Source organism: Archocentrus centrarchus, chromosome 6 (genome assembly GCF_007364275.1).
Source record: "Archocentrus centrarchus isolate MPI-CPG fArcCen1 chromosome 6, fArcCen1, whole genome shotgun sequence".
Lineage (NCBI taxonomy): Eukaryota > Metazoa > Chordata > Actinopteri > Cichliformes > Cichlidae > Archocentrus > Archocentrus centrarchus.
Window position 1 is genome coordinate 25,883,807 of NC_044351.1, and position 72,089 is coordinate 25,955,895.

Genomic DNA, 72,089 nt, shown 5'->3' on the forward strand with positions numbered 1-72,089 from the left:
TCTTCTGAAAGGAAACACGTGCAGAGTTCCCAGAGACCAAGTGATATATGCAAACATTTTGAGTTTGAGATTACTGAGACTTATCATTGTCCAAACTGAGAGTACAGGTGACACAGGACATTCCATTTGGCTTTACAGTATGCTGTGACACTCGCTGTCCAAACACACTCTCTGCTGTCCCAGCACCCAAACAGAAGTGAGGCCCTTGCTTTGTTGTTGTTGCAAAGCCCAGCCTTTTGAAGCAGCCCAGTCATGGTCCCATGATGCTGGGATCGCTCATTCAGCTCGACACTCTGCGGGGTGAGGCAGAGCTAGGCCAAAGATACACAACAAAGACACAATCCTAGCAACCTCTCTCACCTCCTCAGAAACCTCAGGCACAGACAGCTGCATAAATATATTGCAGTGGGGAGCTATGATTACCTAATATGTTTAGCATACAGGAAGTGGTAAGACTTTATTAAATGAGGGCAAACAATGTATGTCATCATGATGTTAGGTGAATCAGGTTAAAACAAACTTTCTATTTTTGTCACCAGCTGATACTTTGTGCAAATATTCACCAGTTACAAGGGGATAGCTAAGACAATAGAAAATGTATCCAAAAACAGAAATATTGACAAGAATGACAGGAACTAGATTGCAGGATGAGGTGGGTTTATAATGGTGTATAAACCTTGTATAAATTAGTGGTAACCTGTCTATTGTTATTTCACAGTTTAGCTTGAACGAAGCAGGAGATGAATTTTGTCACTAATATACATTTCACACACAAGTCACGGGAGTGTCCCTGAGGTCATCACACTGTACAGCAAGTTGTAATCACTATACAGCAGATTTTACATCACTCATATTCACCCCATGTTTAGACCATGATTGGTGGATTTTGTCCCACTACTCTGTATTGTACTTATTTGGACATCTTGCAGTGTCTTTTAGCTCAAATTCCAGTAACGGCTCTGGTTGAGAGGAAAAAGGCACGCTACCTAAAAGGAATGCTGCGGAGTCGCCAATAGGCAGCCATTACCACAAGGATTCCCAAACACAGTGACAGCGTATGAGTGTGTTCTCACTTTGTAAACATCATGGAAATTTCCTTCTTTTTTTTTTTCTTTTTTTTTTTTTAATCATACTCAGTGACTCAGCTGGCTTATGTTTAATTTAGAGTTTACTCATGTAGTGTCTAGCTGTTCACCTTCAGTGTTCCTTTGTGTTCTTTTCATTTTGCTGCTATACACCAGCAATATCCACGATAACCCTTGAAAGTCCTCTGTTATCTGTTATTTTCAAACCATCACTGAGGACCTGTGTGGCTACAATAGGGTTTATCTATCTAAACCACGGTTGAATGAGAAATATGGCCCACATAGTCATTAGGCCATTTTCATGTTCACATAAGCTCTTAAACACGATGGGTTCAACTAGGGTGAGCAAGTTTATTTTGCTTGTATAAACTGACAGTGATTGAGAGTTTGGTGCATTCCATCATGCTAGCGTGTTTACCAAGTTAGCCTCTTTTTGATTCAGTGTAGCTTATGTGGGACTGTGTGTATGTGCAGCTGTTTAAAAGAGGCTTCATCAGTCTCAGCAAATGTTACTCACTGACCTAACCATTCATTAAGGAGTGGATCATCTTTGTACTTTGAGTCAGTGCTGTTTCTCCTGAGAAACTGGGGCAGACATTGTTCTCTGAAGGAAACATGCTAGACAGCTCTGGACAATCATTTTGTCTTCAGAGGCTTTTTGTCTTTGTTTCTCCTGTTCCTTTTATTTTTCTTTATTATTATTCTTATGAAAGCCTACAGTATTTTTAGTGTCATCATTTTTATAATGTGGGTGTTATTGTGTTAGTTTAATGTCAACATATCCCAGTAAAACTATATAGTAATATGTACTAATCACAGCGGGTAAGGCAGGGAATGCTTCTGCTGTGTGGCACTAATCATGGACAGATTAAATGTCACGCAGTTTAGAAAAAAGTTGAAATAAAGAGGGGGTTTTATGGTTTTCACTGTCGCCAACATGTTTACTTGTTTTCTGTCTTGTACTGTAGGATAAACTATAGTGTCACTATGGCAACAGAAAAACAGGAAGCAAGCTATATTTGTGCTGTAGGAAGTGTGAATAACTGATGCCTTGGTTACATTTGTTTATTTTATTTTTTTTCACAGGTGAATTCATAGATGAACAGAAACATGAATTGCTATTAGTATTTCAAAAACTATCACGTGGATTGCCTTGAAATAATGGCTCAAAGCACAGGGTGATAGATCAGCTGCATATCTTTACTGTATCTTTACTTTCCCACCTCTGTCTCCTTTTTCACTTTAACTAGGGGACAATTCCACATGGGGATCCCCCCACACTCAGACATGAGGCTGGTATTTTTGGCATGTCAACCAACTATTAGGAAATCATTTTAGTAATCACTTATCTTTCTAGTTAGTGCTATTACCACACCAATTTGTCAAATATACTTTATATGCTTTTAGAATTCAATGCTTGCAAGAATAATTCACAGGTGCCTACAATGGACTGTGTGTTTTGTACAGTGATGGCATAATGAGCATTAGTTTAGGCATGTCAGAATGAAGCATTTTACCCAAGACTCTGCTGCTGTGCCAAACCTTTGCCCCATATGAGCTGCTAGCAGAGCTTTTGACAGTTAACCTTGATAACTTACGTTTCCTGTGTTAGGCCTCTGAAGCATGTAGCAAGTTTCACATTGAAAAGCATATGTAAAGCAGTCTGCAAGTCACCTGTGTGCCAAATTGTAATTTCCATGAGCTGAAAATGCTGAGATGTAAGATGTAAAAGATTGAGTATCATGCAGTAATAACTGTGTTTAAATGAAGGGCCAGGTCACTTATTATCTGAGTACTGTTTCCATGACTACAGTCACTGGCCACGCTGAGCCATTAGACATATTTTATGGTTGATAGGGAACTCATAGGGCAGGCGCTCATGCGTTCTCACAGCACTGTTTACTTCAGATATTGTACAATCCCATGCAAAAATCACAAGATATGTTGTAACTGGGGAGATTCCGGTAACCTGAGATGGACAAAAGCCAAAATTGAGTTGGGTTTCTCATGATGATAGTGAAACCTCTGGTTGTTAAGATATCTGAGATAGCATTAAGCATTGTTATGCATTAACAGACACCTTTGCAAGAAAGGTAACTGCCATTGTGTACAGCACACAGATTTTTAATAAAGTTGGTGTTTTTTTGCCTTTGGTTGTCTCTTAAGCACATGTCTATTGATGGATCTGTATGTTTGCAGTGTTCAAGGCAGATAAAAACAGATGTCAGACACACACACGCACAGATGTGCAGTAAAAAGCTGAAGTTGATCATGAGGTGTGTCTGTGAAATGGATGTGACCTCTTTCAATTGGTCACACAGGCAAAAATAGACATAGACAGAGAATGCCAGCGAGCGCCAGGGAGTACAAGAAAAAAAAAAAAGAAAGCAAGACAATCTGATGACCTGACAATAGAGTGAGGACTAAAGAAAAGACCAGATGGGCTCTCTGAAACTATTGCTGTCAGGAACACGAAAAGAGGAAGTGGGGGTGGAAGGAGACAAGGCAGTGGAGAGGTAGGAAAGGCGGTGGAGAGGATAAGCAGCCAGACAGAAGAAGAGATTATGTTCCTCTTATTCGTTGCAAACTGTAGAAACAGGAAGCGAGTGCGAGCAAGAGAGGGAGAGTCTGTGTGAGGTGGGGCAGAAGGGGGGTGGGGCAAGTGTGGGAGAGGCAGAAGGGTGTGTGCTCACATGAACCACTCTTCCCCTTCTACGTGGTGTGCCACTAGTCTCTCAGGCAGAGAATCGAAAAGTTGGGGCAAAATCTGAGTCAGCTCCAGCAGCTACCAGACACTCACAGCAACTCTCCTCCACAGTAGCAGGTCTCTCTCTTCATCTCTCTTTTCTCTTCTCTCACTCATTTACTCTCTTTCACACTCACGCACCCACACACACATACACACACACACACCCACCAACCGTCACTCCTGTCTGAAAGAAGACAGGACCACAGGACAACTGTTAGACACCTTTACTTTTGCTCACCCAGCTCATCAGCAGTCACTGTGCCCAGGATGTGGACTCTTATCTTGGGGGTCATCTTTGGATTACTGGCCTCCTCCGGGTCGGAATCTCTTCAAGGTGAGAAGCTTGTGCCGTTTGCCCAGTGGATGGCTTTTTGTTTGGGGAATTTTTTTTTTCTTATTCAGCCTAAATTGTACCGGTCTCTCTGGCAACAGCAGTTTGTGACAAGATTTTGACCAAGCAATAATATTACTTTGTGTAAAGAGACACCAGTTAAAAGAAAGAGACTCTCCTCTGCTGCTTGTAGAATGGATGGGTAGATGCTGGCAAGAGAGTGTGTAACACCAGCACAGACAGGCTTATGTCTGGCAGTCTCAGACTCCTGATAGACACAAAGGAAAGAGGCGCTCTTGCTCACTCTCTGTCTCGCACGTTGCCAAGTGAACCTTATCAGGGTTTTGGATGTTCAGTTTGGCTTTCAGAAGCTTTAAAGTAGAAGCACAAGCAGATTTTTTTTTTCTTTGCTGCCACGCTTAATGCTTCATTCTCTGACACAAAGGATGTAATCACCCTGGCTAATGTCTCTCTCTTTTTTCTTTGTCTCTTTCACACATGCTATTTCTGTGTAAGGTTTTGATTGGATTTGTTGCTTGGAGCGATATATCTCAGGAGGTGAATCTGATACTGAATCAAACAGGTCTGGGGCTTGTCTGGCTTATTCTCTCAGGAGTTGGTGGTGAGGCTGTTCGGAGAGACTGCTTTTGGCACTGCGCCACAGAACAATCAGCACCAAGCCATAAATACAACCTGGATTTAAAAGCAAATAAGAGACTACCTACCTGTACAGCTCCTACTGTATGTGAAGTCAAGTGCATGTAGGAAGAAGGAGGGGGATAGAGCCAGTCCCCCCCCCCCCCCCCCCCCCCCCCCCCCCCCCCCCCCCCCAACATGTGTTATCAACAAGGCTCCTTGTGGATTGTGGAGCTTTGAGCTGTGTGTATATGTGTGCATGGGGGTTTGTGTCTGTATCTCAATGTCTGAGTGCTGAGCATAATTGGTGTCTGGCAACTTAAGTGTCCTGCAGTGGTTACTGCTCATCCTGAGCACAATGTTGAGAGCAGGACTTGTGGATCAGTGACTCGGTCAAACTTCCATACAAGCCACATTAAAATATCTTGATAGTTTTAAAGATGCTTATTGCATGCCTTTAATAAATGGTTCTTTGAAGATTTGAAAAAATAATTTGTCATGTAAATTATCCATAGTAATGGTTTAAAATGGCCTAAAGGCTTCTTTTTTTCTTTTTCTTTTTTTTAACCCAGCAGTTAATTAAATTCATTTGATCCATTTACATTAATATGTAACAACATGGCCTCAGCAAAGAATGCAGTAAAACCCCTTTTATGGAATAATTCATATCTCTTGCTGTATTTCAGTCATTCATTCGATAGTGAGAGTGTGTGAAATCTTCCAGATGTGATCATTTGTAAATATCCTGCATCTATCACAAAATAAAGGGGTTCAACTATTGATCCTAATGAAGCAATAGGGCATGCCATTAAAACAAGCAAGGTTTTTCTCTTGCTCTGTTACAATACATTCTGCTCTTGAATCTTTTGACTTTGTCCACTTGCAACAATAATGGACAGACAATATTTTTTGCTTTTCACTTCTGCTGAGTGATCAACCTCTCTCTCTTTCTATAATGTGCATGCACTTAGGCCAAAGCGGGCTATGATTGAGCATTTGCCTTTTCAGCTTAGAAACCCTGCCTGTTGTGCCCGTGTCATGTTTCAAGGTGAGAGGTGGTCAAAGGCCCAGTGGAGGCACTGACAAAGAGGGCTTGTGCCTCTGTGGGTTCTGAGTACCACCAGACACGTGTCTCTTCCACCAATATAACCTCTGGTATGAACCAGTCTCCCTGAAGCTAAATGGCCATGCACCAATATAATTTGTTAGAATTAGAGTTGCTCTCCACTCATTTTTTTCTGCCATTTATTAGCAGGTGGCTTTATAAGATATTAAGTCTAGTAAAAAATTTTAACCCTTTTTTGTGAGTTTTGACCTTCCTATTGATATGCCTACTGTGTCTTTTGGCTTTCTTTATACTCAAAAGTCTTTGTTACAAAGAAGATTTCACAAATCTGTTTACACCACAGTGTCAACTAATTTGTGGTTGAATCTGAAGCTCAAACCACACAGGAACTAAAATGTGAATGTTGCATAGCTGATATATTGAGAGGTAAAATAAGGTAACCTTTGCAGAATTAGGATAGAAGGTTTAAACCACCCTTGTTTGTTGAGTGAAGCTAGGGTAGTGTGGATTATCTTAGCCCTAGCATAAAGGCTGAAAACAGAGAAGAACAGGAAAGTGTATATAATAGTAGTATAATAGTAAATAGTAGTTTTTCTTGCACTTTAGAAGAAGCTAGATGACTTTCCCTGTTACTTCTTACAATTTTTAGAGTAAGAAGTAAACTTCCCCAAATATCAGACACTTTAAATTAAAAAAAAAAAATCATAGAAAACTTATGTCAAGAGTTTATGTAAAACTAATACCCACATAAAAATGTGGGTATTAATGAAAATGCATTTAAAAAGTGAATTTTCCTCTTGTAAATGTGTCCGTTTGATAATTTATAGCCTGTCAAAAGGACTTATGCAAGGGACTGTGTGCTACTTCCACTTCTCTTTATTTTAAAATCTGAGTACTGGAGGTCAGTTTGTTTTAATTATAGATGATCTGTTCAGGAATAATGGAAATCTTTTAAATTTAGATTAGAGCTTTAAAGTTAAGAAAAACGGGCGGTCGGGTGGGGTGGTGGGGGTGGGGGGTTATCTGTTAATGTGCGTCTGTTATGTTTGTTTTCAAAGGAAATTACATTGGGTGGAGGTGTAGGAAGGCTGAAGGTGAGAAATGAAATGACAATATCTAATTGAAAATAAGATAATGAGAGTCCTTCGTGTGACCTTGAGTTTAAGATAAGATAGTGTTTATTTGTCACATGCGCAATTATACACAGTATAATGCACAGTGAAATGTGTTTTGTACCTGCAGCCATATATACATACACACATATAAATAAGGAGAATAAAAAGTAATTCACACTATATACTATACACTATACACACTATACACACAGAATTATATTATATTATTTACATTGTGCAATAATGGTCCAGTTAGGGCTCAAATTTGAGCAGACGGATGGCTTGTGGGTAAAAACTCTTCTTCAACCTTTCAGTCTTAGTCCTCAGGCAGCGGTAACGCCGGTCTGATGGGAGCAGGGAGAAGAGAGAGTGTCCGGGGTGGCTGGGCCGTTTTAGGATTTTCAGAGCCCTTGACCTGCACTGCTTGGTGTAAATGTCCTGCAGGTTGGGGAGGGTGGTTCTGATGGTCCGTTCAGCTGAACGAACCACCCTTTTTAGGGCCATGAAGTCCTGCTTGGTGCAGTTTCCCATCCAGGTGGTGATGCTCACCAAGCAGGACTTCATGGCCCTAAAAAGGGTGGTTCGTTCAGCTGAACGGACCATCAGAACCACCCTCCCCAACCTGCAGGACATTTACACCAAGCAGTGCAGGTCAAGGGCGCTGAAAATCCTAAAACGGCCCAGCCACCAGTTTATGTGCTTGCACGCGCGAGTGTGTGTGTGTGTGTGTGTGTGTGTGTGTGTGTGTGTGTGTTACCTGTCCCACTGGTCCAGTGGAACTTTGTTGTAGCCAACAGAGGGAAAGACACATCTGCTGACAGAGCAACTTCCCTTCCCAACTTCCCTCCAGTGTGATAATGCAGCATACTGGAGCATTGTGGGAACAATGACAGCAAGGGCCCTGTCTCACAAATAGCTGATTAACTAAAAGGATGTTAATGTAGTCATGGGACATTTACAGCAGATTTTCTGTTCAAGCATAAATTTCTAGGTTTAGAAATGTTGAGAGTCATATTCTATGAGTAAAGTTCCATTACTTATCTAACTTAGGATCACACAGGGGAATGGAGCCTGTCTCAGATGTCATAGGCCAAGAGGAAAGGTAAACCCAGGACAGACTGCCAGTCTGCTAACACAGAAACAGAAAATCATGGCCAATTTAGAATCACCAGTCAATGTAACATGCATGTATTTGCACTCTGGAGCACTCGTGGAAAACACATGCAGGGAGAACACAGAAAGGCCCCAGCTGACCAGAAACTTCTTGCTGTGAAGTGGCAGCGCTAACCACTGCACCACTTTGCTGCTCCCCTTTTTCATTAAAGTGCATCTGAGAACATGTGGATAAGAGAATAAAAATAAACACAACCCGTGTGTGCTCCTGTTCTCCGTGCTGTGCCATGTGAACCCATGAAGAAATTATCAGCAAGTCTTCCTGCGCATGTGCTTCTGTGATGTGCCTGTGTGTTTGCGCACCTGTGCACAGGGGGTAAATTGTACTTTATTGCTGGCCTAGAAAAGACAAGCAGAGAGTAATGAGAGAAAACAAGACAAAATGAGAGTGAGAGAGCAGAAAAAAAGAACATGAGAGTGGAGAGTCAAGATTGTCAATTGCTTCTACAGCAGCTGGAGGTTTTGGCAAGAAGCTGCGCTAAAGCTCCCTTTCTCTCAGGCTTTGTATATCCTGACTTTGCAGTCTCCTTGGTTTCAACTCCATTAGGTGACAATACAGCCTTTGGGAGAGTCAGTGCTTTGGCACAACAGGTTTCTGAGCTGTATAAAGACACCCATGACCGTTCCCTCTGCATACTAATGATTACTCCTAAGATTCGTGTCAGCCTCTTGTTCATCACACAGAGGGTGCCCCCTTTGATCTCTCTAGGCAGATTTGCGAGGCCAGGACTGTTGTCTGTCTGAGGAAAACACAGCTCCGTGTGGCAGCAAGTGTTGAAGTTCTTTCAGGTGTGTGTGTGTGTGTGTGTGTGTGTGTGTGTGTGAGTGAGTGAGTGAAAGTGAGAGATTAAAAAAAGGGGGGGGGTTAGAATAGCAAAGAACTGATATTGCTTTGCAATACAAGTGCTGGCACTGGCTTATTTGGCCCAACTGCTTCTAGAGGGATCTCAACTTCCTTCTGTTGCTAGCGCTCTGTTTACTCATAACAGCCAGTGGAAAGTGGGTGGATTTTTTTTTTTTTTTAAATCATATGTTGTGGTTCAAAACAAGAAGATAAGTATGCTACAAAATTTGATACATATCTTAATTTTTGGGGTGGAGAAAAAGAAGTTTTCCCAGAAGCAAAATTAATATTGTTTTTCTGGTAATACTTTACTGTGAGGATACATGAATGAACCTCATGAACTATCAGTAATGTACAAGGATTAACAGGTCATTGTATTAAGCATGGCTTAATAATCTACAAGAATTACGATATTTTAATGACAATGATTTATAAGTTACTCATCTTGACCATGTTTTCTTCATGTTTGCAGATAGACTTCCCCAGTAACTGAAGAGGTTCACGATAGGTTACTTAAGATGCAGAACACAAAATGACTTGCAGATGCAGAACATCGCATTTTGCTTCACTGATAAAAAACATTAAATAAAAGAAAAATGGCCAGAAGGCAGAATTATGATGATCGCAGTTAGCTAAGCACTGCAACAAGCATGATGCCTGAGACACTGTTAATGCATGTTATGGTTAAGTTATGGTTGGCGAGGTTTCACGTGATGCTTTTTCCTGTATGAATTCAGAAGGGTTCGTGTACTTCTTGGCAGCATTTCATTATCTGTTCACATACTGCAACACTTTTCTCAGAAATCTTTGCAGTTAATTGCTGAATGCTCCACTACATATTTTTTTTTTTTATACCAGAGCTAAAATCTTTATTAATATTTAATTTTATTTATCATTTGTTCTGAATCTGTGTACCACGGGCAACTTCACGATCCATTTTAGATTCACTTTTTACGCTTGACTGCAGGAAGCTAAGACAGTAAATCATGTGTTTCAGTTTCCTGTGTGATTAAGGCATCATTTCCAGCCTATGCATACTATGTTACCATGGCAGCACATTTAAACAGTCACCAAACAGACAAGGAGATATGGGGATCATATTCTGTACATGTACAGAAAACAGTCAGAATTTCCTGTTTAGTCTTCACAGAAATTATCTGTGAAAACTGTTTCTTATGGTGCTGATATTTGTAATTTCTGTAATTTGATGTTGATATTGGTAATTTCTCATATAATTAGCAGAAGCTAGATAAGTGGATGTTTTCTAACTAAATTGCACATAAGTTTTTGTGTGTAGTAGTAAAGTAACCTCTCTTTGCTCGCTCTTATTCTCAGTGCGTATGATATCCTGCTCATAACAGGAAAATCTCCAGGTGTTTAAATTCTAAAATTGATTTCTTGCCAGTGCTAACAGTTACAGTCTCCCTGTGTGTGTGTGTGTGTGTGTGTGTGTGTGTGTGCGTGTGTGTGTGTGTGTGTGTGTGTGTGTGTGTGTGTGTGTGTGTGTGTGTGTGTGTGTGTGTGTGTGTGTGTATTGCACCTGTGACTCTTTGACAGGACTGGTTACTATCTGATGTGTACACAAACTGCTGTTAGCTCACTGCTCATTTGCTAAGCCAAGTTTGCATGTTTATTTTTTATGTTATAAGGTAATTTCCCTGAAGGCTCTCTAGCAAACTTAAATAAATGAGCACACATAACATGGAACATACTGTATAAGATACTGTATACACTGTGACAGTTAGTGACTTAGTTTAGATTTGTGTAGATTTTAGGTTTAGATAATTTTAGATTTAGATTTTTCTCAGATCTGAGGAATTTCCTCTGTGGATTTGTTGTCAAGACACAATACTGATCAACAGTGATCAAATCTGTTAAAATTTATTCTGTATTTTTTTGCCCTGTTTCCCTGCAGTCACTGTCCGATCCTGCAGTGTAGCTGGAGTTTTCCGGGCTGAAGGAACCGGCCGTCATTCTTTGAAATATGACATGGCTATCAAAGTGTGTGAGCAGCAGATGAGCACCATTGTAACTGAAGAACAACTCCATGAGGCCTATAATAAATCTTTGCAAACCTGCAGGTGCATCAAGAAGCATTTATCTAAATTTTTTGTAATTGTATTAATAGTTGTGATAATAATACAGTGCAGCTGAAAGCACCGTTTTATTGTAAGGTACAATTTATTTATATATAGCTCAACACAACAAAGCTCATAAATGAAAATTTTTGATAAAAGATTCTATAGGACCCCATGGCACATCTTGCCCTGCTTTTGAGTCCTCTTAGATCCTTATTTCCCTTCATTTTGTGTCTCTTCAGCTAAAATGTCAAAGGGTGTGGCTGAAGTTCAGTTTTAAATATACTTGGTCACCATCATTGACCTTCCAGTAGAGGAAACCACCTTTTCATCAACTGTATTAATTTCTAATTGTTTGCGGAATGTGGAATTTAATGTGTTTAGATCTGGCATTTTGAAGATAGCAGCATTAACAAATGTATAATAATTCTATTGTAAGAATATTACTTACAGCATTATTATTGTTTCCTTTCAGATACGGCTGGATCAGCAATGTGAGCATCGCCATCATCAGACAGCAGGCCCATGAAAATTGCTCAAAGAGCATGACTGGTGTAATTATTAGTCGACAAATAGATCCTAATGAGCTCTATGATGTCTACTGCTATGATGAAACTGGTAACTCTACCAAAATTAATTAGTCAGTTATTCAGCTGCAGTCAAATGCTAATATACACACCATCATGTAAATTTGCAGTCAACATTTAATAGAGCTTTGCTTTTGTTTCTGCATTCTGTTGACATCTTCTTCTTGCTTCCTTTTGTGTCAGCTGGACCGAAGAAGAACTGTAGCAAGGCCTTTTCATTGAAACCCACAGTTGCACCACATAAGCACAGTAAGTCCATTACCCCTCTCCTTACTTTAATACATGTGGCATCCATAGTGATATATAATGGTGAGGTGACAATAAGGCTAAAAAATTATTATAGCCTTGTAAGTACTGTAATCTGTAATTGAAATGTGCTTTGTACTAACCAGACACTTTATTAGGTACACCTGTTCAACTTCCTCTTAACACAAATAACTATTCAGCCAATCGCATACCAGCAACTCAGCATATTTAGGCATGTTCACATGGTCAAGATGGTCTGAATATTTCAGAAATCGCTGAGCTACTTGGATCTTCCTGCACAACCACCTCTGGGGTTTACAAAGAATGGTCCCAAAAAGAGAAAATATCCAGTGAGTGGGAGTTCTCTGAGTGAAAATGCTTTGTAGATGGCAGAGGTCAAGGAGAATGCCCTTGACTACCTCAAGCTGATAAGAAGGCAACAGAAACTTAAATAATTGAAACCAAGGTATTCAGAAAAGCGTCTCTGAATGTGGAACCTTGAAAAAGATGGGCCAGGGCAGCAGAAGGTCACACTAGGTTCCACTCCTGTCAGCTAAGAATAGCAGGCTACAATAAGCTCGTGTTCACTAAAATTGTCTGTGTAGTTTTTCTCCTGGTACTCCTGTTTCCTCCCACAGTCCAAAGTGGGTTTAGGTTAACTGGTGATCCTACATTGCCCAAAGGTGTGCCTGTGAGTGTGAATGGCTGTCTGTCTCTCTGTGTTAGCCCTGCATCAGACTGGTGACCTGTACAGAGTGTATCCTGCCTCTTGTCCTATGACAGCTGGAATAGGCTCCAACCATCTTGCTGTGTAATGGTGGTAATGGTGTAATGGTGTTAGGGGTATTTTCTTGGCACACTTTGTGTCCCTTAGTAACAATCGAGCACTGTTTAAACACCACAGCCTGCCTGAATATTGTTGCTGACTATGTCCATCCCTTTATGACCACACAATAACCTACTAGAAAGGTGTACCTAATAAAGTGTCTGATAAGTGTACATTTGTTTTTTATCACTAAAATTAAAATGAAAGATCATTTTTGTAGGTGTGCACAATGAATCTAACAACTGGCTTGCACAACTATTTCAAAAACTGTAAGCAAAGAAAAGTGAAACTATCTCTGAAACTACAGCAACGGTCTGTTTACCAAAGGACCTCACGTTTTTAGTCAACGCCAACATTCGCTTTGCTTATGCTACCTGAAAGAGGTGAGGTTACTGTTGAGGTTGCTTTTGTTGGTCATGAGCACTCAATACTGTCAAACTGATCTTTTGCATTTCTTTTGTAAAGAAGGATAATAATGTTTGAAAGCCAAACAGAAGAAAGCCGGATAGCATAATGATGCAAAATGCCTCATGCCACTTATTTTGAACTATGCAGTACAAGTACAATATATATTTTTATCGTTTTAACATAAATTATGTTGAAAAGTTCTACGTGAAATACAGTAGCTGAGTATAAGACTGGAAGAGGAATTGTGCCCCCACATACCCCCTAAATAAAATATAATATCTAGATAAAAATCTCTTATTTTACACCTAAATAAATAAATAAACGTGACCGTTTCATTTGTAAAAAAAAAAAAAAAAAAAAAAGCAAAAATGATGTGTCACAATAACCATGCATGACTTTATCTTTTCTGATACCTTAGCCCGTCCAGAAGAACCAACTATAATTCAGGATTTTGAGGAGATCACAGACATGGTTCCATCATATTCCACTCCTACAGAGGAGGCTGTGGCTGAGGGTCCTGATGTGGAAACAACACCTACTGGAGAGAGTGAGACCAGTGTGGCTCCCACTTCCATTCCTGCAGGGATTGACTTTATTCCTGGATCAGGGATGGAGCTACCCGAACAGGACAATGTCAGTACAACAATTTCCACGCCAGAGGAAATGTCAACTCCTCATAAGGAAGATAAAGTGGATCATGAAGATTATGATCAAACAGAATGTAAGAAGAACACAAGGCAATTCGAATCCAAAACACATGCGTATACAGCTCAGTGCAATTTTCAGGATTTTGATGAGTGTGCTGATAAAATGTATTTGACAGTATCATGTATTGCTACATAAGAGCGGTGAAACAAAAGCATTTACATCTGTTTCTTTTAGAGACTGTATAAAAGTAAGTGCCATAAATAGGCCATGTGTTATTTAGTCTACACCCTGTATATCCCAAAATATAAATGGCAAATGATAATGTTTCAGGCAAACTGTTTATAATTTTATAACTTAACATAAAAAACATGCTGTCAAAATGGACCATAGTGACATCACATGCGGCAAGTTTGGGGGTGACCGAGGTGGGTTTTAGAACTTAGGACGCCCCCTTGTGTTAGTTTGAGCTGTACAGTTTTGTTTGTTGAAGGCACTGAAACAGTTCAAGGGAATTCAAAACTAAACCTGAGATCAAATAAGTTTAATCAATAATTAACAAATTACAGTCCTATGAATGGCATTTTAGGAGAGATAATGTAGAGGGGAAAAGAAAAGCTTCATTCATATTTTTGCTATTGGTACACTCCAGAGCCTGGTGTATTCACAAAGAGAAAAACATTTTATTTAAGGAATTTTAATGTGAAAGGCAATGCATTAAGCATTTATTTTTGAGAGAAGGGAGAGTTTCAAGTCTATGTGTCATTAAATGAGCTATATCTTGGATGATATAACATTAATGCATCTTCTTTTGTTCACATGCAGCTCCCAAAAACAATTCTCGGTTCTTCAAACCAAATGAAGATGCTAACAATAAGGGGGGCAGTGATTCAAGTGAGCAAGTATTCCACATATATCTCTATTTACACTCTATTGTCAGTGATTTTTAATTCTTTTAATCCTGGCTTGTATGTCTCCTTCTAGACTGGCTGGTTATTATATTAGTGATTGTGGCAGTTGCTGCTATTCTTCTTCTGTGTGTAGCTGTTGCCAAAAGAAAAAGGTATGACTTGGATTACTATCATACTAGGCCTGGCAAGTGACACCTTATGTCCACTTTCTATGTTTCTCTGTCTTTGCATATTAAGTGGAAGTCACTCACATATTTTACTACAGAGTGAGGGATGGCAAAGACCAATAGTAAATATATGTCTATCTGAATGTGCATTTGCAGCTGGTGCGGGAGGAAACAAACCCTGATCATCACAAAAGACATGGGTGAGGGCAATGGAGCAGCAGCAGCATCCGGCTCCCAAAACCAGGAAATGGTGACCCTCATGAGCAAGGAGAAGGTCCAGGAGAATGGCAACACCGAGGAGTTCACCGTCATCACTCTAGAGGAGTCGTCAGATAAAGAGCAACTGGCATGAGGGCGAGTGCATGCAGGAGGTGGTTGGTTAGACGAGTAAGGAGATGATCAGGATAAAAGATGGTTGGAGGCGGAGGCTCGAATTACAGGGGGGTAAAACTGCTTTTGGTAGCAAGTACTGAAGGGTGTTAGAGAGACTGCCTAACTGAGGATTGGCTGCAGACCATCTCTTTCAGCATGTGCAGCATTTTGTCTGTCTGGTATGGTAGGTTAGCACAGACTGAATGTTCCTCAGCAGGGGGTTGGGAATGTATTTTCTGTCAGTTCGTTGTAAATTGATGATAAAGCCTCATTGTCACGAGTGTTTAAGTGTGTATGTGAAGGGTGATTTCAAACCGAGATACTGTTCCCCTTCTTTCAGATTGGGTGGATCCTAAAATTTGCTATTCAACCTAAATGGAAAACATGAAATAAACAATGAGAACTGATTTATCTTCTTTAAGCTATAAGTAAAAATAATGTTAGGCAAACCCTTTTTTTTTTTTGTCTTATTGTTAATGCCTTTCAGACTGGAATTTGATTTTCCATATTCAAGAAAACTGGGGATGTCACTACTTTAAATTATGCAGCTTTCATTCCCTTTTTCTTGGCCTCTGTAAATAATGTGTAGCTCCAAGTGTTTTTTTTTTGTTTGTTTCTTTGTTTTTTTTGTTTGTTTTGGTTTTTTTTGGTAGGAAGGGCTTCATATCTGTTTCAAGGAGCTTTCTGGGGATTATTTAATTAGAAGCTGTACCTCAGAGGTAAACAATTATGAACAGATTTTGCAGTAGTCAAATTTAGCATCAAAATTGATGCACCACTGAGGTCAGTTAATATAATTTACTGAGTTGCAAATATGAGGATACCTTGATGTTATCCTGAGGATAAAAATAATCATAGTAAAGATGTAAACATATTATATACACAGTGTGTACATTCATTAGAGCTAAATGATGGAGCAAAAGAAAGAACTGGATTGTATCTGTAGTAAATTAATCATTTTCAAATGCCAAATTTACCCCATGAGCGACAGGCCTTTGGATACTGAACCAAATAGCACATACAATAACACGGCAAACTCATACGCTGATACTGTAAGCACAAAGCAATACGAAAGGTTGTTTTTGAAAGAAAAAGACTAAATCAACATTTTCTATGTCTACCCAATAAGAAAGGGGGTTTGTAATGATGACGTTTGCATGCTTTGCTCAAGCCTCATGTGCCAGCTGCTCTGTAAATTCAAACATGTAAACAAGACGCTGCATTTTTCTACTCACCTTCTCAATGCTAAACTATTTGTTCCTGTGTGTTTTGGGGTTTTTTTTTTGTTTTTTGTTTTTTTGTGTCTGAGTTTTCGCATAAAGCTGAATTCTATACAATGAAAACAGACTTTTTTCTTTTTTTGGTTCTGATTTATTCCTTGCTCTGAAATGATTTGTTTTGAAATAAGTAGCGAATGTGCTAGAGTAGGCAGGTTTTTATCACAAAATTAACATGTGTCAATGAAAGAATTTGTAAACTCTTGAATCAAATAAATGTGTATAGAAACAGATATGCTTGAATGTGGTGTTCACTCAGTAGTTACTGTTTATGTAAGGAAAACACGAGCAATTGAATGGCATAGTTAGACAGGAAATGCACGTGGGTACACTGATCTGCCAGACAGGAAGAGAAGTTTCCATGGTACCAGTGTTAGGAGGAGAGAATATGTTTACACAGAAAGATAGAAAGACGGCCATTTTGAAAGCCATTTTGCTTCTTTTTTTGTATTAAAATGCTTATAGTGTAGCCACAATGACAGCAGAGAAGTATTACTGTTTATTTTTTCATTCATGTATCATAGAGCACGCTGTCTAATGCACTGGCATATTTTCATAAAGCTACTCAAGTTTATTCTGCAATCAAAATGACAAAAGCACAAAGTTTAGACCGTATATAAAAGACAGAAGCCCTTGAATACAAATTAGTTTTAAAAGCTGGCAAGAAATGGCTCTTCTGGTTATAAAAAAGTGCAATTATATATAATGTGTGAAAAAGCATTTGCTGTTTAATTTTTATTTATTTATTGGCATATTTGTCACACTTTTGTGCTTCAGATCATCAAACAAATTTTAATTGCCCCCCCTTGTTAAATAACGAATTAACTGGGATTAACCACATTTTTTGGAAAGCTGAGTTCATTTTCAGAATCAAGAAATCACTTGTCAGACAAAGTGAAATAGGCTAAAAGATCTCAAACAGCAACATCATGCCATAAGCTAAAGAAGCTCAAGAACAGATGAGAAACAAAGACATTTACATCTATCAGTCTGGAAAGGGTTGAAAACCATGTCTAAGGCTTTGGGACTCCAGTGAACCAAAGTGAGAGGCGTTAGCTACAAATGGAGAAAACTACACAGTAGTAAAACCAAAATGACTCCAAGAGCACATCAACAACTCTTCCAGGAGGTCACAAAAGAAACCAGAACAACATCTAAAGAACTGCAGGCCTCACTTGCCTCAGTTAAGATCAGTGTTCATGATTCAACAATAAAAAAAGAAACTGGGCAAAAATGGCATTCGTGGGAGAGTTCCAAGGAGAAAACGACTGACCAAAATGAACACAAAGGTTTGTCTTACATTTGCCAAAAGGTACCTTGATGATTTTCAACACTTTTGAACTATGAGACAAAAGTTGACATTTTTGGAAGGTTCGAGTCCAATTACAACTGGCATGACGATGTGGGTAATTTTTTTTAGGGGTCCTCAAAGTTTTCAAAAGAAATCATTGGGATGAGCAGGCTGTTTATTAGACATCTTAGTTACACAAAACACAAAGACCCAAGCACAGACAGTAACATAGTGAGACTGAGATACACACACACACACACACAAAGACAGAGAGAAGAGAGAAACACAGAGACAGAGAAGGATACAGAAAACAGGAAGAGAAAAAGACAGGAAAGGGAAAAGCAAAAAAGTAAGAGCGTGAAACAAAGAGCGGCCAAAATTTATATCTTAAAGATGGTAACTGCCCACTTGCCTTTGACCCCTCCTAATTTACATAAAGTCTCAACCCATGAAACTTAAACCCCAACCAATCACCTGTTGAGGCTCTGCCAACACTTGTCCCATGCGGGCTAAAGAAACAAACATCACTAGGGTACCTCAGTGGCAGGAGTCATAATGAAGGATCTTATTTCAATTAAAACCTCTGCTGAGAACCACCCCCCACCACCACCACCACCAGCCCCCGACTAAGTCATATGTACAATATCAATATAAGTGATTTTTAAAAAATCCCCAACAACACTAAAACAGCATTTCATTAAAAAAAAAAAAAATGTACCAACAGCCATTATGGTGGTGATAGTGTGATGGTTTGGGGCTTTTTTGCTGCTTTAGGACTTGGCCAACTTTCTGCAATTGATGGAACCATGAATTCTGTTCTCTACCAGAAAATCCTAAAGGTGGATATCCGGCCGTCACTTCATGCCCTAAAGTTCAGTTGCACTTGCACTTATGCAGAAGAACAATGATTGGAGACACACCAGAAAGCTCAATAAATCCATTTTAAAAAATGAAGCTTTTGGAGTGGTCCGGACTTAAATCCAATTGAGATGCTTTGATATGACCTTAAACAGGCCGTTTGTTCTTGAAAACTCTCCAGTGTGGCTGAATTAAATCAATTCTGCAAAGAAGAGTGGGCTACAATTTCTCCACAGTGATGTGAAAGACTCATTACCATTTATCACATATGCTTGCTGCCAAGAGTAGCAAAACTGTTATTAAGTTTAGGAAGCAATTACTTTTTCACACCGTGTCAGGTAGGTTTGGATAGCTTTTTTTTCCCTTAGAAAATGAATTAATCATTTAAAAACAGCATTTTGTATTTACTCAGCTCTTTGTCTGATATTAAAGTTTTAAAACAAATCAAAACTTAAAACATTTTAAGTGTTACAAATGTGCAAAAAAAAAAAACAGAAAATACTTTTCACTTTGAGAAAAGAGTCGTGTTACTTAATTTGTGACATCAATAAATAGTTTCCTGATTATAGTCGTAACTGCTTCTTTCAAGTCATGTATGAAATTTTTAATAATGCAGGGTATGATTTAGGGCATGGCTACCTTAACAGAGTGCAGTGTTCCTGGTTTCTCCTGAGATAGCATCAAGTAAAATGCTTGAGTCAAGGCTATCAAACAGGAAGGTGACGTCACAGTGTGTCTGTTCTTCTTTTATACACAGTCTGTGTTTGCATGTAGCAACTGATTTCTGGCCTAAGGGTATCCATTCTCTTTTGTTTTTTCACCCATCTTCTCTGTAATAAATGTTTTCTCACATCTTGTAACACATATTTAAATGTTTTATGTATTTAATGCTGGATATGTCATCAAAGAAACAGCAGCACAAGCATATTGTCAATTTACTGTAATGTTAATGGCAAATTTTCTACAGTAATGACACAAAATGCCATACTGACTTCCTTGTATTGACCTAGATCACTACCAATACAAAATGCATTCACAACATTTCTCCATATAAAACTCAAAGTGGTGGGACTAACCTCTATAAAGACTAAGGGCATATGGAACAACCACCAACTAGCTTGTGTTTATGATTATGCTTTTTATTACCTTTGATCAAATTTGTCTGTATTCATAAATGGTGAAAAAATGGTGGAAGCCTCTCAAACTCATCAGTTACCCAGCGGGTAAGTCTGCAGGCTATCTGATGGACTCCCAGATTGGTTTAGAACCAGTAATGCTTTTGAGTTTGGTCACAGTGCACAGTTATCTTTTTTTTTTTTTCTCCCTTTAGCAAATGCACCACCTAAAAAATTGTCAGTATTTATTGCCTTAATCTGAACATCAAGAAGATCAAAACAAACATTTTAGCCCTTAATTTCTTAAACTAAAATCATAAAAGATAAAATTTGCTTCTGTTCCAGCTCTCTTTGGAAATGTTTATATAGTAATATAATGCTAAAACGATTTAAAATAACTAAACACACAAAAACATACATATATTTGTTTTTATGTGAATTATTTGACAAGAAAACATCATGCTTTTGTTAAAAAAAAAGTCTCCAAACAGCAGCTGCAATTTAGTTATCAATCAACATTTATTAGTTATATTTGTATATGTACACCAAAGGTACAACACTTATTGATATGTAGAAACAGATTTTTTTATGTATACCATAAACTGAGGAAAGAATTCTTTTTTTTTTCCCAATAGTGAATTTCCCCCACACATACCCTCTCCCTTTACATCAAGATAACAACAGCTTTACAAAGAGGGAAGGCCTAGAAAAGTAAAATCTGCAAAGCACATTGTAGGCAGGAGTGAAACAGGTTATCAGCTCAGTGTATGAGTTTCTTCAAAAAAAAAAAAAAAAGCACACACACACACATTTCAGTAGAAAAGGACAGGCTTGAAGATATACTGGCTCTTTGTTGTATCAGTTATTTTCCATGTAATCAGTACCACTTAGGTAAGCAATTCCAGGTGTTTGTGCGTGCATATAGTTTCTGTGCAGAAAGTAAAAAGGCAAATCGAGTAAAGGCAGTTTACTAAGTAGTATTTCTAAAAAACCTCCTTGATGTTGATGACATGAGTTTAAATGCGTGAAGATCTGGTAAATGGAAACACTAACACACCATCTAAAAGATCTAGATGTTCATGTCTTGCAGCTTTAAATGCACCAGGTAAACAAAGATGTCTGAGACTGAAGCCAGTTTTCTCCTTTGAAAAGACAAAATGTGTTTAGATGAGTCACCTGAGGAATGTTGCTCTATACTGTAACAGGCATTTGAATACAATTGGAAGTTTGAGCTTTCTCTTATATCAACTCCTAGGCTGTGTTTGATACATTGCTCTATCCTACATGCAGAGCATGCCTGACTTTCTCCCTTTTTTGTCTTTATTATCAAGAGCCTTTATAATAATCATTTCTCACCCAAATAAGTCATGTTGGCCCCCTTATCAAACCACAAACTTCCCCTTGCTCATTTTTAACTCGCTTCTTCTCAGTCTCCTTCTTTCTCTTCTTCATGCAAACAGTATTTTTACAGGATAACTATAATTTCTGTAAAACTCTGCATTGCCACTGAACAGAACAATTATATATTTATGTATGTACAATGAAAATGAATTCACACTGCTTATATCTTCATGGAACAAACATTCAAAACGCTTGCATTAGATAAAAAAAAAAAAGATATTTATATGCTGGAATGTGACAGTTAATTAAAACAACTAGTTAACAGGTATTAGAGAATAAAAAAACAAGCAATTTATGACATATTTTCCTCTATACATTTTATCTAATCTAATTTTACTTCAGACATGGATGATTTTTTTTTTTCCTAGAGGATTACATTTAAAAATGTCACAGCGATGAAACTATAGTTCTACGTACCATTTCAATATCCCCCTTCAAAAGAAGCAAAAACAAAAGATATCTGTTACCTACAATATATACACAAAGTGCAAGGAGGCACTTCAAAATATCATGCTTTTAAGATAGTGGTGCAAAAAATAATTATCATATTATTTTAATTCATGCTTCTAAAACCGTGAGTTTGAACATAATATTGGTCCAACACACAATCCCCATCGGTGACACTATCGTTCCTCTACTCCCCTGTGTTTGTGTGTGCGTGCGTGTGTGTGTGTCTGCGTGTGTATAATCCTGAAGAGTTAAGAGTGTCAGTGCTGTACTCTACAGCTCTCTATTACAATTGTAAATGTGGTGAACTTCGTAGTTTAAGTGTTTGTTTTTTTTGTTTTTGTTTCGCATTTTTGTTATGTGTGCATCTGGACACAAATGTGAAGATGGTCTATGTGCGTCAGTTATTGTGTGTATATACATACATCGTCGATGCAGCGTTTTGAGCAGAACGCTGCATGTGCATTATAATGTATAAAAGTAGATAAATGACAGAGTGCTGCACTAGGTGTTGTGTTAAGTTTACAACTGTTACTTTAATTGGCATTTGTTTGAATTGAACACCTTCAAGGCAAGGTCATTCAGCACAGATGAAACGAGAGAAGAACACAACCCTGACAAAGAAATCAAATTCACATTGACATCAGTTTCACCTCCCTCTCTCTCTCTCTCTCTCTCACACACACACACACACACACACACACCAAAAATAATAATAATAAAATAACAGCCAGCAGTCCTGCTTTGTTTGTGTGTTTGCCATACTTTTTTTTTTTTTTTTTGGTTCTAGGAGAATATTATATGTGTAGTACCTGATAACTGGAACATCCTGGCATTTAACTGTGCATGCCCATTGTCATATTCTGAGTTTCACCAGCTACCTTCTCACTATATGGACACACAGCTGCAGCATCTAGGGTTTGTAGAAACAGTCTTGAGCTCTGGTGGCAAAAATATATTGTTGTTTACCTTTTTAGATCTGGCTAAACAAGAAGCTGGCAGGTCTCCCCAAAGAGGATCTGTCTGTGTTTGTGCAAGCCAAGAATCCATCTGACAGCCGAGTGCTGCTCTACTTCTTTCTCAATTTCTTTTTATAAATGTTTCTAGCGGTTCACCTTTTGTGCTCTGCCAGTGTTTAATAATAACTATGTCTGTGCTTTCTAGTACACTGGTTCACAGGATCATTTAGCCACTGGAATGTAGTCTGAAATAAATGTGTGCTTACTATATGTTCTGGAAAGCTTCCTTTCCTATCATATTGTCATATCTCTCAACAAAAACCTTTGTTGTAATTTTTCAGAGGCCATTTTCTTGCGGAAAAACACAAGCAAACAAGTAAACATTTTAGAGTTAAAACATTTTTTTCCCCAAAAGAGTAAACATAGAAGCCTGAGTATCTTTTGATCTTGCTTATTTTTAAAATTATACAAAAAAAAAAAAAAATGGAAAGATTATGGTCAGCACTGATATGCACTCACATTTTGGCTTCACTTGTGCTTTTTCTTTATTTATGCTCAATATAATCTCTTATTTTTGCTAGAATTTATGCAAGTATGCAATTTAAATTTACATTTACACTTCGCTTTAAAACTGATTGAAATTTATTTTTCATTGGCATCAAAAAAAAAATCTTTTTTTGGTGAAAATGCAGAGCACTGTATACAATTGGATTTTAGGGCAGCGCATTAGGCTTTGAGGTTTTATCAGATTATCACCTGTTGTGCTGGCCAGTTATAAATTGACAATTTAAGAAAATGGATGTCATGGTGACAATTCAAAGGCCTCTGTGAGCTGATTGATTTTCTGCCTGTTTGGTTCCTTTAATTGCCTCGGTCATGTTTTGACCTTAGCACTCCCTCTCTCTATCGCACACACAAATTAGTTTTAAATATCGCCCAATAGGTGGCACAAAGAAAAAATTCATTTTCCACACAGTAGACAAAATAAAAATATGATGGAGTTATAAATGGGCTTCGTGGTATGATTTGTGCTTTATAATTCTACTTTCATATTCCTTGTAAGTTGTGAGGCTCAGCATGGGTCCCCCGTTCACTATTGTTCTCTGTGACCCTTTTATCAGTTTGTTGGTCCTCAGGGATACTGGGTAATACTGGGCAACTATAATTGCAGTTTGAAGCACATTAAAGACACTTGTGTTCTTAGATGAGAGACTGAGATGAAACCAAAAAGCAGTGGCCTTGTGCACTGTGCATTGTGATAGTACTGGCAGAGATGGAAAGAAGGGGATTTCACTACAAACTGCACTGGTTGTCATGATTAATGCTCCAGGTCCCACTTGTCCTTTGACACTAAAATAATGATTCACCGTTAAGAAACTTGGAAGATGGTCTCAGCGAATCTTCACTTCTTCACTCCTCATACAGGATGTATTGCTAAGAATAGCTTATCTAACCTTTTTTTCTCTCTCTTCCTTCCCTACCCAAGCCTTGAAGAATGTTGTGCAAGTATCTGCTATACAGGACATAACTGTTCTCTAACATGTGAGGTATGCCTATGTTATCATTTCACAGTTAAGTGAATTAGTATCATATATATCAGTCAGACAGACAGTTAAAAATTTAAAGGGACTAATAATAAAAAAAAAAGTAAACTACATGAAAAAAACAATTAGTAGTTCTGTTCATGTGATTTTTCATTCATTCTTGTATATCACCAGACGGGAAAGCTTGTGGAGCCCAGAAGCAGGGGATCTCTGTGCTGCCATTATTCATGTTTCCATGGTTCCTCCTCAACAAGCGTGCACTCCGCAGCAGAGCCGTTAGTGGCTGAGGTTACCTGTAAAAAGTTAGCAGAAGATCTAAACAGTGGATCCAAGGCAGATATTAAAAAAAGAAAACTAGATACTTTTTTTTTAAAACTTTGGTCAGAAGAGCTTATAATAACATTGCATCATTGATTTCCAATCTCATTGTACATCCTGTATAATGACAAATTAAGGCATTCTATTCTATTTTATTTAGTGCTCCCACAAGTGAAATATTTCAATTAATCTGATTAGTCAATTAGAATTAAAAAGTATATAGAGCATCAGAAAAACTGCTTTTTCAGTCTACCCTGCTATATGATGTCTATAAACTTAAGTACAGTATACAGCGTTATCATTTTGAATATTATAGCTAGAGTGCTTTGTAGGGCTGTAGTCTCCAGATCAACTGGTCCCTTGACCAAACTGTGGTTTGACAATTGGTGTTACTTTCATAAGGAGAAAGTAAAAAGAGAAAGTAAGAGAACATCCTTCCAGTATTAATCCATTAATTTTTTCAGTTTCCAGCCTTTTTCAACCATTTTTGATGTTAAATGCTTGAGACTATGGGCATGTACATTTTAGAAACTGTATATTTTAAACTGTATCTTTTAACAGAGCAACAGCTTTGGCCCCGGCAGCTCCCAGTTGCAGTAGTTGCACCGAGACCAAGGTGAATATGAATCATCCACTTTCATCAAAACAGAAAAATAACACAAGTTTTGACCCGTGAGACTTATCGGTCAGAACATAAAGCCCATTTGTATTATTCCTCAATAGCTTTTGTCCTGGGATCACCAGTTCATATGGTTTGAAATCATATGAATGCACACTGATATACACTGGTTGGCTCCAAGTCTGTTTTCATTCCAAGTTCTCATTTCGGTACAAAATAAAGAGGTTGAAATTATTTAAATGATGCTCTGTGTAATAGCTTTTTGGTTTATCTATAATTTATTTTGACTAATAAGGCTAGAAGGTAAAGTGCACTCAGTACAGTGTGGCTGATTTAGTTAATCTAGAGAAAGATTATTCTCCCCATGACCAATGAATTGGTTTGAGGGCATGAAGAATGTCAGTCAATGAAGATTTTCTTTGGTTGACTGCAGCCCTCTTTGGCAATTAAAACCTTCATATATCAAATTGCTACTTTGCAACAAGCAAGGCTATGGAGGAACACTGGAACTCCAGGACTGATGATCATGCATGCTCATGGTAGTCCTAACACAGGAGTTTCTTTTAATGACCTGAGAACAGACCACAAATTTATGATGAAAACAAACTCAGGAGGCAGTAAAAAAAAAAATGAATAAGAAATACAAAATATACAAATAACAAAGAAGAAACACTACTAAATGAATGCATTGTTATGTTTAGCTAATCTGCAAGCACTCTACAGCAGTTCATTGCACCTTGAAATGGGGTTAGAAATGTGAGCATGCCAAAGCACAAAATAGGGGAAAAAAATGGTGTGGAAGTTCCTGGAAATAGCAAGGCTTTGTGTCACATTTATATGTAAATGTCCATTAATAAAGCAAGTCTCAGAAGGGAGGATATAACTTTTCGCCATGGACAGATTGCTTGTGCGACAGGTTACCAGCGTTGCTAGGTAACGCCCTTCATCTTTTAATAAATGAAAAGGCTCATCAGCAGACCTTTCCCACCAGCCTGTGTGTGTCAGAGAACAAGCATTATGAACTTACATATAATATTCTAAAAGACTGGAATACCAGACTGGAGACCAGATTTAAAATGGTTTACATTATGGGAGCTATTTGCCCCTCTAGATTTCACAACACATTTCTCACAGTGGACAGAAATAGATGGTGTCAAAATGCAAAAAAAAACTGTTTAGGGAATGACTCACTAACAGCTTGGTAGTTGGTGTGTATAGAATATATGAACTGCTAATTAGCTCTAGCACTTTCCTCTGTATCTTAAATCCTACAGCAAATGGGGACCCTTTGGAAACACACCCGTATAACAATTAAAATCAGCTGCATTTTAAGATAAAGCAGAATATACCACACTAGACAATAAGTTGAACAAAACAAAAGCAATAGCTAAAAAGATGTCTGAAAACATTTCTTTAAAGAAACAATTGTGTCAAAAAATTTATTAATGAATGTATTCTGAACTTTTGACAGCAGAGTGCTGGTAAATAACTCCTCAGGGTCATAATGGGGATTATCTGGCTCTGTCTTTTGAATTAGAGCCAATCTCCAACAGGCTACAGATTAGGCTAACTGTTGAGGGAGATAATTTTTATCTTTTTTTTTTGTATATGCACTGATGCTCCGTAACATTTTGATATGGAATTTTTTCTTTTCTTTTTTTATTTACATTTTTATTAAAGACAAGCAAACAAACAAAAACAAAACAAACAGACAAAAACAAACAAACAAGCAAATAACAACCAAACCCCTGCCCCATTCAAACATACAAAACAAACATAAAATAAATGACCTAAAATACAGATAACAGCACAAACTAAACTAAACCAAACTAAACCAAGCAGCACATGCCCACTATACTTTCAACAGAATATAAATAATTGTAAACTCCCCAACCATTATGCTTCTTTTATAAAAAAACAAAAACTTATTCCAAACGAGTGTATAGGATTCCTGTCGGTCCTGTAATTTGGCTATCAACAGTTCAAAAGATGCAATCTCCATCATAGTTTTTATTCACTCCCTATATTCAGGTCTTTCTTGGCGTTTCCATTTGCGAAGTATAACCCTAGCTGCTGCAATAAAACCAGTTAGTAACAAAGCAAATGTATGCCAATTAACCTTGTAACCAGAAATAATAAGTCAACCTCATCAAGAAGAACCTGGGTAGAGGACGCAGGATCCGACACTAAACAAAGAATGTCATCTGCATATAAAAAAAGCTTATGAAATAGATGGTGTCAAAATGCAAAAAAAAAAAAGTTTAGGGAATGACTCACTGACAGCTTGGTAGTTGGTGTGTAGGGAATATATGAACTGCTAATTAGCAGTTCATATAAAAGCCGCTATTCCAGAGAAATGAAAACATGCACACACCCATCTATTGTTCCACAGCTTCACTTCTGAAATAAAATAACAGCGGGTGTATTTACAGTGTTGTAAACAAAAATGCAACACATAAAACTCAAACAGAATCAAGCAAGGTGCAGCGTGAGCATGCAACAGGAGAGGGGGTTATATACAGGTCTCTATATCTCTAAGCATTAGGTGTACCTGGCATTCATCTACTACAGCAGAATTGTTAGCAGTAGCACTAGCAGTTGTGGTATCGGTAGCGGTTAAGACGCACTGGTTGGAATTATTTTCATGGTGGTTCTTCATGTCGTCGTAATAAGACTGGGTCTTCGTCATCATTTCAATGTCATCTGACTTAGCCATGTGTGCGTCCAGCTCATCCAACTCTGCCTTTGACATGTGGTACACGATGCCTGCACCGTAGGAGTCACCAACCACATTCACTGAGGTCCTGAATCGATCACTGATGAAACAGAATCGGCATGAAAGATGGCTTTGCATACTAGGAAAGGTTTACAAAATCCTAATACAGAAGGCTAATGTACCTTGCAGTTAGCAACCAAAATATGCATTTTTCTTTTGTCATACTCACAGCAGCCAGTCGACAGCAACCAGGAGACTGATATCTTGGGTTGGCAGACCTACAGCAGTTAGGATCAACAGCATAGTCACCAGGCCGGCACTGGGAATACTGGCGGCCCCAACACTGGCCAAGGTGGCTGTCAGACTAGGTGAAGACATGAGAAAGCAGCACTCAATCACACTCTCCAAACCCACTCGCCTAACTTCATTCTTCACACCCCAATGCACCTCTCCAAACACCAATGAACATTAAATCCACTGCATCTCACAGTTACAGGAAGACATCCATTTTCTGTGGTGCTTGTGTAAAAGCATAGGCTGAGGAGCACCAGAATAAGTCCTCCATCGTTTATGAAGAGAGGCTCATTGGCATGTGACAGAGATCAGACTTTTAATTTAAAGTTTCGAGGATTTATATGCCATAAAGAAGTCAGAGCCAAGGTCATCTATCTGCAGCTCACTGATTCACGAGAAGAATATTTTGGAAACATTGTTATGATGAAAGGAGCAAGTGACTGGTGTTTCTGACTAAACTTCCCACTTAGCATGAGGCATGAACTGGAGCTTATGGTTGCTTCCTCTGGGTACTTTATTTGCTGTACTCTAAGTTTCTTTTCTGCTCATTGCTAAGTGCCACTACACATCTGCTAGGTTTGTCCTGATTATTATGATCTAATTGTGCCGACTGCATTTAACTCAACTTAAACACTCTTTAAATAGTGGGAATTGCAGTTCTCACTGTGCTGACTAAGAATAGCTTCATTGTAAAAACTGCTGTCAGATTCATCTTTTCTGGATGACTCAATTTCTGAAACCTTTCATAAGTGTAAGCTAGGATGGGATGTTAAATATTAAGTATAAAGCCGTGTTTTTTCTGACCTGACAGTGATAATCTGACCAGGGTCAAGGTTGACACCATTCATCTGGGCAATGAAAATAGCAGCCACAGCCTCATACAGGGCAGTTCCATCCATGTTGATGGTGGCACCGACTGGGAGCACAAAACGAGTGACTCTTTTGTCAATGCCCAAATTCTCTTCCAGACAACGGAAGGTGACAGGTAGTGTACCAGCACTGGATGGGAAAAGCACAAGTTAATTAAAAATGTATAATAATTTGGATAAATATTAAGACACAGTCATCCATTCACACATCCATCCATTCTGATGCTGACCTGGAGGCTGTCCCCAGAGCAGTGATCCAGGCCTGGAAGATGCCCAGGAAGAAGGTAAAGGGGTTTTTTCTGGTGATAACGAAGTAAATGCTGGGCAGAAAAATTGCTCCATGGATGATGAGGCCAATAATCACTGTCACCATGTACATGCCCAGCTGCCTAGCCACGACCTCCAGGTCCTTAATGGAAATGATCTTGCCACAAATCAGACAAGCAATACCAAATGGAGAGTACCTGAAAATATGAAAAAGCATGTTGTTAATCATTTAGCTTTAGATATAGTTAAATCTGACAAATTCTGCTTATCATAAGCAGGCTATCATCTTTTAAAGCATTGAAATGACTTGACAAATAATAAATGAATGAAAAAATACATTGAAGTAAGTCATTTCTGACTCAAATGACTTAAATGAGTTTCAAAATGAGTCAGTGAGAATCTTGAGTGACACTAACCACATGATCATGATGACAATTTTCATCACAATCTCATTGAGGATATTGAAGAATTCAATCATGAGCCTGGCCTTCTCTCCCATCTTGCCCATGCAGATGCCAAATGCAATAAAGAAACCAATCAGACCTGTGACAAAAAAATCATAAATGTGTCAAATTTTGAATACCAGTGCTGAAGGGTGAGATGTGTCCAGCATCAGGGAATTCTTATAAGATGATAGGTTTTCCATTTAAAAACCAATAGGCCTGTCCAGATATTTGCAGCTGTCAAAGCCTATTTCCAGTCGTTCTATCCTCATGACTCTAGAGTATGACTGAAACATCTGGACACATATTTTCCATGAAATTAAATCAATACATGGTGCCAAAGGAATGAATCCAAATGACTTTGATTATTCCCTGACTTGTTCTCTTTGCATTGTGGTATTGATGGAAATGCCTCAGCTGCTAAAACTTTTGAGTATTTCCATCAGCCACTGATCTGTATTTCTATGTATTGTGCTAGTTAGAAAATGCTGGCATGGTGATGGCTAAGCTGGGTAAGATGATGAATGTGCTAAATATGTATATATGTATATTACCTGCTTAGCATCACTGTCTGCCTTTTAGCATGCTGATGTTAGCACTTAGCTCTAAGCACTGTTCCTAAGCAGGGCTGTAATCTTGTTTAATGTTACTTGTCCATATACTGCAGCTATATTACTATGTGTTTTCAGTTGCAGTTAAGTGTTACATACCCAAAACATTCATGCCACTTTTGAATTGCAGTGACTTTTTGATGACGTACTGAGGCTCCTTTGTAATGTTAGCCACTAGGCCCTCCATAGTAGTGGCATTGGCATCCTCCTCAATAACCACCTCCACCTTCTTTGTGACTGTCTGAATCTGAAGTGAAGTAAGCATAAAGCATAATTAGTGATGAGCTGAATGACTGTAAAAAAATTTTTTTGCTTACATGTGCAGCTGTTTTGGTATATCAGGCATGAATGCCTGTAGTTCCCTGTTGGTGGCCTCTGCCAGACACTTAATGAGTGTATGCCTACTCATTTCCCAGCACACAAGTTCATTTTCTATGACTTTATGTAATATTCCCTAAGTGACTGGATGGCACTCATCCAGTACTAAGACAAACCTTCAGATATCACACACAGGCTTTCTATGTGTGAATAAATCCTTTTAATCTGTTACCTGCTGGAAACAAGCCTGCACCAGATTCTCTGGGAAAAGGTTCCTGATCAGATCAAAGAAGGCATCCAGACTGGACACATCTTCATTTTTCTCGCCCTCGCCCAGATTCTCCTTCAGTTTGGGGTTGCCAGGGTGGATGACTAACACCAGGATGACTCCCAGGACAGCAGCAATAATAGTTGTGGACATGTAGTAGACCATAGCTCTGGTGCCCAGGCGACCGCTAGATTTGGCATCAAGACCGGCTAGACCTGCACCCAAAGCAAGCAAGATCATGTTTGCCTGGTAATTACTAGGACATATCCAATGGAAATTTTGACTCAATGCTGTGAGACATGAAGGCTGTATGCAAAGGTAATTAGTAGATTATATAAGAGTCTTATATATGTCTTTTATCATCATGTCCATTTTAGTGGCAATAGCAGCAAAAGGTGTAGCTTAGGAACTTAATATTCCTAATATATTTGACTGTGACAATTTACACTGCACCTGTAATTAAACTGGAGATAATGAGTGGCAAGATCAACATCTTCAGCATCCTCATCAGGATGTCTCCAGGAAAAGCAATCACCATGACAATATCTGGGTGGAGTGGGGCAGCGACACGAAGCAGCATCCCTGCTACAGCCCCCAAGATCACACCTGAAAAGTGAAAAATTACATGCAAATAAAACATAAAAAAAATACTCTGGTTGCATCCTTAGCTACCTGAGAATAGCATCAATCTAAACTATGAAATAACAAATAATTCTCTGATGACTGAAAGACATCTTAGTAACTGCTTCCCGCCTTATCATTCCATTGTTTGGTAATGCACAAGAAGGCGTCTGCTAGATACTGTACTTAGGGAGGACAGCGGGTTATGAAAGATAAAACATAAACCTGCCAAGAGAGAGTAAAGCTCATGGAGGATTATGATCAGATTTATCTGAAGCAAAGAGGAGGAGGCAGCATGTCAGACTCACTATTGGAACATCTCTCATCTCTGCAAACTCTCTTTTTTCAAAAGAGTCTATAAATGACAGAAAAAGAGGTGTTTGACTCTAATCTCAGGTTCACTTTTTGTCTCACTGATCTATTTTTCTATTTTCATATTATCTTTTTTTTTTCTTTTTGCAACCTTACCTTTCCTCTGGTCTCCATTCTTAATTAGCCTGAATATTGTGACATTTGAAAGATCGTCTATTCTCAAACCAATATCCCTGTTGACCCTTAAACCCATAATGTCTCTTCTAACTAGCAACTCTTTTCCTGCCACACGCTGTTCCTGCCAGAAAGTAAAGTTGACCTCTGTATGCTCTCACCCCCCATTCCCCTGCCTACCAGGCCTGGTGGTTGGCCTCTGTGTCTATCTGTCTTAGGCTAGACAAAACCCCAACATCCTCCCGAGGCTGCACTTCCTTTGCCAAAGATAACCCAGCCCAATATGTTGTTTCATAACACAAACTGATCACAAGCCCTCCAGCTTTTTTTTTAATCTAAGTTGTCTTGTGCTTTAATCTATCTCCCAGTTTAGCAGCATCCTGTGGATTTTGCACACCCAATGGTTTTGGACAGCACTTGATTTCCTGTGCCTTCTCTTTGGACCGTTTACAAGTTCCTTTTTCAGAGTCTCATCTGCCAAGTGACAGATGATCAATGATCATGCTGGCTCACTTGCTTTGTGAGCATCCAGCCGAGTGCCATGAGATGTACACTCATACAAGCCCACATCCATACAAATGTAATACAGTAAGAAACCGAATAAATCAAATGTACGCACATTTTTAGAGTTTTAAGGCTCACATCCTCTGCTTAGAAACTGCATGACTGGGAGGGACCACATAAACATCAAGCATAACAAACTATCAAAAAGATGTAATGCTTAAGCAAAACTAATTTAAGACCTAATGCCCTTTCCTTTCCTTTTTTTTTTTTTAAACTTTTCCTTTAGAGCCTAATGAGCCTGTGCTATAATGACAGTATTTTTCATGCATCACCAGAGGCTGTTTGGGTGTGTACAGCACAGAGCTTTTGATAACAACAGGTGGCACAGAACAGGGGAAGTTCAGAACACCCAGTCATCTTACTGTCTGAGCACAGATGGCATATCCTCCACATATTAAAAACAAGCCGCATAACTGAGCACTGATCTAACAGAAGACTGAACTCAGTAATAGTCAGTATCCATGTTTAGCCTGCCGTGCTTTGTATTAGGCTCTTGAGATAAAAAAAAAAAAAAAAAATGAAAGAAAAAAAAAGTGATGATGAGGTAACTTACCAAGAACAGTGAGAGTGAGAAGAAGGTTCTTGAACATTTTGGAGCAGATTTTGGCACATTTTGACTGGGGCCTGGCCTCAATGGGCTCCAGGTGACTCTCGTGCATCCTCACCTCCACTTGTTTAGGCATACTGTTGGCACTGTGACAGAGAGAGAGAACAAGTGAGAGGCCTATTTATTAAATGCAAAACCATCAAGTCAAACCACACTCTTTACCACATAACATTTTTGATCTCTATGCGGTACATCTCCTGGTCATATTCTGTCATTTGTGGCCACTATTAGAAAGGATTAATTCTATAACAGCATACAGGATCCTTTGAAAACTGTTTATAGCTCAAATAAAAACACTCTGTGATGAAAAATGTTAAGCATTCAAGGGTTGCCAAGCTGTCACTCTAATGCTGTTTGTTCATGGTTAAGAGAGCTTTCCAAAAGACGCAAGCTGACTACAAGCTGCTGCTTCTGAATCACAGTCCTTTGGGGCATCTAATGTCAGTTTACTGAAGGGTCATTGTGTAGTCCCAGTTTTCCTAGTGTAGACTTTTGTTAGATTTTTATGGAAACTCTTGCCACATACTTTGATAAAATAACACTATTCAAAAATAACTTTCAAAATTTTTGTAGACTTTCCGGTCACTTTTAAAATGCAGAGATTAAACAGTTTTAATTTTAAAAGTGCCGTTATATATTATCATTACAAGAGTGAAACACACAGACATTAAGTGGATATTACAACAGATTTCCATAGTATTGTTTATTATTAAGGTATGTTGTTTACACTGTAGCGAAATACCAGCAAAGGTCCTCTAGTAAGAGTCACTGTATCATTATTTATCCTCAGGCACTGAAAAAGAAAAAAAAAAAAAAAGAGTAGAAAAAAACAAGAAAATGCCAAACTGTCAAATGTTTGGTGAAAAAAAAATTAGACTTATACTTTCTCTCTCTCTCTCTGTCTCGCTCTCTCTCTCTCTCTCTCTCAGTTATCATTCAAAATGTAATGAACTGAATAACTGAATTTCCCATAATGAGCAGCCCAGAGCAGCAGTCCCACTGAGGTATGGATGCATTGGTTTTTTTTTTAACGAGAAGAGAGTCAGCTGTCGTAGGACTCACATGACAGTTAGGCAGGCGTTCAAAAGCTGTAAGAAAACTGATTGGAAAAAGAGAAAATAACAAGTACTATATTTGTGCAAATCCATCAGCATCAAGTTAAAGAAAAATATATAAAACTGACTTGCTCAGTTTTATATTTCAGTTGTCTACTGATGAACTAAAAGTGACATTGTTGCTATTCAGTAGGCCCATTAAAAATTCTGCTGTGATGGATTACTAAGAACAGCAAACATGAAATTCTATGACCCTGACCTGTCCTCTTATCCCTGGGTTCATGGTCTAAAAAATACTTCTTTTTTTTCAAGCCTAAGTTCTATCAGAGGCCAAACAGGGAGTTTTAATCAAGAGGCTGCTTTTGAAAATGAACCTCACAACCAATGGCTCTTTTTTTGTGTTTTTGTGCGTGCATACAATTCCACATGAAACTGCATAAAAATTCACTGACTCACACAGACCCCTCAGGTTTGTGTACTATGGTGTCGAAAGCTTAGGTATAAGAAGACCACATGGTCACCTTCCAGGCACACAGATGGACGAGTCCTAGCTCCTCTCATTAATTTCGACGTGTGAAATATACAGTATACATGCAAACAGCAGGCAAACAGCAGCTGCATTACACTTTACCCTGGTGGGATTTCATGCTTCAAAGAAAAGCTGGGGGAATTCATAAAACCCCAGAAATTAAAAAATTACTATTACATAGAAATCCTATTCCACAAGAGTGATGAGTGCTGCTAATTTAATGTCCCCCTTTTTCTCTCCCTTTCTTTATTTTTAGCACTATGAGAGGAAGCAGGCGATATTCTGCCATAATCCTCTCATTAGCACTTCTCTCACCAAGTCAGAGACAGATGAAGGAGCAGGTTTGTGTGACCCAATGATTGATGAATGTGAAAAAAAATATATAGCTAAGAGTTACAACCACTGCAGCAGCTGAATTATTTATTATCATTTTGCACCAAGAGGAAATAGAAATGTGTTTTGTGTTACAGAGTAATATTACTTGATGGATATTACTTTTTGTTATTAACATTTCATAAGCTTGGAATTAATCATTGCGCCCTAACAAATAATTCTGAGAAGCTTCACATTTAAATCCACAGTCAGATGAATCTGGGCTTGTTTTTTTAGTAAGTGTAAATGTCAAAAACTTACTTTTGTATCAGTATAATTGGATTTGACTAAATGTTCAGTACAACCATATTTCAGACTTTAAGACTTGTACAAGCACACATACATACAGTTTCTTCTTCTGTGACACTAATGGGATCATCTTCTAAACCAGTTAATCTAGGCTGAGGGCTTAGTCAGATTAATTGCATTGCAAAACTGTAAAGCCATGAAGAATAACTGGAGGTGTGAATAAAACAAAAACTACGAAACTATATGTTTTCCATATGAAAAACTCAAAAATCATTAAGTGGCTAGAGTAAAAAAAAAAAATGAAAAAAGCAAAAGGAGTAAAAAATATATGATATGAATGAAAATACATAGTACTTACTTCATTTCTGGGGGAGTTGAGGTAAGTGCTATATACATTGACCAGGATCAGTTCTCCAGTCTTTGGTATTTAGGAGGGAATCAGTACAAGAAAGTGTTTGCAGGATCACAAGTGCTCCATCCAAATATGTTGCCAGATGTCAGCAGATAAGGTCCCAGGTACAGCCGGTGGCTAAAAACACCAGTGCTCTGCTGACAGCAACCTGCTTTCAGCTGTCCACAAACTCATCCAAAGCATCCAGAGAGGAGCGAGTCAACACAGTCCAGACGACAGACTTAGTCACAGACACAGCAACCTGAACGGCCCCATCGTGATGTCTGCAACCACCCCCCCCACCACCACCACCACCACCCACCCCTTTACTCCACCGCCACCAACACCCACAGCAAGCTACTCACACGTGCACACGTATCATACACACATCCAACAAACCTAGAAGTAAATAAATAACTAAAAAGAAGAAATGGAGGGAGGAGCTAGTATCAGAGCTTATGTTTCAAATCCCTCAGGGCTGCTACAGTCCCCAAACACTGTAATCCCCACACAGAGCATGCTTCCACATTCATCCAACTACCATGGATAGTGCATGAGAGGCCAAGCTACTGGAGATGATGCATGATGATGCTGGCACAATACAGTGGTGCTTTGTAAGTAACCCCTTTGTTGAGAAGGGAATAAATGATTAAAGGATTAAATGAAGATCTATCTATCAATCTATCTATATATCTTATGACAAGCCTAAAATTAATTTTCACCCAGTCAAGTCACACACTCCTATTTGTATATTTACATATTCCCACTATTCAATAAGACTCCAAAGCGTTGAACTCCAAAGTACAATTGACCTATGTGATTCATGTGAGGATACTGTCACGCTGATTTCCCTCTATTCTCCCAGCAGCATGGGACTTCACATGGCATTGAGCATTATCACATTATTCTAATTAGGGAAATGTGTTGGAAAGCTATTTCCTCTTCAAACAAATGACCAGCTACACAACAAAAGCCAGAGGAATGCCATCTCTGTCTGTAAAGGTTGTGTCATGAGAAATCACTCATCCTAAATCCCTTAACATGTCATCCTTATTCAAAGGGCTCTCCCGGAAAAAGAGTGCAGTTTCGGGATGAGAGCAAGGGACTAGGACAGAGAAGAAGGGGTTACAAGGGGGAGTAAGAGGGACACTAGGGGAGAAGGGGGTACTGGGGTCGCACCAGCACCTCTCAGCCAAAAGAGGGGCCTGTGAGGGGAAGGCTGAGGCAGCCATCCCCGCTTTTGGCTGGTACCATGTGAAGTTCTCTGCTTCCTCTCTCTTCCTTCTGAGGGGCTTTGTTTCACACGCAAACAGTGGCAGTGGCCCCAACTCGTCCGGCCAAGCGCTGCATCCAAACTGGCAGGGGCAAGAAAAGAAGGCGGGGGGGGATTCAGATGGGAAGGGGTGCAAGGGTATAGCGAGAGGGGAGAGCAGTGGGCATGTCCAGAATGCCAGTTCTTTCAGGCCACTGATGTCATGCCTGTGCCCACCGTGGGAGAGCAGTGGAGGGACCAAGGCGCCCCTTTCTCTTTCCCCCTCCACAGTCTCTTTTTCCAGGATGAATGAATCTTTCAGAAGCAGCAGCTCATTGTGTCCTATAATCGACGGCGATTATCCCGATTTTATGCAGCCTTCCCAGTGCGAGGAGGTTCCCTGAGTGCTGGCATTGAGGGCCACTGCGATGCAGCAAGGACCACGAGGGGTTGCCCTAGCAACACTCTGGGGTTTAGAGAAGAGGATGAAGGGGAAGGAGGAAGCTCACAGCCACACACATACATAGCATACAAACACACAGCCTGCACAAACAAATAAAGAGAATGTATGGCTCAAAAGATTGACACATTTTATCTTTATTTCCCAAAACAAAATGAATCTTAGAGATAAATAATAAATAAAAAGTCTTTAAAAGATTTTGCCAAACTTCATGGGGCATTTTTAAATGCAACTTCTCTGTGTTGAGCTTCTTCACAACTACTGAGCTACTGTGGTAAGTGTGGGCATCAGAGCTTATTATTAGGTAAGCAAAATGTGCCTAATAGTTAAAACGTTTGCAATACAGGATGGCTGTGTGATTACTTGTCCATTTCAGGTTGTTATTGTCCATGCAATACTACAGAGGGAGGTGTAAATGAGAATACAAGTTTCCCACTGGTCTCTCAAGGGGCCCAATCCCCATCCTCTTGATTGGTGCATCACATTATGTTGTGATGTAAAGGCAACTGGAGCAGGGCCAGGCTCCGGATATATCTGCCCCCTCTGGGCCTCACAGTCACTTGCATTACAGTGGGAAGAAATGAGCTCACACATACTGGCTGCTTAGGAGCTGTGACCACCACTAGCCCCTCAAAAGGAAGCGCTCAGCAAACACTCCAGGTTGTGCTGTGCATAAAAAGTGGGAGATAATTTCCAGGACTCTAAATAAAGGGAAGCTTTATCACACTGCAACTTTAGATTATGTATCCCTATGTGATTGGGATGGATGTATTCAGGGAAGTTTCATTTAAACAATACTGATGCAAAACTACACAGAATATCAACTATCAAATCAGAACTGACAAAGTGCTTTCCATCTACACTCAGTGTGCTATTCTCTGACAAATGTCCAAATGAAACTGAGCTAAAAAGTTCATTTTGGGGGGAGACTAAAGATTTTCTGCATTATATACATTATACATGATATCATTTGCACATATATCTCACTTATTTCTAATCTGGTTATCCAAAGCATGCTACATACTTGCTTGACCGTTGACATCCCTTGATATTCCTATAGTTTTAGCGAACTTAAGTCCTCTAGATTCTGTTAATTTAAGAGAGTAGCTGTACAGAGTCACTCAACGGTACACTTGAAAAGTTGTCTTAAGCCACTTCTGAGTCAAAGTGAAAATACAGTCTGAAAAAAGACACAAAGCAAAAATAATCTGTACACTGAATAAAGTGGATTTTTGATTATACTCATCAATGTTGCCGTTACTTGGCTGACCAGTGACTGGAGAACAGATGGCATATTCTAAAGGACATTCTGAGGAAACTTTAACACCAAACAATATGTAAATTTATAGTCCTTTTTTTATACATTTGTGAAGTTTTACTCTGTACTAGGATAGATAAGAGAAAAGCAAAGCAAATTTAAAGAGTGTTGGTATCGATATGTTGTGCTGCAGTTTGGTTATTCTGTGGAAACACTCTGGGGTGACAATAAAAGGGATATCCTTTAAAACATTTGGGCTGCCTGCCCTTGTAGGACTAAGCACTGCTCGTTCAGTACCACGGTCAGTGACGCAGTCTCAGGAGCATCCGGTCTAAGTACCGACAGGAACTGTTTTACCACAGCTGACCCTGAGCTTAACATGTGGTATGTCACTGCCAGCATTGAAACTACTAGGAATCCTCAAAAGTCATACTTTGAATTTTTATAAAGATCAGCCGCTGATAAATGAAGATGAAGTTTTCACATTAATTCACAGACTAGAGTTTCCCCTGTCTCTTCTCTCAGTGCATCTATCTTCATATAAAAATAATATTCATAATAACCACAACTCTCCTCTTCAATTAATGTCCTTCCTGAGAAATAAAATTCTCAATTTCTTGTATTCAATAGCTGTAACACAGTAACTTTCATTTTTCTCTTTACAAATATTCCATTTTTACCATAATATTTTACAATCAGGGCGCATCACCAGCTTGGCAGTGCATAAAGGAACTATATGTGCCTGTCCCTCAGCATTCCCTAAGGTTTCCTTTTGTTTAGCACAGCTCTGTGTCCATAATGAGGTAGTCATTAGAGAGAATCTGAGAATCCTGAAGCTCGTGGAGTCTGTATAGATCTCAGATGTTTAAAAGTCCCACTGTAATTAAGCCCTAACAGCCCATCATGCAGGGTTGTGGTTGTCACAGGACTGGATGAAGTAACTGTAGTTTATCTGGAAATATCTGATAGAGAATTTAGTTTGATAGTATCTATTCAACCACAACCAATTCACTGCTACATCTTCGAGCTCAATACCTTCACCCGTAAGTGTCCTATATTTTTTTGTGAATTAAAAAGGGCAAACTTCAAAGCCAGCTATCCTCAAACTGCTAATGTCCATAACCCAAATCTCAGCTTTTATGACTCACACTCTTTTCCCCGTTATCTTCTTATAATTTTAACTGTGATTATTTCAACTGTGTACGTTTTACTTGCAAAAGGATTTTGTTATTGCTCTTCCACTATCCGCTATAGTTCCCCAACTCTTTTCTATAGCTGTACAGATGAAAGGACAGTGAAAAAAAGGATTGTCTATAGTCATGTGAGATTCTCCCACTCTACTTCTCCAAGCCTCCTCTATCAGATGGTGGGCTACACACTTACTGCAGATACAAACACCATGTCCCTCCCCCTGTGGCTGCTCCTGTGTTCATGCCGGCTGCATATGAAGTGATGCTACAGTACTATCATTAGCAGAGGCGCATCTGTTTAACAGAACATTAGATTTTTCAACACACAGCTTTTGATGCCGTTGGTCCGATCCCCACCGGAGCTCATTAATTCAGCCAGCAAGGCAGGACAACCCCACCCCCTACTACAAGCACCACTATAATATACCCGCTACACAGCTCAGAGGCAGATAACAGCGAAGGGTGGGAGGGGTTAAATGGCAAAAATGCCACATTGACATAGATCCATGACAGTGGATGGGGGTTGGGCGAGGGAACAAGGTGGGAGGGAAGGTGGAGAAAAGAAGGTGTGGCTGATGGAGGTAACGATGGAAACAAAGGAACAGAATGGCAAGCAAATAAGAAAAAAGTGAAGGTGAAGCAAAAAAGGTCAAACATAGGTCAGATTAAAGCAATCACTTGGTGCACAGATGAGAAGAAGCACATCTCTACATTTATTCTTTGTTACCACATTATGAGTGGATGCATGATGAGCTGACATCTGTGTTAGGCAGCTGGCCCTGTGAAATTGGATAACTGCACAAATCATGTTTCACACATCAGTAGACTCACCTGACACACTCTAAAATTTAAATTTCAGTGATGGGATGCCTTAACATAGTTTTTACATACAGAAGTGCAAGTGCACAGAATATACAGCCTTTGATGTCCCATGGCATCAAAGGCTGGGTGAGGGGGTTAAAGTCTTGCTCAGGATTTGTCAATAAGAGGACTAAGGAGGATGGATGTTCTCTTACTAATTAAACAGTGCAGCCTATAGGGACTGAGCACAGCCTGAAGCAGTAGCCATTACCCTGCTTTCCCCACACCACCCTGCAGTGTTGCATGCCTGCACACATACAGCTCATTACATCATCCAGCTCAGCCAAGCTGCCACATACTCATCCCTATGCTAGCATATAACTCAGTCCTAAAGGAAAATATTTAGCATAGATTTTTATATGCCACATGAATTGGATCATTTTAAGAGCAAGCTGGTTAAAATATTACAAGTCAGTACTAAAATTCACTTAAAAACAGTATGGAAGTAATTCTTACAGCTAACAATAAGACAATAATACTACAGGTGTAACATCTATTTGGCTTTATTGTAGCCAGTGCCATAAATTTCACAGCCTAATGTCAATACAACCAAAAGAAATGCTTGTGCTTCATGGATATGTGCCATATGTTATCTCATACAAAATGTATTACTGTAAATATACAGCTGATGTATGTACAGATGGCCTTTATGGTGTTCTTAGCAAAAACATATTTCTGTAAGATGGGATCATCAGTTGAAAGTGAAATAGTCTTTGCATTTTTCTGCTCATGGAAACACACATCATTAGGGATACAATATGGAACCATATCAGGAGAGCAGGGAAGTGTGACAGAGCTGTCAGTTGCTCACTTGCAGTGTCTCAGTATATGTCTGTTTTCTATACTAAGAATCTTTCCTGCTCATCACTCTCTGTTACACGCTGTCTCTTCCTGAGTTTCTCTCTTATTTTCTCCTTCTCTTTCTCACACACATACAAGATAGTGATCGGCGTGCAAGACAAGACATTTTGATCCTTGTTTGATCTTGGTTCCATGAACTGGAGTATTTTAGATGTTTTCAAAACCTGACTGCCTTTTTTTTCAAGCAAACAAAATTCTAAAAATGTACAATTTTCAAAAGAAATATTTGCTTTCTGTTTGAGCAAGAAGACGTTCAGTTGATGCTGTAAACTCTGGTGTGAACTGAAGCCTCTGCGTGGCAAGGGTACGTTCTTTCAGGAACACTTCAATAACACTCTTCTTTCAGAACCACGTCTTTGAAACTCAAAAAAAAGGGGGCTAGGTGTTGGTTACTACTAACAGTTTTTACATGTGAAGCCACATGGACTCCCTTGCTGCTCTTTGGCTCATTGTTTTTCCTTCAAAGTCATGCACACTTTGTCACGCTATGTAAATATTTCTTCAGTCACAGGCAGCACAGGAATGCCGTAGAGGGTGAACACTCTCTCATAGGCTTTTTCCACAACCTAATTATAAGAGCCGGCATATAGTGACAGTCAATCATTATCAGAGGCTCTGGGCAAAATAATTTTCATCACATTTCCGCTTATATGAATCCCAAGTGCACAGAAATCTTAGCCTGCTCAATAGATAGCAAACCTGTTTCATTTGAGATTTAAGGAAGACAGGAAACCAGGATTCCCAGTGATGTCAGTGTCAATCTGCACCAGAAGCAATGTGTACAACATAAATCATGTAAGGCTGGTTTTGAGACACTGGATAAATTGAAACTAAAACTTCAAATAAACTTGAATAAACTTTGGATTTTTTTCATTTATATATCTTTTTCGTCAGTGCAATTACATGCTTACAGATAAACTATTATATGATAAGCCAGATGATTTCAGGGTATGCCTAGATGACTGTATATCCAAATAGATGCCTAGATGGATGTGTCGACAGATTTTGAGATGGACAGATTTCTAGACATCTAGATTATCTAGCTATTGTAGGGTATTTACCTTACAGTATATAGCACCTTGAGGCAACTGTTGTGATTTGTTGTTATATGAATTTAAAAAAGAGGATGGATGGATGGATGGATAGATGGATAGATAGATAGATAGATAGATAGATAGATAGATAGATAGATAGATAGATAGATAGATAGATAGATAGATAGATAGATAGATAGATAGATAGATAGATAGATAGATAGATAGATAGATAGATAGATAGATAGATAGATAGATAGATAGATAGAGCTCCTAATTAACCAGTGCATAATATGGTGAGCCAAAAGCCTCTAACAAACCCCTCTCTGTGTTCATCAGCCATTGAGGCAGTCCGCTCTTGGAACACGCCAACCCTACTAGAATAATGGGCCACTTTACAGGCCTCCAAGTTAGTTCACAGAATCTAGAGCTGGGAAACCGCTAGCACAGGGTTCATGGGGAGGAGGGGAAACTTAATTGTTGCCTCCATTTTTGTTTTTTCATCCCCCCCTCCTCTCTTTCTCCTCTTTTATTTCTGAAAAGGGGGCTGACAAACAGGCAATGAACGCATTTGTTGTGTGTTCCGCTGGACAAGTGGGTGAGGTAAACAAAACTTAGACTGTAGGGTCTATCAAACTGGAGCTCGTCAAGATGGGATAGGCTGAGCAGTGGGGAGCAGCACACATGCAGAGGAAGGATTGGTCAGGGACCTGAGTGAGTAGGAGGGGTGAGGGCCACTGCCAGGTTTCGGGGGGAGTAAGGTAAAAAGGGTGACAGTAAAGGGTCCTGAGGGAGTCAGGAGAGAGAGAGAGAGAGAGAGAGAGAGAGAGAGGAAAAAAGGGAGGGTTATTCCGGAAGAATTGGGAGGTGGACATGGGTGCTGAGGTTACTCTTCTAAGTGTGGGCATTGTATTTGGTGCTGAAGTTCTCATGCATGTCTTGTTTCAGCTCCCTAAAATGTCTGAAAGTGATGGAGCTCGCTGCGATTAAGCAGACAAGTGGCAGCTCTGCTTTGCGCTCCCACAGCTCAGGCTATTTACATACTCAAGAGGAACATTAATGCCGGCCGATCCCCCAAGGCTGAACAAAGAAGCACACAAACCTGCCTCTGAGGCCCATTACGCACTTAATTGAGGATTTGTGGAATAGTAAAAAGGGGCAAAGGAAGAGGAAGGTGGGTGAGACTGGGAGGGGTAATGGGTGAAATGGGCAATTACACAATTTCTTTGTCTTTTTGTGTTATTTTTATGTTTTTTCCCCCCTTGGTGTTCCAGAAAGGTTTGATTTCCATTGATAGTGGGAGGATCAAACATGGAAATGATACAAAGACAAATATATAAAAGAAGCAAGAACAGCTACAGTGGGATACAACAGACTTTTCTAAAACCGCAAGAGTTAAGTTAAGAGTTAAGTTAAACAAAAAATGTTTTTGATGTATTTTAACAGTTTACGGGGTTCTTTTGTACCTTTTTAACTGTTGAAAGTGTCAAACATGTACAGATTAGTTGAATATATCTATTATTATTAGTGAAAGTTAAGCATTTGTGTGTTTGGATACTACTTTCTGTTAAACATAAAGACATCTGACATCAAGTTAACAGAGCTGTTGTGTAAACCAAAAGTAGCTCCATCTGATAATCAGTGTGAATCTGTCACGGTAAATCATTGTTCAGTTGAAGTCTCCTTTTTGTTTTGAACACTAAATCTGCTTCAATTATGATTCCTTTGTCACCACACAATGGGTCAATTGTTTGTAGTGGCATGGTCTTTGGTGCCAGGAGGGGAAAAAAAATAAAATGAGACCCCCTCTGTCCTGCCTCTTCTTCCCTTTACCAGTCACTATTGGAGCAATTTCGTGACTCCCCCTGCTGACCTGAATTCCAGTGTAGCAGGTGCCAATGGGATGTGGGTGGTTTGAAGTTTTGCAAGGAGGACAGGGGCTGTGGTGAAGCGAGTGGGAGGGATGCGGCCTTTGCTGTACCAGTAAATGCTGACTCAATTCCCTGTGCCCCCCCCCCCCCCCCCCCCCCCCCCAGCACGGTGACCTCCAATATTAATTATGAGTACTCATGATTCAGAATATGGGTCAAAAGTAGAAATTGAAAACTCATTTAAATCTGAGCTGCATACAATAGGTAGACCAGATAAAGTCAACATGTCAGGGAACTTATCTGTAATAAATGTAGCGATGAGGCAATGTAGCAGCTTGCAAAGCACAAAAAAGGACCTAAGATAGCAATGATTTTAGTTTATTGCTGTCTATGTCAGTGACTTTTTTAATGAGTAGCCAACAGAGCACAGCATATAGGTTATTGGTCCACCACATATACAGTATATAAAAGAGCTCTTGTACTGTGACAGCAGAAATTCCTGTAATACTGGATAAGGACGTTCACTACGATTAAGTAAATGTAAACCTTTTTTTTTAACTGTACTGTTTTCGTATTGCAGAGTTAAGGTGGCTTTTTTTGCCTCTACTGTCAAAACCCTCATAAAAGAGAATTCAATTTCAACAGTACATGATCATTCTCAGACAAAATTTAAGTTATACAAGACAAACTGTAAACTAAATTGTTATTTTTCTCCCCTGGCACATCATCAGAAATTAAATGGGCAATTTAAATTGGTGTTTCATTGCAAAACTGAAGAAGTGCCTCAACCATGGCTAGCAGAGATCTATCGTTTTGCCGCCCAGCAGCAGTCCCACCAGTGAATGCCTATGATTCTGTTCCTGTGCAGTCATACAGAAGTGAAGGGAGCTGGGCTCTTTGTTTGGTCAACCCATGGGAAAAGCTTCACTCTGTTCAGTTCTCTGAGAGACAAAACATGGATTCTATAGGCAGGACTACAACAGTGAAAAGGGAAAAATTTAAAAAGCAGATGATAAATCCCTTCTTCCCCATACTGGGAAGACTCACAAGTGGAATACAGTCACAAGAACGAGACAAATCACAATTCAACGCCCAGGGAGAAAAGAGGGAAATAAATACAGTTAAAATCATGTCCAAAAAGGAATGAAATTGGTTAATATTAAGGTAATCTGAAAGGACTGGAAAACAACAGCTAGAGAAAGAAAAAGAGGAGTACTGAATGAGTGTAAAAAAGAGAGACAGAGATAGACAAGCATGAGGGTGGTAAAGAGTGAAAAGAGGAGCTGGATGGCACTTTGGCAGCTTCAGCATGTTCCCAGGAGGATTACTCAAGCGCTAGATGCCACAGACTGCCAGCAAGACCACAGAGAAACTGCATGAATGGAGACACACAACCATACATGTGCAAACGGGCGCGCATCTCTGTAGATGTCCCCCTGCTGTAGGTGGGTCTCTAGCTCACCTGCTTCCTCTCTTTCCTTTTTCTACATCTACAATCCCCCCCCCCCCCCCCCCCCCCCATTCTTCCACATTTCCCAGCACGTTCCCCACCTCCTTTTTTTTCCCTCTAACCTTCGATCACACTCTCTCAATCAAGCCTTTACAAACAAATAAAAGTAGAAGTCTGACTTGGCCGGCCCCAGACAGGTAACATGTGCTCCATCTTCTGGCTGCTTGTGCAGGCCTTTTAATTCTTCATGCATGGGCAGAATTCCCTTTTCAGGGAAAAATGTCTCAAGGTCTCCAGGAAGGGAAACAAACTCACCTTCTCCCTTGCTAACTCACTCCATCATTTATCCATTTATCTATTTAAAACCAAAGAAAGAGTTCTATATTTTACTGTCTGTCCTCCCCAGCATTTTCTCTTTCTATCACTCCCACATATTAACTCTCTCACACGATAGCTCACACTTCTGGCAGTGTAAAACCTCAGCTTGTCTGGCAAAAACTAAAGTGTTCTTGGATTTCAGTTTCTGTTCAGTTTTTTTTTTCCCCCAGGCGTGAAAATGTATCAGAGAATATCATGATTCATTTAACTTGAATTTTCATGTCTGATTACTAGTGACTGCTCAGTTGCCATTTGGTCCACTGTTTCCAGTCGTCTGAGTGCATTAAACAAATCTATCTGCTCAATTCCTCCTCTAATAGTTCTCAAGCACAAGAGAAACAGGTGAGATCAAGTGCTAAAATTGCATTTGCACTAAAGAGCACAATCCCTGAAGAAGTTATCAGTCAATCAACATATTGATTTTTGACAGGGAGTCATGATTTGCCCCCTGGCCACTTCTCCACAACTACCCTCCCCTTATGTGAGAGTGTATGTGCATGTGTGTGTGTGTGTGTGTGTGTGTGTGTGTGTGTGTGTGTGTGTGTGTGTGTGTGTGTGTGTGTGTGTGTGTATGTGTGTGTGTGTGTGTTCTTCTACACATCTGCCCTGTCCTGAAGACAGTGAGTGTTGTCTTCACTCAAATTGGGGAACATGATTTGGACTTGTGTCACTTCCAGAGAAAGACGCAGCGATGCTGCAGGGTCTTCTCTTGCATTGTGCACATGTGTATCTGTACTGAGTGTGCGCTCAATATAATTGGTATCTTCTTTATTACATGTCTTGAGCTTAAAAGAATTTGTTATGATGATTATAACAAATGCAGCTACATGCCGATATCAGCTACATGAATGATATCCACTTTTTTTGTTGTGAAACTTGGAAATTAAATCTTAGTACAGTATATTTAAAATTTTTATTTTAAATAGTTCTTGCAATATCCTCTGTAAATTTGCATTATTTTGTCTTTGCAACAAACAGTTACTTTGACCATTTCTATGAGCTGGCAACTACAAAAAGAGAGAGCAATCAATTTATTTGAGCTGAGTGTAACAAATCCTAAACACCCTGGAAATAATTAGTAATAACTGAATAGAAAATTCCATTATTGTTTGACAAATACATGTAAACAGGATTAACAGAGAATTGCCAGATAAAGTGCCTACAAAAACTCCTTACTAATATGTTCTTCTGTTCTTCTGTGGATACTAAATATGTGTATCATGTTCTCAACCAAGCTTCCATTAATGTGGATATGAATTCTTATTTATGTGAAATGGTTGTTATGGCTGTACTTTGCAGTGTGAAACCGCTTCACATGAAAACATATGCTTTCAAAATTATAAGCTGCTTACAGCTACAAGTGTGAGCTTGCCTTGAATTTATGTCAGGTTCATTCATTCAAGACAGGAAATGCCATAGTGCAGTGGTTTGACTGTGGGAAAAGGGAAATAAAAATTAGCTGCACAGACACTTTGCTTTACAGATTCTCCAAGCAAAGGATCAAGGCCTCAAAGATGTCTCTGCATGGTACAGTCAGTTCCTCAAAACATGCTCATTAAACCCAAACGTATAGACTTAACTGCACTCAGCCGAAGCACCGAACCCTTTCTAGGTTTGACCAACATCCTTTTGAAAGAAGCATCGATAAACAACCCCTGTTAAGGTTTTCAAGACCATCCAAGACTAATGCAGAAGGCGATCAACTGAGAATGCCAAGAGAATTGGTTTCCATGGTGACATTGATGGTGCTATTGGAAAACTGTGTGTCTGTGTGTGCTCGCACCCCAACGCCTGCGTACATGCCTTTTAATATGAAAAAGGGAAAGAGCTACAACGATTGGTTCAAGAGGAGGGTGGTGGTAGTAGCCCAAGGCAAAAAAAACAAACAAAAAAAAAATTAAATAAGTCACAGCTCATTCTAAGTTATTTCCATAGAAAAATGGGGATAATAATGGGAATAATTTTCTTTCTCATAACTGAATACTTTATCTGAAGCTGCAACTCAGGCTACAACTTGTTGGCTTTAAGAACAATGGACCAGTTAACATGCAGTCACACCTGGTGTCAAACCAAAACTTCTTCACAGCGGAGCTGTCAAAAAATGTTACAGGATATATTTCTATTTACAATAAACTCAACTTTTTCTATGTAATCTGTGCTTAATTGCAACTACATTTTTAAAACAATCAACTAAGATGGGAATCGTTTCGCGCTTGGATGAAGATGACCAAGGACAGCCACCAGCAGAATGCTGCTTTTGGCTCAGCTACCACATAATTAAGCTAAGGGTTTTCCCAGTATCCTCAAAGTGTTTACAATCGCATGATTAAAAACAAACGCAAAATCGCGTTTTTTCTTAAACGTTCACTGTGATGTTTCTTTAATTTATCTACAGCAAGTCCAATCGATTTTCATTTAATGGTTATGTTTGCCATTTGTCCGATCCGCAGAGCAATGTGAGTAAATTCAAGCCTATTGTTGACGGTTGCCATTCCAGGACTTTTTACTGCAGATTCTCGTTTTATCTATGGAGTAGCTGCGATATGAATGCAAAACTTAAAAAAATAAAAATAAAAAAATGTTAATTGAAGGGATGAGGTGGAAAGCGGTGATCTAATTTGTATTTTGAAACACTTTACCTACTCGCATGCATATCCGGTGCACCTGTAATTATTTCGCGAAGCAATTACATATGTTTACTGCAAGTTATGATGACGAACAACAAATTGGTTATTAGTGACGCTTAAGAACAGCTACGCATTCCTTAATTGCCTCCACTATTGAGTGTTTACGCATCCCATTTGCAGGTTAAAATAAACGCCAAGCAGTATCTTACCTTTGCAGCAAATCGCGATGAAAAAAAAGTTTTTGGTGCTGTCCCCTTGCAGGGCCTTGTCTCTTCCGCTTCAGAGAGCGTCAGCCACCGCGAGCTTCAGAGCGCACAGCGTTCCAAGACAGGAGCGCTTCACGGACCAAACAGGAATTTTCTGTTAGTAAAATCCGAGGAGCTCCGCAGCTCAACGATCCCACTGAATGAGCTCTGCCTCACCTCACTCTTCGGCGCTTTACTCCCCCACCCACCTCCACCCGTTTCCCCCCTCTTTGTTCCTTCTGCATGGGAATGCCAACCCTCGTTGGTTGAAGATGCAGCCTATACCGTACCCTTTTCTCTCCGTGTCTCTCTGTGACCCTCTCTACCTCACTCTTTCCTTCTCTCTCACACACAGACATATGAGCACCCCCTCGATTCACCGGCATGGACACGCAAAACCTGTTAATAAGGACTCTCAACCCCCAACATAACCTCAAAAAATATCCTAATTAATGTAGGTGAGGTTTTATTACCTTTTTGCAGTTGCTGTTCCACAGACCTGTGGTTATGTCAGACCTTTGGCAGATATTATGTACTGTAGGTCTAACTCGCAGCATGCTTATAAGGTAAATATTTCTTTGAGAATTAATATGTTTCATACACCCCTTTAAAACAAGCAAAAAAGCTTCAAAAGCGAAGTATATATCTAATCTAAGTCTAAAGTAAGGAGGCGGTATATGTATTTAATTTCACTAATGTAAGGTTCACAGAGCGTGGCAGAGAATCTTCACCCTAAAGCTAATATTCAGCTTAATATGGCTGACAAAGAAAAGTATAAAATGTTACAATGTTACCCTGATATTTTTTTAACTCTTAAAAATGACTGCAATAATCAATTCATTTGCAACACAGTGGACTGACACATTCAAGATTATCCTGAAGTCCAGCTCAAAACTACTGCAAAGCTACACATTTTCTGTTGTTTAGGATTCAGGTTTGCTGTCTTGTTGAATGATTAAAATGTCATTATGTTCAGTTTGTTTTGTTTTTTTTGTTTAGTTTTTTTCTCCAACACAGAAATAATCAATAAATGCCAGCGTGTCATTTCCATTCAGGTATAAAAGCAATAACACAACTGTCACCATGTTTGACAGATGAGGCAGAAAGCTTTGGGGCATGAGCTTATTTTTTTTTCCTCTCTCTCTCTCTCTCTGTCTGTCTGTCTGTCTCTCTCTCTCTCCACTTTTTACCCTTTTATTTTGTCAGTCTATCCATCTTTGTGCCACAACAGTGCTATTTTCTTTTTGCATGTTTTGGCTGTATCATAGCCCTTCAAATTTGAATGCTTATCAGGGTTTGCATTTGTAGTGAATCCTCTCAGATTATGATCACAGTTTTCTGTTGATCACTGGCATGGAAACAAGGGTACTTAAATCCTGAAAACTGTTATTCACTTGTTCTGCAGCAATAACACATTTTTTCTTCACAAAGAAAACAGTTTCCCAGTTATCCACGAGACTAATACTCCTCAGTCCACCAGATTGTGAAATGTGAGAGTTTTCTGTGTTTGCTTGCTTCTTGTACCAAACTGTTGAGTTTGTCAAAGCAGCTTCTTTTAATATCTCTCTGATAAGTCTAGGTTTGTGTTTCAGTCTCATTATTATGTCCTTTACTTGGATGGTCACAACTTTTAACTGACAACTCCACTTTAGTATTTAATCTAAATGTCAACTCTGAACCCTGAATAAATGTTCCAACAACACAGTTGCCCCAAAAATTTGTTTGCAAATTTCCCATTTTCTTGAACCATTCCAGTTTGACCAGTCTCGATAGCTGGGTATCGGTCCACCAGGGCCTCCGCCCTTGGCCACCGCCTGACACACATTGCACCTTGGGCTCCCCCCCGGATGAACTGGTGGCGGTACCTCTCAATACTGAACTAAACCTACTAAAATTAAAGATAAGACTTGAAGACTAAGAATCCATTTCAAACTGAGCCAAGACAGAAAAAAATGTACCTGTCTGAACAGTTACAGTTCAGTTTAAGAGGGGGCAAAGACACAAAGTTAAAATGTCAGATATGCTAATGTAAAACTCTTCTGTTCATTCAAAGGAAAGACAAGCCATTACAGTAATGTAAAGCAAGGAGCTGATTTTGCCAGGTCAATATTTCCCTTTCACAATGTCAAATGAGAAATTAAGGCAGCTTTCATTAAACTAAATGTCTGGTTGTTTTTTCATCAGTATACCTGATAATGAACTATAGTTACTGTACATTATGGAAAAAAAGACAGACGTCTGTCAAGACCATGGGCTATTAAGCGGTCTGCATGACTGTCAAACAGCAACCTTTCTCACACTGAAATTGGGAAATTCTAAAATTCTGTTTCCTTGCCCTATTTTTTTTTTCAAGAGATATAGGAATAATGTCTTTGAAAGGTTTGAGCATATATCTCTGCTTTGTGGAAGTGTGAGTTTTCTTTGTTCAGCTTCAAGCAGGATTCTATGACAAAAGGTTTGTGACCACTCTGTAGATGTGGTCTGTCTGAACAAGTATAAGTAGCATATTTCAAACATGGCAGGTAAAAATTACTTAACAAGTTTGTTTTCAGTGTTCACTGGCTGCAAAATATTACTGAGACAAAATATGCGAATGTGTTCTTGCTCCTCACATTCTGTCGAGGATGCACTGGATGGTGGTGACTTGTGTGTACTTGGTGCCACCAAATATCCCAGAATTCATTTTGAATGAAACTCAAAAGCAGCAATTGCAGTGGAGAGTAGCCAAAACTGTAAGTACAGTTTGAAATACTACTGTTTGTGTGACACACAATACATTTTAAAGATGTTTTAGGCACGAATTAGTGGTGTGCCATACTGCAAATTTTAGTATCGATCCAATACTAACTAAATACAGGGCCAGTATTGTCAATGCTGAGACCAATACTTTTAACTCATAAAGACAGCTTATGTTGAGGAGAGCAGTGTGTCATGATTTATAAGGTGAATCATTATCAATTTGCAAACTCTGAATATATTATTACTTTCCACAATAATTAGTTAACACAATAAATTTTCATATATTTTGAAACTAGGTTTTCTTGAGACTGGGAATGTTAATGTGCCTATCTTTAAAGCACTTTGAGTGAGCTTCTGTTTTAAATGTGTTATAAAAAAAATAGACCAATAGCCAGTCTCGATAGCCGGGGATCGGTCCGCCAGGGCCTCCGCCCTTGGCCGCTGCCCGACACACACTGCACCTGACCCCTACGACGCCTCCTGCGGGTGGTGGGCCTACAGGAGGGCGGGCCCATGTAACCTTTTCGGGTTGCGCCTGTCCGGGCACCACGGACTAATGCCCAGCCAGCAGACGCTCTCCCTTGAGCTCCCTCCCCAGGCCTGGCTCCAGGGTGGGGCCCCGGTAACCCTATGCCGGGCAGGGTAAACTGTTCCCTCATTGTCGCAAACATAGGGGTCTTCTGAACCGCTCTTTGTCTGGACCCTCACCCAGGACCAGTTTACCATGGGAGATCCAACCAGGGGGACAAGCCCCCAGGCAACATAGCTCACTGGTATCACTGGGTCACACAAGCCCCTCCACCACGATAAGGTGGCGATTCACGGAGTTCACACTGCCCAGGGTAAGGTTACCAGGGCCCAACCCTGGAGTCTGGCCTAGGTAGGGAGTTCGAGGGAGAGCATCTGCTGGCTGGGCATTAGTCCGTGGTGCCCAGACAGGCGCAACCTGAAGATGAGACATTGGCCCGCCATTCTGTAGGGCCATCACCCAAATGCATTGGGCTCTGGATCCAGTCTCCTAAAGAGGGGCTGGAGTGGGTATTCTTGTATCCCTCGGCTTACTGCCTGTATGTCATATGTATGTCGTCGTGTTGTAAACCAGCTCACTGCTGTCCGCTTTTCCGCCATTATTGATCAGAACTGCGGAATTCCGGATTCTGTATGTTTAGATACAGAGATGCTAAATTTGTGGTTTCTCTCTATTTGCCAGACTGCTTTAGATGAAGTGGCCCCATTGAAGCTCAGGAAATCTAAAATTAAGCTAGAGCCTTGGTTAAATGACACAACTCGTGCTGCCAGACGTGAATGTCAGAAAGCTGAACGTAAATGGAAAAAAGACAGATTACAGGTGTCTTTTCAAATGTTAAAGGACTGTTGGCATCACTACCAGGTAGTTGTGAAACATGCCAAACAAGAGCACCTGTCAAGGATAATCTTGTCAAATTGCCACAAGCCTCATATTTTATTCAACACTATTGATAAAGTTTTAAATGCCCCCCAGAATATAGGTATTGAGCCTTCGCCTGAGGTATGTGAGGAATTCTGTAAGTTCTTTGTGGATAAAGTAAACAATGTTAGGGCCCTCATATCACCTCCAACCTTTGACCCTTCAGTCTCTGTTCCTTGCCTTGTACCGGTTTGAGACGGATACTTTGCCTTTGCTGTATGAGACTGTTAGTCATCTGAAGCCCTCAGGATCTCCTAAAGATACCATTCCACTCCGACTTTTTAAAGAGGCTATTGCTGCCTTAGGCCCACTAGTCCTGGCTATTATCAACAGTAGCTTTTCCTTAGGCATTGTTCCTAAATCTTTTAAACATGCCTCAATTCAACCACTGATCAAAAAACCTGGATTGGACCCCACTGTGTTATCTAATTTTAGGCCTATTTCTAAACTCCCTTTTCTGTCTAAAATACTTGTTGTTTATAACCAGTTGAAAGCCTTTTTAGATGAAAATAATATTCTCGAGATCTTTCAATCTGGTTTTAAACCTCTCCACAGTACAAAATCTGTGTTGGTGAGGGTGTTTAATGACATTCTTTTGACTACAGATACAGGAGACCATACGATTTTAATGCTTTTAGATTTAACAGCTGCTTTTGACACAGTGGACCATGATATTTTAATTTCTCGTTTAGAGCACTGTGCTGGTTTTCATGGCACTGTTTGGAAATAGCTTAAGTCTCACTTGACCCAAAGGACTTTCTGCATTAATCTAAATGAGTTTGAATCATCCCCTGTTTCGTTAGCGTGTGGAGTACCACAGGGTTCAATTTTGGGACCTCTGTTATTAGGCCTGAGCCAACCAAAGGGTCTGCGAGGAGCCTATTGGAATTGTAAGGGGCGTAGGTGCAAAAATGGGCGCGGTCACATTGGACGTGGTCGCAAGTGACCGCAGACCTCATGGGGACATGCGTCAGGTTGAGGCATTTCCAAAAAGGTATATATGAGGGTGACTGGAAAAGCGCCTAATTGGAATTGTTAGAGTTCTTCATTATTTTTTTTTCTTTATTCTTCTTCTTCTTCTTCTTTTTCTTTCTTCCGCCTTCATCGCTAATTTGACCTCTTGAACATATACGAAAACTCACCAATTTTTCCACAGAGGTCAGGTCTGGTGAAAAAATTTTCTTTTTTAATGTCGCCAAGAGCAAACTCTAAAAGGGGGGCTCTACGGCGCCCCCAAGAAAATTCCATTTTTTGGCTTCCTATATATTCAAGGGTAAACTGTTCCCTCATTGTCGCAAACATAGGGGCTTCCTATGTATTCAAAGATCATATTCAGAATTGTGAGAACAATGTCTTAATTCTAGCAGCACACTGAGAATTCTAATATCAAAGCTAGTATTAAAGAAAGATCAAATTAAGACTTGTCAGAACAAACTAAGAATTCTACCAACACATTGAGAATTCTAATCAGACAGTTAAAATTTTAAGAGTAAAAATTAAATGAAAATTATTGTTCTAAAACTAAACTCTTAGTTCTGGCGCCACGTAAGCAGGAGCAGCAGCTCCACACTAATTCCGTGCTTTTTTCTCATGTTGTTTAGTATTAGATGTATTTTTTGTGTTTCTGTATCTTCTACTCTTTTTCCACACAAGGCAGCTGACTTTTCTCTGGAAAACTGGACCCGGTGCAGTTCACCTACCAGCCTGGCATCAGGGTGGATGACGCCATCATCTACCTCCTGTACCAAGCTCTGACCCACCTGGAGAAGCCAGGAAGCACTGTGAGGATCATGTTCTTTGATTTCTCCAGTGCTTTCAACACCATCCAGCCAAGACTTCTGAGGGACAAGCTGGAGCTGTTAGGAGTGGACCACCACATGTTCCATTGGTCTGCAGTACGGGGACCCCACAGGGAACTGTGCTGGCACCGTTCCTCTTCACCCTCTACACTGCAGACTTCTCCATCAACTCCCCACGCTGCCATCTGCAGACGTTCTCTGACGACTCTGCCGTAGTTGGCCTCATCACAGATGAGGATGACGCAGAGTACAGACAGTGGACTCAGGACTTTGTGGACTGGTGCCAATGGAACCACCTCCTAATTAAACTGCTAAAACCAAGGAGCTGGTGGTGGATTTCCGCAGTGATGGAGAAAGTCTCCCACCCCATGCATGAAGTTCTTACTGAACTGGAGAGCTCCTTCAGTCACAGACTGTTGCACCCTAAATGCACAAAGGAGTGTTACCGCAGATCCTTCCTCCCACCAGATGTAAGACTTTATAACCATCACTGCTCCCAACAAAACCACAATCAAAGGCATGCACATATTGTATAATAACATATAGTAATATTGTAAATAGCCTGTCCTGTTCAAGGTTCAACACACAGGCACACCATGCACATTTTTCAAGTGAACCCAAAACTGGTATATTTCTGTACAGTATATATTATTATTATTATTAGGCCCGTGCCAACCGAAGGGTCGGCGAGGAGCCTATTGGAATTGTAAGGGGCGTAGGTGCAAAAATGGGTTGCAAGTGACCCCAGACCTCATGGGGACGTGCTTCAGGCCGAGACGTTTCCGAAAAGGTAGATATGAGGGTGACTGGAAAAGCGCCTAATTGGAATTGTTAGAGTTCTTCATTATTTTTTTTCTTTATTCTTATTCTTCTTCCTCTTTTTCTTTCTTCCGCAGTCATTGCTAATTTGACCTCTTGAACATATACGAAAACTCACCAATTTTTCCACAGAGGTCAGGTCTGGTGAAAACTTTATTTTTTTTAATGTCGCCAAGAGCAAACTCTAAAAGGGGGGCTCTACGGCGCCCCCAAGAAAATTCCATTTTTTGGCTTCCTATGGGAGAGGCCATGATCAACTTTGTCGTAGAACAACGAAATTCGCATCACCCATAGATCTTGTCAAGACAAGCAAAAAAATCCTCTTGGAGCATCCCCACACAACAAACAGGAAGTCAGCCATCTTGGCCTGAACTTTGCCCTTTGGCAAGTCTGCAATTTTCCACACCTCGTATTTGAAACATCTCCTCCTAGAGCGTTACACCTTCAGATACCAAAATTGCTCAGCATAATCTACACAAGTAGGGCATCAAAAAATATTTGTGGTTTTATAGATTTTTAAATGGTCTTCTCACAAGGGGGCGCTGAACTTGGCCTTATTGGATTTCTGTGCAAACCACAGTTTGTCCATAACTGACACTATGTTGGAACATAAGGATGTCCATAAGTGCACGTGGCACCAGGATACCACAGGTCACAGGTCGATGATTAATTTTGTAATCATAGCAGATTTGTGGCCGTGTGTTCTGGACACTCAGGTGAAGACAGGAGGTGAGTTGTCAACTGATCACCACCTAGTGGTGAGTTGGACAGACCTGGCACACCTAAACGTATAGTGAGGGTGCCCTGGGAATGCCTGGCAGAGCCACAGTCAACTCGTCAACTTCCACCTTCAGCAGAACTTCAACAGCATTCCAAGGAAGGCTAAGGACATTGAGTGGACATGGACCATGTTCACTCCATTGCTGAGGCTGCTGCTCAGAGCTGCAGTTGCAAGGTGGTTGGGGCCTGTCATGGTGGTAATCCCCCAAACCAGATGGTGGTCACCAGATTTGAAGGGAGCCATCAAACTGAAGAAGGAGTATTATAGGGGTTGGTTGGTCTGTTGTACTCCGGAGGCAGCTGACGGGTACCGGCAGGCCAAGCAGAACATGGCTCGAACAATGGCCGAAGCAAAAACACGTGTGTGGGAGGAGTTCGGTGAGGCCATGGAAAAAGACTTTCGGACAGCCTTGAAGCGATTCTAGCAAACTGTCAGGTGACTCAGGAGGGGAAAGCAGTGCTCTACTCATACAGTTTATTGTGTGGGTGGGGCACTGCTGACTTCAACTGAGTTTATAGTCAGGTGGTGGAAGGAATACTTCGAGGACCTTCTTAATCCCACTGACATGCCTTGTGTAGTGAAGGCAGAGTCTGGGGACAAAGGGGACAACTTGCCCATCGCTGGGAAACATGTACTGTATTTTAGAACATTGCAATAGATTCATTGCAACATCTCTTTTTCTATTCAATTCTGTACCTTTTATGTAGTTACCATTTACTAGAAGGCATTAAAAGCTGAAGAACCTGATGCCAGTTTGTTCACGTTTGCACGTATTGGTAGGCCACTGATGCTGTCACTACCTGATTTTGAGTGTGCATGTAAGAAAGAAATGATGTCCTTCACAGAGCTTCATGATTGGCAGAAATTTCAAGTTATTAACTTGAAATTTCGCAGTATTTTCTCAAAATTTCAACTTTTGAGTTACAGATGGCCTTTTTTCAGTGATGGAAAAAAGTTTCCACATTAAGCGCATCTGTTATGAAAAAATCTTGTTTGAGAGGGGATATAGTGATGAAGCAGCACTTAAGGTTATTCATACTGTTTGTCTGACTACGTGCGGTAGTTAATGAATTATCATTGCAGTTATATTTAGATAATACTGTCTATGTCTTTAAAAGCTATTAGGTAGCAAATTAGTGTATATGAAGTAATATGAACAACATCACAAATACGGAGTGCTGACCAAGCATTATGAGGTGTGGGGAGGTGGTGGAGCACTTTTACAGCTGAATTGATGTTAGACTTTTGCACACATGACTCAATACAAAGACTGCATGTCTTTATATTAGACTGGACTGTTTTCAACTGGGGGATCCTTTCTGTATGTATCCAAGCAGCCCACTAGCTTGGAAACAGAAAGGCATTTGTGTGGGCAGCACTAATTAGTCTTTAAAGATTCTATTTGCAGCTTGGCCACCATGGATGGGGAAAAGTAAAGAAGGAACACAACAGTGTGAAATGTTTGGTTAAAGTAGTCTGATTTTTAATGTCTCAGTTCTGTCTGCTTCAAATGGAAAACTGTATTCAGTATAGGGCAAACTGAAGATAAAAAATATTAATCTGCTGGAAAATTCAGCATAAACCAGAAAAAAACATTTTAACCATTGACATGACAGAAAGACTGTATCACTTTACTATCTTTCGCTATCTCCTGAGGACATTAAAATTAGAAAGAGACAGCAGACAAAGGGGTGTCAGTGATGAGCATGAATGCTGGCAGAAACAGCAATATGGACAGGATAGGCTATAAGAAAATAATACGAAGTTGGTCTGTAAGGGAGAGCCATTGATATCATTGGCTATGGAGGAAGCTATTGCAAGAAATTCAGAGATGCATCATGCAGATTATGTCCACTATGATATTCTTCTTATTTAAAATAACCCAACTTCTGCTATTTATCATGGTGGAATCTTCAGTTATCAAACCAGTCAAAATGTGGGTTCTTTCTCAAAACTCACCAAGACAGAGAGGGCTCCACCCCAGCATAGACAGCAACACTGTGACAGTGGATAATAGGTACATGTAGTCTTGGACAGATTGTCTTTGTGCTAGTCAATCTAATGTTTAATGGATTATTTGTGGCTAACAGTAGCTAACAGTGGCAATAAAGAGAAGTGCTTATTGACAGAAAAGTTCAATAACACTGGTTCATCCTTTGTTAGGTGCCTTTTTGATGCTTGAATGACTTATAGGTCAGTGTTAAGTGGGTCAACAAACAAAAAAGAATTCCTCTGAAAAAGGTCAGGTATAAGGACTGGATTTATTTTGTAATATAAATGTGCTGTGATTAATTCAGTGCTGTATAGTGAAGGTGTGAATAGGGATCTTTCAATTTATGTATCTCCACTGAGCTGGTAATAACTGAAAAATGCTCTCTGTTCAGGTTCTCTGCATATATTGTATTTGTATAATAGTATATGCACTTTACGATTTATATACTGCCCTGTATACAGTATTGTATTGTGTATTATAGTGTGGGCCTGAAATAAGAATTGTTAGAGATCACATGGTAGGTTGTGAAGGTCAGCGTTGGGTCAATAAGAAAGGGAAGCTAACACATAGTTGAAAATTGGATTAAGCTAAAATTTTCTTTCTGTCAGATAATCAGTAAATCTTTATGCATTCATCTTTTTTTGTAACACCATATTTGCACTGGGTGACATTGTACTTTTAGTAGTATTGAATAGGCTTGGGATTGAGCGCTACAAGGTTGGGATCTCTATGAGAAACAATGTGAGGCTTGAGCTGTAAATGTAAAATAAATTTGTGGACATTACAGATGAAGTCCCATTTTTTTTTTAATGACCAGTGGAGTGTGTGAGCATCTCTTTTGGCTCAAAGGCTTCTTCTCATGCTGAGAAACAAGCACAGAGAGCCCATCAGCCTAACTGGGAAACTGGATCAACACCTAAACATTTTCTGTAAGTCTGGTGTTAAGTATTTTACCCCTCCGGCTCTCCAGTGTAAACTATTTTCTCATGGTAGCATTTTCTCATCATTATCCTAGTACTTTGTTCAGAGCTACACCTCTGTTCCCAGGCCAGTCAGCTTATGGTTCACCGTTGCCCATGTCTCTATTGATGATGCCCTGTGAGCTTACAAGGGCCTGTGAACAGACGGTCTCCCAGCCCAAGTGGATAGGACTGTCCTCTGGGAAACATGGGACTATTACTAAGCTGTTGTTTAGCTTTAGTAAATGGGTGAAGAGAAAGACAGAAATCCTTTGATAGAAGATGTCCCTGTGAAGAGGGAAAAGGGGATTCTACCAATTTGGCATTCCAGTTGTGATCTTGCATTAATTAATATCTCTGACCAAATTATTAAATGGCCAAATAGTTTTTGGACAGTAACAATAATAGAAAGCCAAAGAAGAAGATGCTATACTGAAGTCTTTGCTAAAACATTAGATTAGGTGTAATGACAGCAATTGCAGCCAGCTGGGAATCAAAACTGAGGTCATTTGCATCCATGTGGGATGATTGCAACATTTTTACCAATTTCATTGTGTGAATAAACTTAATAATTACAGTAATGCATTGTTTATTGTCCATTTTGGGGACTTATAAGCTGCAGGTCCTCTGGCTATGTAAGGTCACTTGGGAAAAAAAAAGTTGTATAATGGTGAAAAGTCAGAATGGATGCAATTGATTTTGGAAATGGCTGTGAAAATGGTGCTGCTCTGACACGGATTCATTCTACCGTGTGCTACATGAAGCAAACTTAAGGTTCTTCTTCAATGAAAATGATTCTGTCTGTAGAAGATATGTATATATGGATAAATAGACTCTGAAGGAATACAAATACTCAGTTTCACAAGCTTTACCACACAAACCTTTCCTTTAATAAAAATTTCATGATTTTTCTCTTTCAATAAAGTATGTACATCTCTATAGTCATGTGAATTGATATAATAATTCAGAATATTACAACATATATACATAACAATGGGAACAGTCCAAACCATTAACAGTCAGATACTCAGCTGAATGGTTTTCTTGTCATTTTCAAGTGTGTAACCTCAGGCTGAGGGACCTGAACACTGAAGTCTTCAGATTAAAGGGTGATGCATCAGCACATCTAATGTGTTAGCACCCCCTTCAGTTAGAGCACTGTGTTATCCAGTGTTGCTTCTGTATTTAAGTAGGAAAATGCCCTTGTGCATAAAAAAAGATTAGGCAGAATGAATGCACTACAATACAGACTAAATAAGGAAGAGGACTGTGAGATGTTTATTTCATATTGCTCTCGATCCAGTCTTTAAAGTTGGCTACATGTGTGTAGACTGTGTAGAGGTCAGGATCACACTCCCCTTGGTCATAGCCAAAGCTCACCAGTCCCAGAAGTCTCCACAACCCTTTGCTCTCACCTTTCACCTGTGCAGAACCAAAAGGTGGCTTCTGATTATCATTGGCTTGATTCTCAGAGGGGGCAGGCAGGACAAGAATTCCTCCAGTGTCAGAGGGACATATGTTAGATGGTCCATAGTCAGGCTTCTGGCTGGCACAAAGCATATTGTCTGTAACACTGACTGGCACCCCATTACGAGCATACTGCTGCTCACATGGGACTACATCAGCAAGGTGAACAAGCCCAACCCTTGCTTTCTCATCAGGGCCTAAACTTGACTCAGGCAGTGGAGACCAGCCTGTCACAAGCCCTTGAGCAGAGGTCACCTCTTCATCCTGGTTTTCGGACAGGCAGAGAGGCAGGACTTTTTCTCCAATCCTTGCTTTGTCCAGTAATTTGATCACAGCAATGTCAGAGTCAAGAGTATTGGGGTCATAGTTTGGATGAATAGCAATAGAGGCCACCTGAAAAAGGAAAAGACAGGCTTATTCTGCAAGCTTTATTAAAAAGAATTGTCTTAATAACAAGACTTCCTTCCTACAGCTTACCCGCAGGTGTTGAAGACCTTTGCTTTCTCTGTGATCATCACGATAGTGCTTCCCCACCACCACCTTTATTGTGGTTGTATCCACAGGAAAAACCTTGCCCAGGTCTGTCACACAGTGAGCTGCTACCACCAGACTCCTTTGGTTAACCAGAGCTGCACTGCAGACCAGCTGCCAGTCAAAAGCCTGATTGTGCTTGCCAGTTCCTGCTCCACCATCCTTCAGGGACCCTGCCTGGCTGTCTGCCTTTGTCACCTTGGTCCCTGTACCCTTGGTGGAGGGGCGGTAGATGGCAGCCAGCCAAGGCCAGTGAGCCTCTTCTGGCCTCTCTGGGTCAAAGGTCGGATGCTTCCCACACACTGCCAAAAAGAATGAGAGGTGTGACTATAATCAAGGGGATAGCAGGAAACACAACACAGTGACACATTTTCACTGAGGTTAAGTCAACATTTGAGCTGTGCCACTGCTTTTATTTAAAACTTTTTGAACAGAGTTTGCAAAAATGCTCAGTAGTAGCAGAATATTAAACACTTAAAGGCTACACAGCCATGTGAAATATGACCCCCTAACTGAAGAAGGGAAAAAGTCGAATCTATAAGTACACAGTTTGGTACCTGTTCCATATATATTACAAAATGAAAGTCACCTGAAAATTAATGCCCACAATGGGCATTAATTTTTGTAAATCTTTGCCTGATTACAATAATCAGGCAAAGATTTACAAAATCAGATAAAAGACACAGACACTAAGCTGCTGAGCTGAGTTTCATTCTTTCCTCAATTTCATAGTCAGCACCCTATAAAACATGAATCTTCCTCCAGTATTTGTCAGTGTACAGACATATTTTATTAATGTTAAACAAAGCTCACAGATAGATATATATCTATATTTTTTTTCTCTTTTTCAGATTTGTATTATGGAAAGTTTTTCAAAAAGGGAGGTCAATTTTGTGATTTTTACAAATCTCCTTTCACAGAGAAGAAAGAAGAAAATAAAGAGTGATTATTGCTGTATAGTCTTATGTGCACAGTCTTATAATAAGATGTTTATATGGGTATATAGGAAATGTGTGATATAGGAAAGGATTAAAAATGAATGGTTTTACATGGCAACAAGTCACTTTCACCCTTTTTTCACTGGAGAAAAAATAACATCCAAACAGCAGTGTTACATTCACTGTGTTTTAACTTTGCTACAGTAGTATTTACATCTGGCATCTTTTAGTGAAAATTCTGACATTTTAAACTCTCGTTGCCCCTTTGTCACAGTGCCCCTGTTATCTCCTCATAAAACAATAATTGTTATATTATTTACATAATCACAATTGCTGTTGTGTTACAGTTACTGCTTATTTTCTTAGGAAGGTCTCACTGTAAGGGGAAAAGGCTCATACACACACACACACACACGCACACACACAAAATGCTTATTAGACATAGTAACAAGGTTGTGTCAGAAATTAGAGGCAGAAATGCTTTTAGATAGTGCTGTTGTATATCCCCATCAAGTATTCCTTCATTATATAAATGGCTATCAAAACACCATGTCTAAGTGACCACATCATCATTTTTAATTCCATCTGCACAGGATTGTTATGTGGGTGTAAATCACTGCATTAAAATGTCTGACAACTAGTGATCCTCTGCTGCCCTCACCTGGTGAACAGGAGACATGTCGCCCGCTCCATTTCCCTGTCTTCAAGCAGGTCCGACGGGAACTGCCGAAGTGGTGGTAGAACAGAGATGCACACTCATATTCTATACGTGTGTAAAGATGGTGGAATCCCTGGGGCAACTGGGAAAGCACTAGGGGGGCTTTAGTGGGGCTGTGTGACTGGGACTCCTGACCCAGGTCAGAGGAGTAGAGCTTGTGCACAGGTGTCTTTCTGAGGGCGAAGATATGCCAAAGACATGTAGTAAGTGCGCTGTATGTCCTTTGAGTTGTTAAAATCAATTATCCAGTCCCTAAATACCACATTTTCCTAAACTATGCTATATTTTTATGGTTGTCAAGTACTTTATATGACATAATGCATTAATAATCATACCTGGATGGCACCTGAGGGGGCAGAACTTTTTGTTTCACCAGCTCTGACACTCTGGGTTCTCGACATGCTGCAAATAAATAAGGACAACTTTTGAGTTGAAAATGATCCATGGAATGCTGCATAGAATAGCCTTGGCTATGACTCTATTTCATTAATTTATTCATTAAATAAAGTGGACCGTTCCTCCACTTACCTCTTGGCAAAGAGCTACAGAGCATCCAGGCCAAAATCCATTAAGAACTAATTAATATTTACAGCTCCAGAACTAGTGGATTATTTTCTTGCCAGAATCATTTCATTAATAACATTTAGCATTAGCATTTATTCAGCATTTTGGAACTACTGACTTACAAGCCAGTATATCTACAAGTTTAATATACTGATATAATGTCCACAACCATTTAATAATTGTTCATTTTTTTATAAATCATTATAGCGTCTAGTTTTGTGTGATAATGCTTTAGTCTTTACGCCATATTTAAAACCTACTGGACTTAAAGAAATAAAAACATTCTACAAATCTCCAAACAACAAAATCATAATAATTGATTAAATAAATAGTAAATGACAGAACAGGTGACAGTACCTCTCATACAGACGGGCTGTTTGCCACTCCATGTGCCATCTGGCTGGCATGTACGTCGGGCATCACCACTGAGAGCATAAGAGTGGTTACACAGGAACTCCACTGTTTCAGGCTCCAAGCCTGGCACCACCTGGTGGTAGCCATGGTAGAGGCGAGGCAGAGGTGGGCAGCTTTTTTCTGAAGAACAGAGAGTGGGTGAGAGTAAAGGCCAAATAAAAGCGGATAATTAGTCATTTTTATTTTTGTCAGTGATTCTCTTACCAGTGAAGCTTTGGTTGATTTCTCTGTCCTTTTCTTTCTCTTTCTCCTCCTCTGTTTTCTCTGTTGAATCCTTCTCATCCTTTTTAGTTTCCTTTGGTTTCCCACTTTCTACTCTGTACAAGGTAATGTTGACTTGAGGGGAAATTATTTTCTTCCCTGGCAGTAGAGACCCTATGGTATTATTTTCTTTATCGGTGCTCTTGGTATCATGTGTAACAGTGTTGTTCTTTGTCATTTCCAGTTCAAATATCTCTACTGTGTTTTCACCCTCAGATATGACCGTCCTCAGCTTGGTGTCATTAGGGCCCACTTTGTCCGGATCTCTTTTCCCATTCACCTGTTTCTCTTTTCTTTCACTCTCTTCCTGTCCTTTGTCTTTTATCACGATTATTTCTGTGACATCTGTCTGTCCTTTGTCAAAGTTTGTGTCTGAACTGTCTTCTTTTTTCTCAGGTTGTTTTGGGTCTGTCTTTTCAAATGTGTACAGGCTGTTATCTTGGCCGTTGCTAGTCGCTTTATCATCACCACCTCCAGAAGGCTTCTCTGGGCCAGCATTTCTCTCATCTAGCTCTCCTTCATTCCCACCCTCAGACACAGTTTTCTCTGGAATGGTCCCGGTATATTTATCTTCCCTGTCGACCACTGTTGTGTTCTCCTGTCCGGTGTTTATATCTTTTCCGGGAACACTTTCTTTTTCTTGAGGTGTGCTCTCTTCTTCTTTCTCTTTAGTTTTACTGATATCTTTGTTGCTGTATATATCTAGTTCTGTGACCTTTTCTATCTCTTTTACTTTGTCCTTTTCTGCTTCAGTGAGAGTGTTATTCACTGCGAATGAAACAAAAACATTAAAAGATCATTAATCAGTTATCTTTTTAGCAGGTGATTGAAAATGATTTGGTTCAAAGTTGGCTTGTACACAGATTAGCTCTGGACACTGAGTGATTTCCTCTGATCTATTATCCATTTATTGTCTATTTCATCTTCACTGTCCATTTATTAAGCCATATTTTCCAACCTTTAATGCAAACAGGAGGAGTCCCGCTCCAGGTGTTATTAGGGAGGCAGGTTCTCTGAGAACCTCCACTGAGTTCATAGGGCTTGTGGCACAAGTACTGTAGAGCAATGAGAACATCATTGGGTCCATAAACCAAGAAGTGGTCCCCATTGGCAGGCCTGGGTGGCAGAGAACAAACTCTTTCCACTGGAACTGAAGACAGGAAAAAATAAATTATATATAAAATCTTATATATGTATGCATATATATATATATATATATATATATATATATATATATATATATATATATATATATATATATATATATATATATATATATATATATATATATATATATATATATGCATGGCATCCAGAGACAAGCAAATGACGTGTGTATGACTTTCCCAGATATTAAACTGTAATTATTTTTAAAAAACAAACTATTTAACTATTTGTATTATTATCCTACCACAATCTGGAGCAGGCACACTCCATGTTCCGTCACTCAAGCAGATGGCCGTACGAAACCCCTTCAGCTCAAACCCAGGGTCACAACGGAAAGTGATGCGGGCACCAGAATGATGAAACAGACCCTCTGTAGAGCCATGGGTGGGCACCGGAGGCCTGCGGCAACCCACCACTGAGGAGAAATACAGACATGCAGGGTTTATTTATGGACAAATGAAGTTTCTCTTTTTCCTGACTAAATGTCCAATCATCTACGCATAACGTATTTAAGAGTTTAAGAGACATCTCTAGCATACCTTAACAATCAGTTTACTGCTGTAAAAGACCACACAAACAGTCTCAGCAAGTTCACTGCCTTCTGATATTTATAGGTCAGACAGGTAGTCCATAAAACAGAGACTCAATTCTTCTAATGCGAAAAGTTCCTGAGATTTAAAAGCATGGCCTGCTACCACAGAGATTCATTAATGAATAATTTCACCCATCATGGTGAAGTGTGAACAGTTCACAGTGAGACTTTAACACATGGCTTGTAAATGAGGAAGAAATAGATGCAATAAAAGCTCTTTAGTCAAAATGTTAAATTTTCCACTGTTGTAAAAGAGGACTTTATGAAGTGGGATAGTAGAGACTGGTAATGTGTTTATGGAATACTGTGTGTAACTGTCCTGTATAAGAACCTACTGCAAAATAAAACTATTCGAGGGAAACGTCTGCATTTTGTGATACACTGTACTACCTCATCTATTATTAAGAGCAGCTGCAAATTTGTGCACAAATGTTGTGATAAAAGCCCGCAAATCAGTTCAAAAAACATGTGTTAACACAACAGTTATCATATCTCTATGATACAGTCTCTCAGGAGATTTGCTATGTTGTTGACTTTAAGTGGGATCAGAGCCACAAAATGCACTGTTTGTGGTTTTATAGCTCCAAACCAGAGAACCATCCCTATAATCTTTTTAACTTACGGCATTTCCAAGCTTCAGCCCCTTAGGGGGATGAAGAATGCTCTTGGCCAACCAAGAGTAGAGAAGTAAACTGTGCCTGACCTTTGAATATGTATGAAAAACCATGAAGCACCCAGAGGTGTGTGTGCATTCAGTGAAATTATTTTCTGTGCAACTGTGGTCACAGACAAATTGAAGTGAATGCAGAGTTATCAGGGTGGAATGCTAACACATGGCACATCACAACATGTACATCCTTTTTTTCCTTAGTTCTCTGGAAACTGAGTTAAATACCACATACTGACACTGATTAGACTCAAAGATAAATTCAACTTTGCCTCAGAGTGAAAAGTAAAAGAAGGAAAAACATTTCCTGTCACAAGTTTCTGTTATTATGTGTCACATTTTCTCATACCAAATGAGTTTTAGCTTAGGCTTTTGACAGATGACAGGGTGGTTATTGGAAGCATAAAATATGGCTAAGTTCAGACTCATATTTGAAATTCTCCATCTGACTCTCAGGCAGAAATACAGACTACATTATCTCCACAAAATGTAAGACATTCACGTTGCTCCAGCTCTTTTCCATTAAAATTAACAGCTGATGATTCCTCGTGAGAATACAGATGAATGCACACTGTGTGGAATGAAACTACCATTTTTTTTCAATGGGTGTCTCCTCTGATGGAAAACACTGGCTCTAGTTATATAAGTCAAATTGTTTCACCATTAGTTTTATGGACTTGAATGTAGCCCTGAAAAACAACACCACAAGAAAAAATGTGGAGTTCACCAAGTCTGTTTTTCCAGCATCTTAAGAGAGGTGCACCGGATACAAAAACACACCAGACATCCATAACTAAAGGACCTTATAGGGCAAAGTGACTTTAACCAGACCCTAGGGCAGCAGTACCCCCAGAACTCCAGCCCACAAAAATATTTAAGGTGGTATAAAGTGGCAATATGGTAACCAAAAGGTCTTGATTACCATTCTAGAAAATATATTCCGTATTTCTTCTCATTGGTCGCTTCCGCTCGCTACCCTCTTTCCTCAGTTTGTTCCTTGTCATTTAACTTATTTATCTGTCAACAGACAAATATATTTCATGCAACAACCCCCCCCCCCCCCCCCAAAAAAAAAAAATACAGTTAAGTGGCCATTTGGGTTTGCAGTCCTTTCCAATGAAACTTGAAATCAACACAGACAGTACTGACCATATAACTGTGGAAGGCAGCTGGCTTGATCTCAGCCCAAACCACAAACCTCTCCCTTGTGAAAATGAATCACTGCCTGCCTTGGGGCAGCAACAACAGTAAAAAGGCTTTGGGGAAGAAATCAATTCTTCATGAATTTGTTGTAACTAGGCGTGTCTCATTTTAGATGAAAATTACTGAAATAATTCAGGGATTTTGTAAGCCGCAGTACATTATGACACATGTCTTTCTGATGCCTCATGAGATGGAATATTAGACTGATTTATTCTTCCCCGTGATTAACATTTTTTTTTTTAAATTCCCAACTTTAATTTTACTCATATGATCATATTATAGGGTCTTTGGTAATGTCACAGACTCACCATTTTCACACCTCTTGCCTGTGTAGCCAGCCAGACAGGCACAGTGGTAAGAGTAAGAACTGTCTAGGATACAAGTCCCATCATGCAGACAAGGGGAAGAGCTGCAAGCTGTGAGCATACAAGTGTATGACATTAGGGCACAAACAGGAGCAGTTTCTTTAGCAGTTTAATAATAAAGAATGCCAAAATGCATGGCTGTAGACACCAAGCTAAATCCAGGAATCATATTCAAAGCTAATGGAATTTAAATGTCATTTTCAAGTGTTTGGCAATTTCTACATAAAGAGCCCTCTGTTTACTTTTTACTACATCTGGCTTAGGCACTAGTAACATGCATGTGTGTCTGTTTTTGAGTTCTAGACCTTGAGAATGAGGACATTTCTGTGAAGTGAAAGCATTTGGGTTTCTAGGAAGGCTGTTAACAAACTCAACACCCATGACAAAGTCTTTTGCCATAAAATGGAGATGCCAGCCATGCACTATTAAGATCTTTTATTAGGTACTGGACACTAACTACCATGGAAACGTCTTTTTTGTTTGCCCTTGTTGTGTTTCCAAAGAGCCCCTTTGTACCTAAAGTATGACTTTGTGGCTTTTTATCTGTTGCATATCAAAACAAATAATTCAGCTCATTTGAAGAATTTAAATTTGATTTTACAGCAGGTTTAAAGGAAAACAATTTTCTTCAGCAATGGTTAGTGTAAGGGGCTTAAGATTTGATCTTATCTGTAGCAGTGGCACTATTGTATTTGTTATGTAACTTACCTGAGTTCTCTTGGAAAGTGGCAAAGAATCCATCAAAATTCTTGTAACCATCAGACACAAAGAGAACATGCAAACTGTTGCCGGAGCTGTGAACTGGAGCAGGTCTGTTATTCCCACAGTATCTACCGATAACACGCGAGTTGATGCTGTCGCCATCTCGGACTTCCAAATAGTCGTAACGACAGGAATGATGAAACTCCAGACTCAGCATCATAAACCTGTAAGTGCAAAAATCAGCTTAGAGAAATAGTAGACAGAAGAATAAATGTCTGGTTTTCTGAAATTATTCACGATTAAAGGAGTTTGCTACTCATTACCTTCATCTCGGCACCATTTATAGATATGATGATAATGTGAAGCAAGTTAACATAAGTAATTAAAATTCCACATCGCATATTTATAAGGACAAGCACAACACTTAAAAAAGCTAGATTTATGTATTTATGTTTTGTTGTTTTTGTTTTCAGATGCAACAGACTCAGATTTAAAGATTTTGTAATAGCAAAGGTTAAAGTAGAGGGATCACTAGAGATCATGCCTGATACAAGCAAAGGCAAGTAAATACATTTTTATATCTGACAGCAGCAATAAATCAAAGGCGATGCCTATTATTAGCTTTGTGGTTTGGGTGAACATTAGGAACCTCTGAATGAATGAATGTCTTCACCCTATGAAATTACACTTTATTGTGAATGCTTACTCTGTGCCTATATAGATGTCATTACATCTTTTTAATTGGCAGTCAGTCTTGTTAAAAAAACAGCATAACCATCCCATTCTAAATCAGCATGTGTTTGTTATTTCCATCAGTCTGTTTGAAAATAAAAAAACAAAATTTCCTTAAAGTTATTAAAATGACTGTACTTATATTGATGTTTGGCCCTCAGGAATTATTCCACCCTTCATTTCAGTTTGTCACATACATCATGGTTGTACATTTTAATGACGCACTTTGTACATAGCATTAAAGAAATGCTTGCAGTTATTAAGTCTCTGCACACTTAAAATCCAGACATCAGGATCTGCATACTGAGTCTGACCTAGCTGTGCGGAGCTTTTGTTCTCCTTGCCTGTAAAACCTGTACGCGTAATGGAGAAAATTACAGAAAAAGAAATTTATCACTGGACTGAAAAGCCATAACCTTACAAAAAAAGTTGTGTTATGCTGTTATGGTTTCCACACTCTTTGCCATTAGTCCTCAACATACATCTTGCAAAATAGCTGATCTGAGTGGAAATTTGACTTTAGCAGGCCAGCTGATAATATTTACTACAGATGGACAATGAAGATCTCAACAGCTAAGGATTGAAAGCCAAACAGACTTGACTTGACTGACTCAAAGCTTTTCTGTATTTATTAGTTTCCATCAGACACTGCTTTATTTGTAAGGTCTTGTTTTATTCAAACCATTTTTAAATAGATTTTTTTACAGGCTGCTGTGCAGCTGTACAGAACTCTCCATGGTTTTCCAAGGACTTTCAGATAGAAAGCACTTCACTACTGGGAACTATTGACAGTCTGAAAATTATTCAAAATAACTGGGTCAATTCTTGAAAAAAAAAAAAAAAGACCTTTGCTATAGAGTCCTTAAATTAAAAAAATGGTAAAACTGGTAGTAGAGTGTCTTTAGAAAAAGTAATTAAGGTCAGCAGTCATGCCTCCAGTTTGGTTTCCCTGTAATTTTATACATGGAGCATAATCTCCAATTTAAATTCAGAAGAATTGGACATGGTACACATTTTAACACATAAACATCAATGTGTGTGTGTGTGTGTGTGTGTGTGTGTGTGTGTGTGTGTGTGTGTGTGTGTGTGTGTGTGTGTGTGTGTGTTTGGGGAAAACCTCCTGCAGAGGAAAGAATCTTGAAATCTTACCTGAGTTCAATAGTAAATGGCCGGTCCACCTGTATGGTCCACTCACACCTAGCATTGTTGGGGTAGCTCTCCAGCACCAAGTGGCCCTGCCGTTTATGGATCACCCCCCCACACTCTGAAAAACACAACATTTTTGTTTGGAAAAGTTTTATTTGAACAGCTAATTCAATGTTTTGATGATCCACATTCAACTGTTAAGGTCAGGATTTAAACCAACACTGACTGCATTTAGGCTTTCATAGTCACAGTAGAAACCCTATGCAACAATATAAATAAGGATAAGCACAACACACATAAGAGGAACGAAAGCAGCAGCTTTGCCACATTTCTGTTTTTAATTAAATGTATGTTTGTTCTGCTCATTGGTAGAATATTTGCATTTAAAAGCTAGAGCCAAGGTCCAAAACTAACATCTTAAATAGTTTTATGGGATTCCTGACTTGTCATTCAGCTCCTTATGGAAAACCTCCTGGGCATGGCAGCCTTCCAAGTTGGCACAGTTATCCCAGATGGAGATAAATCAGCAGAGATGGAAAAAAAACATCTAGCACTTGGTATTCATTTCACTTAAAGTAAAACAAATGATTTAGAGTGAAGCCATGGGCTCTGTTAACTGGAAGGATGAAAAGACTTACTCAGGCAGTCTCCACCAGACCAGCCAGGTCGACACTCTGTGCAGTATTGGCCACTAATGAAGAAATCATCCCTTGGGCCCCATGTCCCATTGTTGCAACGCTTACAGTTTTCAAATATGCTGCAACCTGAAAGAAGGAGAGCCAAAAAGAAAACTGCAGTAAAGTAGGAGACAAGGATTGCAGAATACAGACAAATAACAGTAATTATTTCCCAGAAGTTGTCTTTGTATGT

At 39.5% G+C, this 72,089-nt stretch overlaps 3 protein-coding genes across 3 annotated transcripts in view; 1 reads left to right on the forward strand and 2 right to left on the reverse strand.

The window, feature by feature from the left end:
- The first annotated feature begins 3,795 nt into the window (after nt 1-3,795).
- cd44b (CD44 molecule (IN blood group) b) lies at nt 3,796-16,690 on the forward strand. Its single transcript, XM_030731832.1, has 8 exons — nt 3,796-4,168; nt 10,915-11,080; nt 11,553-11,695; nt 11,848-11,913; nt 13,563-13,865; nt 14,615-14,683; nt 14,774-14,852; nt 15,024-16,690. Exons 1-8 carry the CDS (start codon nt 4,102-4,104, stop codon nt 15,217-15,219), a joined length of 1,089 nt encoding a protein of 362 aa, XP_030587692.1. The 5' UTR covers nt 3,796-4,101; the 3' UTR covers nt 15,220-16,690.
- A 3,718-nt stretch (nt 16,691-20,408) lies between these two features.
- Nucleotides 20,409-35,993, reverse strand: slc1a2b (solute carrier family 1 member 2b). The gene is made up of 11 exons (XM_030732375.1): nt 35,696-35,993; nt 33,079-33,218; nt 31,308-31,460; nt 30,819-31,069; nt 30,368-30,515; nt 29,631-29,757; nt 29,178-29,411; nt 28,883-29,077; nt 28,014-28,148; nt 27,620-27,884; nt 20,409-24,424 (listed from the first exon to the last, which is right to left on the reverse strand). The coding sequence occupies exons 1-11, from the start codon at nt 35,731-35,733 to the stop codon at nt 24,353-24,355; spliced, it is 1,758 nt and encodes a 585-aa protein (XP_030588235.1). The 5' UTR covers nt 35,734-35,993; the 3' UTR covers nt 20,409-24,352.
- A 24,651-nt stretch (nt 35,994-60,644) lies between these two features.
- The window catches only part of pamr1b (peptidase domain containing associated with muscle regeneration 1b), a 19,777-nt gene continuing 8,332 nt past the window's right edge, over nt 60,645-72,089 (reverse strand). Inside the window, exons 3-14 of the mRNA XM_030730592.1 lie at nt 71,858-71,983; nt 71,223-71,337; nt 69,348-69,565; nt 68,583-68,690; nt 66,057-66,227; nt 65,604-65,795; nt 64,589-65,413; nt 64,328-64,504; nt 63,742-63,808; nt 63,350-63,579; nt 61,697-62,052; nt 60,645-61,612 (exon numbers count right to left, since the gene is read on the reverse strand). Coding sequence (XP_030586452.1) covers nt 61,031-61,612; nt 61,697-62,052; nt 63,350-63,579; nt 63,742-63,808; nt 64,328-64,504; nt 64,589-65,413; nt 65,604-65,795; nt 66,057-66,227; nt 68,583-68,690; nt 69,348-69,565; nt 71,223-71,337; nt 71,858-71,983 — 3,167 coding nt within the window. The 3' untranslated portion in view covers nt 60,645-61,030. The remainder of the gene's footprint in view (nt 61,613-61,696; nt 62,053-63,349; nt 63,580-63,741; nt 63,809-64,327; nt 64,505-64,588; nt 65,414-65,603; nt 65,796-66,056; nt 66,228-68,582; nt 68,691-69,347; nt 69,566-71,222; nt 71,338-71,857; nt 71,984-72,089) is intronic.

Coding starts and splice junctions, on each gene's coding strand:
- cd44b (XM_030731832.1), top strand. CDS start 4,102: ATGTGGACTCTTATCTTGGGGGTCATCTTTGGATTACTGGCCTCCTCC. Junction 4,169..10,914: donor CGGGTCGGAATCTCTTCAAG/GTGAGAAGCTTG, acceptor GTTTCCCTGCAG/TCACTGTCCGATCCTGCAGT. Junction 11,914..13,562: donor AGTTGCACCACATAAGCACA/GTAAGTCCATTA, acceptor CTGATACCTTAG/CCCGTCCAGAAGAACCAACT.
- slc1a2b (XM_030732375.1), bottom strand. CDS start 35,733: ATGTATATAGCACTTACCTCAACTCCCCCAGAAATGAA. Junction 31,070..31,307: donor TATCTCCAGTTTAATTACAG/GTGCAGTGTAAA, acceptor CTTTGGGTGCAG/GTCTAGCCGGTCTTGATGCC. Junction 30,516..30,818: donor TGCAGGCTTGTTTCCAGCAG/GTAACAGATTAA, acceptor ACTTCACTTCAG/ATTCAGACAGTCACAAAGAA.